This window comes from Myodes glareolus, chromosome 9 (genome assembly GCF_982192425.1).
Source record: "Myodes glareolus chromosome 9, mMyoGla1.1, whole genome shotgun sequence".
Taxonomy (NCBI): domain Eukaryota; kingdom Metazoa; phylum Chordata; class Mammalia; order Rodentia; family Cricetidae; genus Myodes; species Myodes glareolus.
Genome location: NC_142034.1, coordinates 57,153,383 through 57,204,801, shown reverse-complemented (window position 1 = coordinate 57,204,801; position 51,419 = coordinate 57,153,383). Strand labels below are relative to the sequence as shown.

The following is a 51,419-nucleotide window of genomic DNA, read 5'->3' as shown; positions in this document are numbered from 1 at the left end:
TTTAAATGTATAGACGACCTATTATTTTTCTCCCATGTTGCTGTGCTGTGATCCTCCCTTTGCGGGGGCAATGCTCTGGAGTTCTCGAGCATCCAGTTTTAGGTCCAATCTACACGATATCTTCACTTCTTCCCTTCTTGCTCTTTGTCTGGAGATTCTGAGTGAGCCTTTTTCTTACAACCAGAAAACCAAGAAATGCAGTTGCGACATGGCTGCAAATGCAGAACGCCCAAAGTTGATCTTTGTTAGGCTTGGTCAAAACATAAATAAATAACTACTGACCCCAATACATAAGAAATGCATGTGATCTGTAAAGAAATTACATAAGAACAACTTCAAAAATCCAGGCAAAAGACACTTGAAACACATAGTTCCCGGACGAGGAATACCAGGTAAATGACAGGTGAAGAAGGTGGTATTGCTAGTGATCAATAATGAAAGTTAAAACAGTGGAGTTTCATCTCAGGCTCAAGAGGCACTACAAAGAATGATGCCCATTAATAATTACTCTTGCATAGATCTGGCAGAGAAACCATGGCAACCATTGCGGATGATGAGTTCATTACAAATTACATGCCTGCTATCCTACTATTTCCAGAAACAGCGAGTGAGTATAGACATTTGCTCACTACAGCATTTTTGTAATATGTGAGATGCAGAACTACCTGTGTACTCAACATCAGCAGATAAACAGTGGTACCTTCATAAACGGAAAGCCCCAGGATCTAAAATGGAGCTGTAGGGCTGTGAGGATAACTCAGCGATAGAGCACTTGTCTAGCATATGTGAGGCCCTAGTTTTGATCTCCAGGACCACATAATAATTACATTGAAGTAAGTTTAAAAAAGGAGCTGTTGATTGATATTTCGGGGTCTGAAAAGATATTCGGTACATAATTTGAATTATGTAAGCCACAAAAGTTTGCTTTCATTTTTGCATAAACACAAAAAATAAACTCTAATTGTCAACAGTTGTTCAACAATGGAAGTACATTCATGGTGTGGGAAGTCCTGTATATGTGTTGCTTTTATTGGTTAATGAATAAAGAAACTGTCTTGGCCTGTGATAGGGCAGAAAAAAGCTAGTTGAAACTAGGGAAAACTAAACTGAATGTTGGGAGGAAAAAGGCAGAATCAGGGAGAAGCCACGTAGCTGCCATAGGAGACAGACGCCTCTACTGAAGCCTGCCGAAACTTTGCTGGTAGGCTATGACCTTGTGATGCACAGATTAATGAAGATGGGTTAGTTTAGCATATAAGAGCTAGCTAGAAATACGCTTAAGCTTTTGGCCAAACAGTATTGTGAATAATGTAGTTTCTGTGTAATTATTTCATGGTCCAGGCAGCTGGGAACAAACTAACAGCTTCCCCCTACACATTCAGAAATTTTTTATTTTTAGTTAATCTGTTTTCTTATCCTTTTCAAATGAATATACATTATGTTTGGAAGAACGATAATATTATATAATAAGAATGAGTCATTGGGACTGAAGAAATGGCTGCATGGATAGAAAAACTGGCTGTAAATCATTAGGAGCTCAATTTGAAACCCCGGGACACACATGAAACAAAGCCAGGCATGAGGATAACTGGGACTTGCTGCTTGCCAGCCTTCCTCTAGATTCAGGCAAAAACTATGTCTCAATAAAGTAAGGCAGAAAGAGATAGAGCAGGACACAGTGTCCTCTGATCTTTACATGTACACAGGAATATGCATCCGCACACACACAAACACATAACCATATGTACAAAAAGAAAGAAGATACACTTTTTATTTAAAATTTTTATTATTTATTTTTTTGTATGAGTGCTCTGCATGAATGCCTGCATGGAAGAAGAAGGCATCAGATCCTATTAGAGATGCTTATGAGCCACCATGTGGTTGCTAGGAATTAAATCAGGACTTCTGAAAGAACCATCTCTTCAGCCCTAGTGCAATTTTTTTTATAAAAGAGTTGTTATTAGGAAAAATGGTCAAGTGTTGGGAGCTGTGAACTCCCAGACCCTGAATTTCCTGTAAACAACTTGTTTTTCCTACACTTGCAGCTGCCCTGAGCAAAACAACTTGTTTTCCTGGGTTTGCAGCTGCTCTGAGCATGAGACCCTCAGGAGTTCCTGATGGCAAGGGAGTGGTTTCTGGTGGATTTGACTGGGGCGTGACTATCAGTTAAGGATCCCTATATAAGCTGCCCTGGAACACAGTAAAGGGGGCATTCTTGTTTCAAGGATGGCCTGTGTGTCCCTGAGTCTCTCTCTCTCTGTCTCTCTCTCTGTCTCTCTCTGTCTCTCTCTCTCTCTCTCTCTCTCTCTCTCTCTCTCTCTGTGTGTGTGTGTGTGTGTGTGTGTATGTGTTTAAGTCTCCAGCCCCTTTCCCAGCTCTTGAACTGTCCCATAGTACAGGCGCTACAGTCAAGTCCAAGAAAGACAAATGGTTTGTCTCTGTTGATTTCAATCACGTTTTGCTGCTTCCAACATTACGCCGCTAAGAAAAATGGCAACATTAAGCGCAGGATCAGATATTATGTGCTGTGATCCACTAATGATGTCTGCAGGGGTTGTAGGAAGCAGTAGTAGCCCTCTTGATCTAAATCCTACCAGCTGTGAAAGTGAGGCACTAGGTGCACTGTTGCCCTGTGTGCTTAGTTGCTTTTGACTGGAGAAGGACATAGCATGATTTGGGCTTCCCACGCAAAGCCTCATGGAAACCCCGGGGAGAAATGCCTTTAGTGGCAGGCTGTTTGTCAGCCAGAGAATGCCCTATATTAGACAGACAACCCTTCGCCTCAACACACATACAGACTTGTGTCTCTCTTGGACCTTAAGTGACAGTCAGAAGGTACTAGAGATGAGGATTTATGATTATTTAAGTCCTCCCCATCTTTTTTATTTTATGTAGAAAGAAACCAAGGTCAAGACATTTAGCAAGTTTAAATTTTACAGGGGAAATTTGTTTCTTCCATAATTCAAGACTATTGTACCAGTGTCGAGGCACTGAGGTAGCTCCATGCACCATGCTCAGAGCAGGAGCCAGCACCCCCCACAGTCCATCCCCTGCACAACAGACACGTCCTGCTGAGTCATAGCTTCCCTGCCAATTAAACAGGGATATGGCCACCTGCTCTGCCTATGCCCTAGGATTGTAGCAAGGCTCAGATAAGATCAGGGACAAATGAGGAAAGCATTGGCAGCACATACAAGATCACTAAAACCTTTGACATATGAAAGTTCCTAAAATAGAAAAACATATTTGAGAGAAAAAGGGCAAGGGGTATGAAGATGAGGACTCTGAGTGACCAGAAAGACATCCAGCTTCTCAGGGAAGCCACAGCCAGGATACATGAAGAACACAGTTGCCCGGACGAAACCTGAACAATGACAATAAACATGCTGACATGACAGGGGGACATCTCACAGTGTCCCACCCCTAGACGAAGGATTACAGGCAAGTAACGGCTCTTGAGAGTGGGAAAATTAGTCTGAAAAAAGTACGAAAAAAGAAAAAAAGAAAGAAAGGCTGCAAATAAAAGTTGAGAGATTTTGCCACTTCGCAGAGACTGAGTCTCTTCCAGATCTTCCTTGGTGTGGTCACATGATCTTGGATACTGCCTTTTGCTCCTCCTACCCCTCAATCCTGCTCTGCTCTCGGGCTGGGAGACCCCTCGTGTCGCATCTCGAGAGGACGGAAGAAAGCCTGTCTACAGTTGGCTCCTCTGCCAGGTAGCCTATCTCTGCCCACTGACACCTATTGATGGCCGTGCTCTGTGGCCTCCAGATTGGAGCTATGGTTTAATCCCTGCCCCCACCTGAGAAGTACCCCACCGTGTGCTCACGCTTACACCAGACAGAGGGACATAAGAAGTGACTGTGACAGGTGTTAATGATAAATTGTGTATTTAACGTATAAATTATATACCTTTGTGATCTGTACCGGGGGTGGGGGGAATTCGGCACAGTTCCAGGAGGCCTTGCTAACGCTGGCTCATCAGTGCCACAGATGCAAAACGAAAGTCCATCACTGCTTTCTGTTAGAAACCCCAGTACACAGCTGCCTCTTATTAAAGATGGGGGCAGGAGAGGAGACGTCACCTTTCGCCATCCTTCTCTCCTTTTATGGAGTTCTGTTCTACCTGAAACTGGGAAGTATAAATCTCCTCCCGTTGGTTTCCCAGTGCCCCAAGACTGCATGGAGACCTAACCTGGCCTGTGTTCTACTCAACAGTGTTCCTAAGTCAATTTCTGAGATGACAACTCTAAGACAGGATCACATTAGATCCATCCCCCAGCAGAAATAGTGTCGTTCCAGAGCACTCTGCCCCCACACCCAGCCTGTTTGTTACTTGAGGTAATCCAAAAAGGTCATTGCCTTTTTCTCTGTCAACAAGTGGCACTGGGGCCTATAGGTTGCCGCTTGTCCCTTGCCGTGACCATTTTGTTGCATGTCACTCCTCGGTTTGCCCACAACCTCACTGGTTTTTATGCACCTGCTTTCGTATTCTTGCTAGCATCAAATGCCAACAGTTACCATTTGCTATGGTCTAATACTATAATAGACACCTTTTGAGACCATTCCCACAGAGACTCATGTTCTAAAGACTTGGTCCCTGGTGGAGCTATGTTAGGAGATCATGAATCCTTTATGAGATGGGGCTTCATGGAAGGTAAGTAGGTTTGGGGGACTATGTAGTTCTTACAAGTTCCCACTCAGTTCCCATAAGGATACATTATAAAAGAGAGGCCTTGCTTATGTGATATAGTTTCTAATAAACCTGGCATTACAGCAAAAACAAACCACTTAGCAAACATCCCAGTTTCTTATATTTTTGGTTGTGAGCCTAGCCTTTAACGGCTGAGCCATCTCTCCAGCCTCCCAGTTTCTTTACACTTCTTTATGTTCTGTTTTGTTGAGGTAACATCTCACTGTATAGCCAAAACTGGCTTTAAACGTAAGATCCTTAGCCTTCAAGTGCTGGGGTTTTAGGCTTTTCTACCATGCCCAGCTACTTAATCTTATTTTGAATGTATAAACCAGGTCCAGTTCCTAGCACCCACATGTTTACATTTATAAAGCCCATGAAAAGGCATCATTCCTATTGATCTCTGCATATAGCTGCTATCATTAATTTCTGGGTTAGCAGAAATGGGTGGTTGTTTGAATGAGAATGACCCCTATAGGCTCATATATTTGAAATACTTGGTCCCCAGAAGATGGAACTACCTGTGAAGGATTAAGAGGTGTGACCTTGTTGAAGGAAGTAGTCACCAGGGGCTCTCTTTGAGGTTTTAAAAGGCTCAGGTCGTTCCCATTGTCTTTCTTTCTGCCTCTGACATCCAGGTCAACAGATGCAAGCTCTCAGCTGTTCCTGCTATCATGCCTTTGCTTGGCTGTCATGGACTCTAGCCCTCTGAAACCATAATCCTCAAATTAAATGCTTTCTTTTATAAGCTGTATTGGTCATGGCATTTTATTACAGCAATATTAAAGTAACTAAGACACCTTATTTATTGGTAAAGATGAGCAAATAGAAATAGATATGTTGTTTCTCCTCTCTTGCACCAAAGTCTGTACTTTTATGCACTGTTCTGGACATTTCTCTCTCTCTCTTTCTCTCTCTCTCTCTCTCTCTCTCTCTTTCTCTCTCTCTCTTTTCTCCCTCTCCCTCTCTCTCTCTCTCTGTCTGTCTGTCTTCCCTTTACAATAAATTGTAGAAATTATTTTATATCAACTCATAGAAATATTTTTAATTCAACCATGGAACCATATAAATTATCGCACAAATTATCTAACTAGCTGTGTATTAATGAGCATATTGTTGCTTACCATCTTTTATTGTAGATGGTGCCACAATAAACAGCCTGGCTGACTCTGGAGAGCTGGCTCAGCAGTCAAGAGCCCTGGCTGCTCGTCCAGAGGAAACTCAGTTCCCAGAACCCACATGGCAGCTCATTTGTAACTCCAGTTCCAGGGCATCTGAAGGCCTCTTCTAGCCTCCGGGAACTGCACACATGTGGCACACAGACATACATTCAGTCAAAACACACAAAGTCATATAATAAGAGTGAAAAAAAATCTTAAAAACAAACAAACCCAAATATACAAGTAGCCTGTTCTTAGTTTTTTGTTTGTTTGATTTTGTATTTGTGGGAATGTGTCTTTGGAGTAGGTTTCAAAGTGATTTTTCTGGACCAACAGGATATCACACACCTACTTTTTTTGTTTGTTTTCTATTTTGTCTTTCAAGACAGGGTGTAGTAGGAGCAGTGGGCTGCGTTCTCACCCGGATCTCGGCTAGCTTACCCCGAAATAATTACACGGAAACTGTATTCATTTAAACACTGCCTGGCCCATTATCTCCAGCCTCTTACGGGCTAACTCTTACATCTTGACTTCAACCCACTTCTAATAATCTGTATGTCACCACGAGGTGGTGGCTTCCCGGGAAAGATTCAGCATGTCTGACCTAGCAGCTGGCTGCATGGCATCTGCCTCATTGCCTTCTTTCCAACATTCTGTTCTGTCTACTCCACCCACCTATGTTCTGACCTATCAGGCCAAGCAGTTTCTTTATTAATTAGACAATGAAAGCAACAGAAATACAGAAGATCCACCTACATCAACAGGGTTTCTTTGTAGTGTTGGAACCTGTCCTGTAACTAGCTCTTGTAGACCAGACTGCTCTTCATCTCAGAGAACTGCCTGCCTTTGCCTCCTGAATGACGGGATTAAAGGCATGCGCCATTACCGTCCAGCTCACATACCCACTTTTATTTCTTTGACAGGTTTAATATTTTCCAAAATTCATTTTTCACCAACCAGAAAGTTGTGAGTGTCTCTTCTCTGCTTGACAACAAATTGAGTTGGCAGTATTCAGATTTTCTTCTATTAATTAGGAGTGATATAATATGACTTTCTTTTTTTTAAAGGATAATCATTTTTCATGTTTAAAGGCCGCACGCATGAATGAATAGCTTTTGTATAAATCATTTTGTTTGTTGGCTTACCATTTGCTTCTAGCTGAAAGAGTTTTTGTTTCATTTTCTTTAATTTCCAAAAACTATTTGTATATTGAAGACACGATGTCTGCTACATCATCTGCCATCTTGTCGGTGATTGGTTGCTATGCGCCTGTCTTCATACCTTCAGTAATATCAAATACCACTTCCTATGACCTACAATATGCAAATATTTTGTTATGTTTTGTCATTTGCTGATTGATTGTGACAATTTTGCTTGCTATAGAGCTTTTTAAATTGTCATGATGATAAATTTAACATATTTTTTTTCTTCCCTCACCCTAGAGAGGAAGTTCTTGAGGTTATAGGGCCCCTAGACCTTTCAACCAGATCCCCAGCCCCACCCAGGTAAACCTGAGCATAGGGGTCCCCAAGCTCCACCTGTTCCTTCTTCTCTTCAGGAACCCTCTCTGGGGGATTTGCTGCCTCAGCTGACACCAGGTCAGAACTGGGGACGGGTGCTTCAGCACTAAGTCTAGACCTGTCTTTTGGGAGAACTGTATGGCTGTTTTCTAAAAATTTTTTAGGTGTTTTGAGATAAGGTCTCTTTATATAACCCTGACTATTCTGGAACATTTTGTAGACCAGGCTGGCCTAGAACTCACAGAGTTCTGCCTGCCTCTGCCTCCTTGGTGTTGGGGTTAAAGACGTGCACCACCATATTTGGCCTTGCTTTTACCACCCAAGGTAACCCCTAGCAAACTGCCAGAGGGAGACGGCTGAGCTAGGCAAAGAATCTAAGAATTCAGGGGTCTTCTTTGGGAGGTCACATGAGCAGGTGATTTTTTAAAAGGTAGCCTTCCCTCCTAGATTTTTATCTGGGTCCCTCACCTTCCCTCCTCACCATCATGAGATTTTCTGAGCTCCAGTGACCCAGCAGACTGAATGAAGGCATACGGGGAAATCACCCAGGGTCTGGCTGCTAACCTGTAACATTTGGCTTCAGTCCAAGATGACAGGAGGGGAGGGAGAGATGGGAGAGAGGGGAGAAGGTAGTAGCTTGACCTAACCCTGGGAACCCAAGGAAGGTCTCAGCACTGATGGAGTTCACATCATTCCTGTCTCTGTTTCAGGACAGACAGGTGAGGCCCAAATCTGCTATCCTGGACAAGACAGCAGCTCTGTTAGATCTTACGTATCCCGAATCTCTCTGCCCTGAATGTCGAGAGGGCAGGGATTATAAAGGAATTCACCCATGTGTTCCTTAGTGCTTATTTCTTTCTTTACATTTGGACCTGACATGGTGTTTAATTTGATGTGCGGTGTGAGGTATACTTCTGTACTAGTCTCTTTTTTGTATAGTATTCTGCCTGTATGTATGCCAGAAGAAGGCACCAGATCTCATTATAGATGGTTGTAAGCTACCATGTGGTTGCTGGGGATTGAACTTGGGACCCCTGGAAGAATACTCAGTGCTCTTAACTACTGAGCCATCTCTCCAGCCCCCGTATCATTCTCTTTTTTACAGATGGCCATAGGGTGTCCACACACTGCTTATTAAGAGTAGTGCATCCTGGTCCTGAGATGCTGCTGTTTATCACTATCAGCTTTGCACAGACATCTCCAGAGCTTCTGTCTAGACTGTCTGTCATGTCCCTTTGTCTATCTTCATGCACAGTGTGACTCTATTTGAGTGTGGACTGTGATATGTTTTGCTTGCTTTATTTTTATTTTTTATTTTATTATTTACTGATTATCTACAGGGTCTCACTATGTAGACTGTGTGGCCTGGAACTCACTACTCAGTACAAAGAACAGGCTGGCCTCAAACTCAGAGACTCGGGTCCTACCTCTGCCTCTTGAGTGCTGGGATTAAAGGTGAGTGCTGCCATACCAGAGTGTGTTCTAATCAGTGTGATGGCATCCCCGTGACTTGTCTCTTCTTTGTTTGGTTTTGTTGCTTATCATTCTCGTCTGAAATTTGGGACTGATTTTCAAGCTCCAGGGGAGAGAGCTGGTCTTCTTGGTATTGTGAATCTTTTCATATTAACCTGCGGGTGACTGGTATCTTTATGGTGTGGAGTCATTCTCTCCTACAGCAGCACTCAGAGGTTTTTGCATACACCTGTTCAGTTTTTCTTTAAGTCTTTCCCGTTGTTCTGGGTTTCCTGTCATCAAATTGCTCGTGCAAACTTTGTCCTCTCAACAACTTCTTGGGTACTTCGGAGATCTCAGCAGGTGGAAAGAGTTCTCTAAGTGAAACCTAGATTACCCTTCAAATTAAAGACTCTTAGTTAGGGTTACTATAGCTGTGAGGAAGCACCATGACACCATGACCAAGGCAACTTACAAGAAAAAGCATTGAATGTGGGGCTTGCTTATCATTTCAGAGGGAAAGTCCATGGTGGGAAGCATGGCAGCAGGCAGGCATGCATGGTGCTGCATCAGTAAGGGAGAGCTTACATTCTGATCTGCAGGCAGGAGGCAGAGAGAGTGAGACTAGGCATGGTGTGGGCTTTTGAAACCTCAAAGCCCACCCCCAGTGACACACATCCTCCATCAAGGCCACACCTCCTAATCCTTCTCAAACAGTTCCACTAACCGGGAGCTGAGCATTCAGACATAAGAGCCAAAGCGGGCCATTCTCATTCAAACCAGCGCAAGGGCTATGATTTAAATCTTAACTGTCACTCTCTTCCATTGACTACCTTTCTTCCTGAGTCCTGCTGTCACCATGCCATTTGTTTTCCATCATGCTTTGGTAACCCAATGACACCTTCGATCCCTTTCCTCCTTGCCTGCTTTTTGCCAATGGGCTGTTATCATTTTCCTTCCGGGTGGCACTGCCTATACCTTTGATTGTAATTGCCGAATCTCCTGGCAGGGCCTACCTCTTGGCAAGCTGCTTTTCTTAGAGTCTCTCTTCTCCTGTCCTGTTAGAGCATTCCATCAGGGTACTCTGCCCTCCCAACCACATGAGCCCCATCAATCACTGCAGTCCAGCACAGACTTGGGACAGTAGCTGCCATCTCCTCTGAGCCAGCTGAATGTCACAAACCCGACAAACGCCTTCCCCTCCTGTCTCGTCCTTCTATTTTACCACTGTGTGACATCACGTCCCTGTGTGGTCACTTTTCAGCACCAGCTCTGTCTCTGACAGATTAAGGGTTGACATTTCCCAGAAGCTCCTCCTGATCCATTTTGCGGGTACCCCAGCTTGTGTCATAATCTCCGAATCAACTGTCTCCGATCTCTTCCCACTGAGTTAATGAGGTGCCTCATAGCCTGGCTTTGACATTCTAAACTCCAAGCTGGTAGTTGCTGGCTTCATATCCCAAGCTGGTTTCTTTTCAGTTTCCTGCTCCACAATCAAAGTTCCTTCTCATGCCTCCTGCGTAGTATTTATATGATAATGCATGAAGTGGGCTTGCAAAACTCTCCAGAGCACTGCCCCAAAGTGACTGAAAGTGCCGGCCATTTTTACCCTTGCACTAATAGTGAGTACTTATAATAGGTTACATGATGGAAGGCAGACAGATTAACTTTTATTACATTGGCAGAATAGGGAGGCTTTTTAAAACTATGTTTTGAATGTATTAATTTTTAGAATAGGCCAGCATAAGAGTTATAAAAAGTCAAGCCATATCCCTCCTCCATCTCTTCAGTTGTGTGCTTCTCCTTCCAAAGGAAAGAGAATTCCAAAGCTTTAGTAGCTGTCTGTCACCCAGGGATGACTGTCCCTGGACTACAGCTTTATGGAGTCTGTTTTTTTTTTTTTCTCATTCCCTGAACGTTTCCTCTTTCTGTCCTTTATCTTCCCACTGTTACCATCAACAGAACACCTCCCCTCTAACATCCTCTTCACCAATTCTAGGCCTACTACCCCCTTATGCATGTGGGATACGTTCTAAGACCCCAGGGCAGGCCTGAAGCCACAGAGGGTACCGAATCTGACACAAGATGTACTTTCCACCGTGTGTACCAGTCTGTGATCAGTTGAACTTACAAACTGGGCACAAGCAGATATTAACAGCAGTACAAATCAAGTCAGATTCTAACAATAACCTGCAATAATGAAGTGTGTGGATGTGGTCTCTGTCTTCTGAGAATCCAAACAAGATCAGGTACGATAGCATAGACCTTAATCACAGGAGGCTGAGGCAGGAGGGCGGCGAGTTGGCAGGCAGCTTTCACTACGCAGAGAGGTCCTGCTTCAGAAAGAAAAAGATTCCAGCCAGACACTATAGTGATATTTTTCAGACAGTGATCTACCTAGAGTAACAGAAAGCATGGGAAATGATGGGGGAGCGGGGACTTCTGGACCTGCCCTGCTCCAGGTCTGAGCATGCCTCTTCACCAAATACCCCGCCACTGCCTTCTTGGTGCCTGCCTACTTGTCCAGCTGGAAGACACTGCTATCTCACTAGAATTCAAAGTCACAAGTGCTTTTGATGCCACTGACTGTCTTGCCCTACACAATTAGGGTTATTGCCTTATCCTCTGCCACCCCAATAGACAGAGACTTCCTTGAAGAAAGAGACATTTCTCTCCATGGGTCTTCCCCCTTGCACTCTTTGGTTCTAGGCCTTGTGTGTAAAACATACTCAATGTATGCTTCCATCACTCAGAATGGATCCAAACATCAAATGGAAGCATGTTCTATAAAACAAAAGCGATGTAGCCAAAAAGTACTTCAAAGTAAACTCATTCCTAAAGTCAGGGAAAAGAGATCTACAATGGGATGAATTTATGGGCTATGAGAGTGGAAAACATCGACTAAAAGAAACGATACAGAAATTATCGTTCACTTTTTAGGTGGAGAAAAGCATTGTGGAGATTGTCCTTCTCTTTAAAAGATGCATGATGCAAAGGAAGGGTCCCTGTCTGCTGTTGTTTATTTGCAAACACACAGCAAAATGAGAGAAAGGGAGAAAGAGAAGATGAAGAGAAGGAAAAGATGAGGAGGAAAAGGAGAAGAAAGAGAAGGAGGAAAAAGAAGAGAGAAGAAGGAGAGGGAAGAAGAGGCAGAGTAGGAGGGGCCAGGCATAGGAGGAAGAAGGGCAGAAGAAAGGAGAAAACTGGCCAAGCATCCACTGTGTGGCCCTTGCCTATGGGAAATCATTTGTGATGCTTTGAAGTTGCCTATACATTGAAAAAATATTTCAATAATAGTAACAAAACAGAACACGGAAAGCCTACATTGTCGACTTGAACTGAAGGAAGAGCTTTGACCTCTCTTTGCTTGAATTCCTTCCTGGCTCAGGGCCTCTAACTTTCACCTCAGAACCAGGGAATAGTTTTGGACCAGAATAATAGAGTCGGTCATTTCTAGTGACATCCAATCCCCCTTACAGTGGGACGTGGAGAATGCGCTTGATCCAGGAGACATGTGCTCACCGAAGCTGACTTCATGCTCTGGCAAACAGTGGTCCTGGGAATGCTGCTGCATGGCTGGGAGCGCCAGCATCCACACTGTGGGTTCAGACATCAAACAGAAGGCAGATAGCCAGGGAGGAAGCAGCTAGGCATCCCAGGGCGGGTGGTGAGCACCTGACCTCCTGAGCCTGCCTGCATTCCTGAGACACAGTTCATTTTTTTCCAGCTCCTAAGGGATAAATGAAGCCCTGGGCTCCGGCTGTGGGGATTAGCTCTGCCTGTGTGATGGCTCCAAGAACAAGAGTTTCTCTGTTCCCCAGGGATGGCTAATAATATACTATATGTCATCTGTCCCCTGTTTATCAGAGAAAGAATTCCCTGCCAAGAGAGCATCAAGCTTGCCCCAGAAAGCTGCCTCTTCTGATAGCAAAGATTTTCTCTTTAGATAGACACCTTAAAATATATTATCTGATCTTGTTCCCTCTCTACAACTCAGTAAACACATATTCAGAATAATCTAATCAACTTGCCACTTAGAAATTCCGTAATGCCTTCAAGTAGAGAAGAAAGCTTACATTTGACAAACACTGGTGTGTCGAATACTTGAATAGCCTATGGAATGCATCTGACTGGCCTGTGAGATGCACAATTTACTCCCATTTCACAGATGAGAGAACAGGTCCTGGAAACACGATGTCCCACCCTATGGTTTAGGAGTGGACGACTGTGGTGTATCTAACCTCAGCTCCATGTTCTTTCTGTAGCAAGCCACGCCCACCACTCCTCTGAGCACTTCAGTCTCTTGGTTCCTTCCACACACTCTTGGTTCTGCTTTCTGGGCCATGGTTGCTGTTGTCATCCACGTCCCTCAGAACTTCTAGAGAGCTGTTTCTGTCCCCAATGCTGCTCTCCTCACAAACCTAGAACCTTCCTCTCTCCCCTACCTCCAATTCCTTACGTGTAAGGAAGGGTGTTTAGCAAGTGACTTTGTGGATCTCTTTATGTGGCATTTTTGACTCTGTTGTGTTTTCTGCTGGGCTCAGGATCTACTTGGTGACAGTAAATGAGTCTGACGGGAAGAGAGGAAAGGCTCGCTGACTTTAGAACAGCAGTAGGTAAAAGTAACCTGCGCAGAATATTTCTCTTCCGAATCCTGGAGGTGTGAATGGCTCCAGCTATGTAGATAATTGATGGCTACACAGGACAAGCCCCTCCCAACAAGGACTACAGATGATAAAGAAGAACGTGGAGGCATCCATCTCTCTGCCTGTGTCTACCAAGGTCTAAGACATAGCCCTGGCTTCTTGCATTATCTTTGGGAGCCTGCTAACATCTGTTCCCTAGGCGATGCCTCACTATTCCGCATTTGTCTTGCCCATCTCTTCCCAGGATCTGGACAGAAGAAAGCATGGTGGCAAGGGACAATGTGTCACTGGACAGGAAGTTCAGAGTCAGGAGCCCATGCTCTTTCAGGTGATGGGCGGACACTTCAGGGCTGACAGGGCTAGAAGGAAGATGAGCATTTCAGTCCAAACTGGAGCCAGAGGAGCCATGAGAAGATGTGGCTCCGCAGTGGGCTGCGGGGCAGCACGGGGGTTAGCGAGCCTCAGCGTGCTTTCCAACCACTTCCCTTGCCTGGCCTCACTGAACATATAAATGCGTGCGGCTCTGCTCTGAAATTGCCTGAGTCTTGGAGTGAATCTCTGAAGTCTCCATGGCTCATCACCCATAACGTGACTTCTGCCGGGGGAAAGGCTATCTTCCGATTCCGGCTTATCTTCCTGAAGTGTCTTAGATAGGAAAGAGCATACAGACGGTGTTTAATAAATGCTCCTTATAAAAGCTTTGGTACTGTTTTCTCCCTTTTTCACCTCGCTTCAGTTTCTGAGCTGTGTGTGGGTAGGCTGGTCCTCCTTCTTAAGTGGGATATATTGGCACACAGTTTTCTAGTAAAATATGCAACGATGGGGTGGCTCTTCAGCCACTCGCCCCAAAGAACAGGTTAGGAAACAAACAGAGGAATGGAAATGAACAAAAATTTCAAATATACCCTTATTCTTTTCTGAATATTCCAGTCCTGATTTAGAAATGACCACATCTGTTAGACAATACCCACCCTCTCTTTCTCTGCAGGCCACTATTACCCCCCTCACCCGCCCCATCCCGGCTGGCAGCTGGGGTTTCCTAATTGGTAATATGTCTTGATAACCACAGGGCCCTAAGCAGCTGTCACTGAGAACACGGGCTGGTGGCATAGCTCCCTGTCATTAACTTGCTTGTTGGTCCTACTAGTGCTTAAGGAAGGATTAAGTTAATTATGACCGTAATGAGATGGAAAGCAAGGAGAGAAAGGAGGGAGAAGGAAAAGGAGAGAAAGAGCTATAATTCCATAATACAAGTTTTACAGTCGAAGTGTCTTGACACACGCTTGCTTTGGGATGAGTCTGGCTCGTAATCCTAAGGGGAATCTCAACAGGCTCTGTCTTGTTGTATTCGTTTTCTCACGTAATGAGATTTCTAAGCAAATAGCACAATGGCGTGTGCCCTGTCCCCAACTGGTCATGGCTCCCACTGATTTCCAGGGTCGGAGGGCCTGCAGGATGGAGTCAGGCAGAGCTCCTAAAGCAAAGGCGATCGATCCCACCGTACCAGGTGAAGAAGCACCTAGCCTGAGTTCAGAGAAAGGCAACTCAAATTCCTGGCTTTCTACAGTTGGGAGAATGGTTTCGGACCCTGCTCATTTCTATATATACTTTTCCCTTGGCAACGGCAAAAAATACGTGTGGAAGGGGCCAGTTCTCAGCCTGTGGTGTCACTCATTCACTTTCCAAATATAGAGAAAGAATGAGTCCAGGGGGTTAGTGGTGGCCTATAAAAGCCCCGGGGGGTGGCTGCTCCTCTGTGGCTCACTCTGCCGTGGTCAGAGGTAAGTGGCAGGACTTTCCTTCTATCTCTTCTGGCCTTTGCTGCCTCCACACCTGGTTTAGCCACAGCTCTGGGCTGTGGCCCTGCCTGGCTTTGTCACATCAGGCGGCCCTCGTTTTCCTTCTCAAAGCATTTGATAAGAACATACATGGAGTGAGATGCGAGGCTCAGCACCCAGCTGCCTGCTGCCTCGAGCAGGTTATCAACGCTGGCGTCCGGCTCCCTCCGCCTCTCACTCTTTCTTTGTTCTGCTCAGGAAGGATCCTGTTGGACACATGTGTGTGTGCCTGTCCACCATGGCTTGATGGCCTCCTATTGCCTCTCTGTCCCACGGAGTGGGCAGAGGGCTCTGTATTCCCTACCTGGACTCTATACCTGTTGGGCGTTTAGTCGCCTCAAGACCACATGCTGTGGTCACCAAGTTTAAATTAGCCAATCTCAGCATTGGCTCTGATTGCAGACAACCAGGAGGTCTGACCTCACCTGCTAACAGCTTTTATTGCCAAGGACTCAGTCCATTTAGAATCTGGTGCCCTTTTCAAGTCAGATGATCTTGCAGTTTGAAGAAACCGTCAGACTGGGCTGGGAGCGCCTGCCTGCCAGGCAGTTAGCAGTTTTGCCTAGCTAGAGGCATGACTTGTCTGCTCCTCTGGCTTGTTTTGGGGCTAAGGCTCTTTATAGCCATGAAGGCCTCAGGGTGTGTGAGTTGAGTCCCTTCAAGGTGTGGTTGAACACAGAAGCAGACCTTGCGTCTAAGCCTCCGTGTTGTGCTGTTGCAGGTCCCATAGCTCCACAGCTGCCGCTGCTCTCCGCTGTCCTGTGGGTGTGTGACTCAGGTGAGGATCAAGTTGTGTCCCTGGGCTGCAGGAAATCTTCAGGGAAATCCCGATCACCCAGTTCCCTCATCCCAGAGAGAGCTTAAACACACACTAGACTTCAGGGAGTGGGAGAAAGGGCCCTTCCTCCCCAGGGCCGCAGCCAGAGACTCCCATCTCTTCCTTATGATTTTATTTGTTTTTTAAGATAGGGTCTCACTCTGTAGCCCTGGAGGGCTTAGAACTCGCTAGGTAGACCAGGCTGACTTCAAACTCAAAGAGATCCACCTACCTCTGCCTCCTGAGGGCTGGGATTAAAGACATGTACCACCATGCCTGGCCTTCTGTCTATTCTTAGTGTGGAAGGAAGAAGCCATCTTGATTCAAAACAGTTCAAAACTGCCTCTTCCATTTGCTGTTCAGTGTTCTCTCTATGAGGAATGCCTTTATTTATTTGTTTATTTATTCCATGATATTTATTTTTAATGTTCTGTCTGCCATATGCACATCTCAGAAGAGGAAAATGGAGTGTCAGGAGTGGCATTAAAAGTCCCTTCACCAGATTGAAGGAATCAAGACATTGGGATTAAACGGACTCTATTTAAGCCCACAGCATACAGTAGCAACGCAACAAATATGAGTTGATTCCACTTTCCCAGGGCTGACTTCTTGTGTGGAGCCCCACTGGGCATGGACAGACCAGCCCAAACCTCCTTGACCCAGTCTGAGAGAGGCTTCCATCGAAGGCGGGGGTGACGGGAAGGCGGGGCGGGCAGGTTGATATACTAGGGTAGGCGGGAGGCTGCCTGCCTGCTGTCCGGCCAGGAGCAGCTGCTCTGACTGCTGGGTTTGTTCTGCAGCTGGCGCCATGAGTAGTGACTCCGAGATGGAAGTGTTTGGCATCGCCGCACCTTTCCTCCGCAAGTCGGAGAAGGAGAGGATCGAGGCCCAGAACCAGCCCTTTGACGCCAAAACCTACTGCTTTGTGGTTGACTCAAAGGAAGAATATGCCAAGGGGAAAATTAAGAGTAGCCAGGATGGGAAGGTCACCGTGGAGACAGAAGACAACAGGGTAAGGTGTTTGCTCTTTTTCTTCCTCTGCTCTGACCCAGCTCCTCATGTGGCATCGCATAAACATCCCCACCTCCTCCACCCACTTCTGCAGCCAGAGCCTGGGGCTGGAATTCAGCTGCCGAATCAGCCTTAGGTATCCAGACACTGGGAGAAAGCAGAATGCCCTGGCCTCTAACAGCCAGATGGGAGATAGGCCCACTGGTGGCTTACCGAAGCATTTAGTTTTGGGTGTCTTTGTCATTGTTTGCATTGTCCTGGGCCAGAGGACCAGCTTCACTGTCTCAAGGGATGAGTACTTCTGGGATACCCACTGCTTGTAGGTTCCCCCAGTCTGTCAATGGTCATCTAACCAAGGGAGGTAAGGGACCCTAGAGGACCACAAGGTCAACACCCAAACCAGACTCGCTGTATCTGGAAAGGGATGGGTAGCTGAGCCTATTGTATTCTGTGGAAGGCAGGGAGAAAATTGGGATGTGAGAAAATCCTGTATCCAGAAATGTTACAAAGAAGTAAATAAAAGAGCCGCGGATACGGCTCAATGCTAGAACACTGGCCCAGCCCGTGCAGGGTCCTGGATTCATGTGGTGTATGTGACGGAGGCAGACGCTGAGTCAGAGACAGAGAAGATGAAAGAGATGAAGGAAATAGCGTCATTCAGGAGAGCAGGGGGAAAAGGAACAGGACAAACATGGACGTTCCCGGAATGAACCTCTACATATTCCAGATGAAGATGCCGAGAATAGGCTTCCAGAGCAGGATGGGAGGCAGAAGCTGGACTCCACCAAGGATTATCACTGGGTCTAGGGAGAACATATGGCCCAGGGAGGCTTAAGGAAGGCAGGGAAGAAGCAGCTTCCTGGCCCACACTGCTCAAGGACTGGCTATTTTCAGACTCGCTCCAAAGAGAAAGAAGGGCAGGGGCTGACAGGCCCATCTACAGGCTCTCCACAGAGGAAGGCCCAGGCCTTGGTGGTGGGAGTTTCTCTCTCAAAGCAGAGATGTAGGCATGCTGTAGAAAGGGGAGGATGGGCCAGCAGCTCTTCCCCAGGAGTAAGGAAGGTGGTGAAGGAAGGAAGAAGGACAGAGTGGGGGGGATCTCAAGGCTGGGCAGCGGCTTCTACGTTCTACAGGGCAGCGAAGCTGGCCGACCCTGTGGGCACCAGCCCAGGGACACAGTGACATGAGCTCCTCTCATGTTCTGTTGTCCCTTCTGCAGACGTGCCCTTTTCTCTGAGCAGGTAGGAGAACTAGGGACAGCCAGCGCCACAGCCAAGCAGCTTTCTTTGGCTCCCACTCTGTGCCACGGGCCCCCACTCGGCCCTTAGAAATCCTCTTCCATCACTTCTCTCTCTACCCCCTAACTCCAGGTCCATCAGATAGAGAAAATCAAAAGAACACATGCCGTCCCACACCACATGCCACGGTCCCCTTGTTTTCCCTTACTGTCACCCAGGCATTTTTTTCTGCTCACCTGGCTTGCGGTCTCTGCCAAGGTTAGATAAACCTCATGACTCTTCCCTTTCAGACCCTGGTGGTTAAACCAGAGGATGTGTACGCCATGAATCCCCCCAAGTTCGACAAGATCGAGGACATGGCCATGCTCACGCACCTGAACGAGCCCGCTGTGCTGTACAACCTCAAGGACCGCTACACGTCCTGGATGATCTATGTCAGTGGCTACTCGCCAATAGGTTTTCCTGGGGTGTCAGAGATGTGGTGAGGTCGGGGGAGGGCAGTCTTCGAAAGAGTCCTCTTTGATTGGCCCAAAGAGAAGAAATGGAGTAGGGAAGAGAGCGACAAGAAAGATGGAAAGGCTAGAGATGGATAGGATGGGAGGGGGGGCTGGAGGAAGGAAGGTGGGGAGAAAGGAAATAAGGGTGGAGCTGTCCGAAGAGCAAGAAAGCTGAGGTCTCAATGGGGTCAGCATGGTACTAACTGTGGGAGGACTGGCTACTTTCCTCTTTGAATTTCTGTTGCTTCATCCATCAATAGAAATCTCTTCCTTATGAGTTATCAAAAGAAGCCTGGGAAAATAATAAAGGCAATGTCAATATACACAGCTATATATGTATATGCACATAACACATATAATATACATATGCATGTAATATATGTCTATACATATAATAAATATAACATGTATGTATGTATGTATGCATATTTGAATTTTTTTCCTCCCACAGACCTATTCAGGACTCTTCTGTGTCACTGTCAACCCCTACAAGTGGCTGCCGGTGTACAACCCCGAGGTGGTGGATGGCTACCGAGGCAAAAAGCGCCAGGAGGCCCCGCCCCACATCTTCTCCATCTCTGACAATGCCTACCAGTTCATGCTGACAGGTGTGCTTTCGAGGAGAAAGCATGGGGACAGGGAGTGGGAACTAGACAGGCTCAGGTCCACTCTGGAACAAGGATCTAGGGAAGGAGGGGCAAGGAGGAAAAGAGGCTTTAGGTCCTTGGGGCGTGGAGGCAGGGTGAGAAGTTTGCATTTATCGTAGATACTGATTAGACTATCGGGAATGAATCTGCTTAGGGACCAGAAACAAAGACTGACCATCTCAAATGGTTCAACCTCAGAGGACAAGAGGCCTCGGTTTTCATTGTGGCTTCACTTTTCCGAGTCTCATTATAGGGACAGAAGCTCTTTATCTCCACCTATGACTAAACAGACAAATGAAAACTAAATAAGTAAATAAATAAAGGGAAAACGAACGGAGTAGTGCGGCCTACTGCTTTTGAGGCAGAGAAAACCTCTTTGGATGTAGCCATCAGCTCTGTCTTCTTCTCCTTTGACAGATCGTGAAAACCAGTCCATCCTGATCACGTGAGTACCCCTGCTCAGGGAGATGTGGAGGCTGGGGCCAAGGATGGTAATCTCTCAGTTCTGCTCGTTAACCAGAGTTTAGATCAAAGCCCTTGGTGAAAAGACAGGCTGGGAATGGGTAGAAAAGCCTCCCAAACTGGGATTGCCCATGCTTGGATCAACTAAAGCAGTAGCCCAGGTCCTCTTCCTCTCTGTGTGTCAAAAGTGCGGAAGATCACTGGGTGACATCTTATGAACAGAACTAATTTCTTTGCCTTTCCGTCCTTCTAAATAGCGGAGAATCCGGGGCCGGGAAGACTGTGAACACCAAGCGGGTCATCCAGTACTTTGCAACAATTGCAGCCACTGGGGACCTTGCTAAGAAGAAGGACTCCAAAATGAAGGTGGGGAAGGGTGCAAGAGCCCGGGGGACAGCATGTGGTTGACCGTGGGTCTAGATCCTGTGATTTCTTAGCCGATGAGACGCCAATACTTTGTAAGAGGGTGGATCTGGGGGCAAGTCTGGGAGCTTGTTCCTTCAGGGTAGCCTCACAGACAACGGCCTGAGAGCGCTGGGAGGCATTCATACCCCCTGACTCGGGGTCCTGCAAGGATGTGGGAGGAGTGTGAGCAATCTAACTCTCTGGAGGGTCAAATTAAAGCCTGCCACTCGAGAGATCCAACTGCTGACAAGTACAAGAGAGCTGCGGAAGTGTCTCGAGGAGGCCAGGCTGCAGACGTGGTTGGTCTTTCAGTCGTCCAGTCAGGGAGGGAAAGCCTGGCATCGCTGGAGCAGCCAGGAAGCCAGGCAGGCCGGGAAAGCAGAGCAGGGGACGATGTTTTGAAGCCCCTGATTTTGAGGCTTACAAGCACACACTCCCTTCCTCTCTGGTTTTCTTGCTTAGGGGACTCTGGAAGATCAGATCATCAGCGCCAACCCCCTGCTGGAGGCCTTCGGCAATGCCAAGACCGTGAGGAACGACAACTCTTCCCGCTTTGTGAGTCTGCCCTTGAGTATGACCGGGTGTTTGGCTTGCAGGACAGTCAGGTTCAAAAACTCGATGCTGTAACTGAGAAACTGGGGACCAGGTACCCAGCAGACACGGCTGGATGGTAAAGGCTTTCTGGGGGTTGGGTATACGAGCCCAAAGCTGCTGGGTAAGGAAGGGGATGAGGGAAAGAGCGTTTCCCCAAGGTGGAAATGGTGTGTGGAACACTCACTACCACAGATGACCCATGCGACAAGAGGGGAAACAGAGAGGGGGAAGAGACCTGTCACTCACAAGGGCGTTAGCCCTGAGAAAGGCTGCGGGTATTGCCTTAAGCACAGTAAGAAGAATTCTGTCAGCAGGACGCAACATGGTTTGGCATCCTGGTTATTTCATTTATAATATGTGGGGAGCATAGGAAGAGGCAGACACACCAAATGGAAGTGAGGGAAGAGAGACAGGACACTTCGGTTCAAACTACCATGGGAGAGGTTCCTCTGAGCAGGGCTCAGGGATCTAGAGGAAGCTTCTCAGCCACAGAAAGGATCCAGTCTCCCTCTCCTTCCCCACAGGGCAAATTCATCCGCATTCATTTCGGCACCACTGGGAAGCTGGCCTCTGCAGATATTGAAACTTGTAAGTAGGCTCAGTGGGACAAGTGAGCTCTCACGGCTGTGGGGAGTAGTGTGGACCACAGGCCTGTGCTTCCGTTCCAGATCTGCTGGAGAAATCCAGAGTCACCTTCCAGCTGAAGGCTGAGAGGAGCTACCACATCTTCTACCAGATTCTTTCCAACAAGAAGCCTGAGCTGATTGGTGAGGTCACAGGGTAGGGGGTGGGTTGTGGGGGAGGGTGCTGGTGGGGATCGGGGTGGGGAGGAAATTGGCTTTGGGTTTTTGGCCCATTAGACCCAGGAGAGTTAGTTATACCTATAAGTGACTCTACAGTCAATGGAGATTTATATCATGAGATGTGGGTTTTCAGGCAGCAAAGGTACCGTTTTTCAAAATTATCATGTAATATTCATGTGAGTATGTGTGTGGAGGGCATGTGTGTCTGTGGATGCCCGTGCACATTTGTGCATATGGAGGCCTGAGGCTGACTCTGGTAGGCTTTGACTAGTTAAGTGCTTAATGGTCCTTGAGCGCCCCCTTGTGTTTTAACATGGGAACCACCTTAGTTCCTTAAGGCCGGCATAATTCAGACAACAGCCCAGCTAGAGAGAGTCATTCTGCTTCTAGGTTTGTAGCTGATAGAGGCCTCTATGCTCACTACCTTCTTTATTTTCCATCTGCCCCAGCTAAGCCTCCTGGGATCCAGCGTACAAACAGGCTTCCAGTTTCCAGCCAACTTTAGAAAAGGCTATCTGAATCAGCCTAGGCTTTCCCCAGTCCGGGCTCCTGTCCTGGCACACACTCGTCCAGTTTTCCTTATTCACTGCCCCCAACCTATGCTGGCATGCAGTGCTCATTTGCAGTGCAAAAAGACAGACATTTTTCTTTCTAGAGTTCTCCACTTACATGGCATGGGGGATCACAAAGGTTCCCATAGATTTTCTGTCGTGACCTGAGCAACGTGAAACTGTCTAGACCCTAGAGTGCTCTACTTCTACATTCAACTTTGACCCCAGTGGTTGATGTCCCAGGTCAGGGTTCAGGAGCACAATTCCACCGGGTGAATTTTTCACTACACGTGTGTGAACTCCTCAAACATTCATCGTTTCAGAGTTGCTGCTGATTACGACCAACCCTTACGACTACCCGTTCATCAGCCAGGGTGAGATTCTGGTGGCCAGCATTGATGATGCTGAAGAGCTGTTGGCTACAGACGTAAGAAGGAGCACAGGAGGGTGGGAGAGCCACCCCCCGGTGAGGGTAATGGATAGACAAACTGTTCTTTCTGTTGCAGAGTGCCATTGACATCTTGGGCTTCACTCCAGAGGAGAAATCTGGACTTTATAAACTGACAGGGGCTGTGATGCATTATGGGAACATGAAGTTCAAGCAGAAGCAGCGAGAGGAGCAAGCTGAACCAGATGGCACCGAAGGTACATTGTCACCCCAGCAGGCTAGAAAGCCCGAGCAGAGGGGTCACTCCCCTGGGGCCATCCAGGGCCTCTTTTGAAAATGATTGATCTTTCTTCCCCTCTGGAAGGTGGATGAGCTTTTTCTGAGCCTGCAATGAGTATAAGGAACTGTCAGAACAAAACAAACTTGTTTGCCTCCCCTCCCCCGCCGTGTGTGCGTGCGCGCGCGCGCACGCATGTCCCCTATATATAGCTCATATGTGGAGGTCAATGCACAGGTTTCAGGAGTCATTTCTCTCCTTTCACGACATGTGTCCCTGGGGTCAAACTCAGATGCCAGGAGTGGTGTTTTCTGCCTCTACCTGCTGAGCCGTCTCTCTGGCCCCTCCACTCATTTCTGCTGGATTTTTAGAAAGGTCTTATTCCAGATGCAATGTGAACTGGCTGGGGCTTTCTAGAACCAAACCCTGCCACTTCACGAAGTCTTCTACTCTCTCTGAGTAATGTAGAGTCACTGACCCACACAGATATTTAAGGGATGGGAAATACGGAAATGCTGAGATGGAACATCTGGATGGCTTTCCTGCTACCTCCCTGAACATGGTCTTTTCTCTCTGACCAGTGGCCGACAAGACAGCTTACCTGATGGGCCTGAACTCTTCAGACCTCCTCAAAGCCCTGTGCTTTCCCAGAGTGAAAGTCGGGAATGAGTATGTTACAAAGGGCCAAACCGTGGACCAGGTAAGGGGCTGCCTGGAGGCCAGGAGGGCCCTGGGGCCCTGTTGGTCACTGCCGACTTACTCGCGTTTGCTGGCCTTTGCTCCCACAGGTTCACCACGCCGTGAATGCTCTCTCCAAGTCCGTTTACGAAAAGCTCTTCTTGTGGATGGTCACTCGGATCAACCAGCAACTGGATACAAAGCTCCCAAGACAACACTTCATTGGGGTTTTGGACATTGCGGGTTTTGAAATTTTTGAGGTTGGTGTTGTTTATGTTTTCTTATATCTTTGCATTGGGAGCTTTCATAACCCTAAAGCGGGACACCAGGATGGTTTTCTTGCAGGAAGGATAGAAACAGCGAGTCAGGTAGGAGGGAAATAGCACAGCGTGACAGTTTACATTGTTTTCAGACAGTGAAGAGGCTGGGGAGAAGGTTTAAGTCAGTAAAGTGCCTGCCTCGAGAGTAGGGAGACCTGAATGTGATGCCCAGAATACATGCATTAAAAAAATAAAAAAAGCTGGGCATGGTGGTGTGTCTTAGCAGTGGAGATGCAGAGAAGAGTGGACCCCTGGGGCTCACTGGTCATTCAGCCTACTCTACTAGAAATTTCCAGGTCAATAAGAGATCTTGTCTCAAAATAAAAATAATTAAAAAGAAGTGGGTGGTGAATGTTGCTTGGGGAATGACATGCTCAAAGCTGTCTTCTGGTCTCTGCACACACGCACACACACACACACACACACACACACACACACACACACGGCTGTAGACTTCCTTCAAGTGGAATTTTCAAGGATATCACCAAATAGGCAAAACTGAGAAAAATCCAACGCAGAGGCAGAGAAGTGGAAACGTCTGCTGTCAATCACGAACTGGTTGATCGACTTACCTGGCAGGTTCCGAGCTAGAAGCAAAGGTGCAATCAGTGTTTACCAGGTGGCAGTCATGCAGATGAGAAGAAGGGAGGCTTGTAGGTTAGCTGAGAAGGAACAGAAGCCTGCAGGGCATGCAGAAGCATAAACCCCAAAGAAGTGCCAAGGGATGCCCAGAGGCAGGAGAAACACCTAGCCAGAAAGCTCTCCAGAGGAGATGTGGTCTGAGCCAGGCTTCAAAGAATCATGACTGGTTCTGAAACCACAGATGAGCAGGTGGGACTTGATCCACAAGGAGAATGCTGACGGAGTTTCGTTTTGAAAGAGGTCTAATTTTTCATGTGAACATTGTATTTCAATGTATACATGAAACATTGTATACATGTTTCAGTATAACAGCCTGGAGCAGCTGTGCATCAACTTCACCAACGAGAAGCTGCAGCAGTTCTTCAACCACCACATGTTCGTGCTGGAGCAGGAGGAGTACAAGAAGGAAGGCATCGAGTGGACATTCATCGACTTCGGGATGGACCTGGCCGCCTGCATCGAGCTCATCGAGAAGGTATCCCCTCCCCGCTTCGTCTGCTCTGAGCCCCCTTCCTGTGTATCCTGCTGCTCATGTATACATAACTCAGATGCCTTTGCTTCACCTTCAATCCAGCCGATGGGCATCTTCTCCATCCTGGAAGAGGAGTGCATGTTCCCCAAGGCGACAGACACCTCCTTCAAGAACAAGCTGTACGACCAGCACCTAGGAAAGTCCAACAACTTCCAGAAGCCTAAGGTGGTCAAAGGCAAAGCCGAGGCCCACTTCTCCCTGATTCACTATGCGGGCACCGTGGACTACAGTGTCTCAGGCTGGCTGGAGAAGAACAAGGACCCCCTGAATGAGACCGTAGTAGGGCTGTACCAGAAGTCTTCCAACAGGCTCCTAGCGCATCTCTATGCCACCTTTGCTACAACAGATGGTAACCAACGGACTCCAGACATGGGGGTGGGGCTTTGTCCTCACACCATCCTCTCCTACACACCCGAAAGCCTCGGTAGAGTTATTCACAGTGTCTGACCCCCTTTGTGTCTTACAGCCGACGGTGGGAAGAAGAAAGTCGCTAAGAAAAAAGGCTCTTCCTTCCAAACGGTCTCTGCACTTTTCAGGGTAGGAAACTCTCGAGTTCATCCAGCCTCAGTTCACTTGAGTCACAGCAGGAGCAGCAGTGCTGAGGTGCTAGGCTTGATTTAGTCAAGGGTAGCGGTGCTGCCTGAGCAGCAGTGAGGGCCGACAGCGAGGAAGGCCAGCAGACAGCCTGAATGCCTACCCATGAGGACTACACTTATGGGACCCAGATTTCTTTCCACTTTGTACTATAACGAGCAGGGGTGGCCAGTTGTGGAAGCCAGGTCTCAGTTCTGACTATCTAGCTGCCTTTAGGACACCTGAGGTTAGTACTCCAGGCCCCTGGAAGAGACAGACACACTTTTCTGTATTGATTTGGGAAACCACTCTGTGGTTGGTGAGCATCTTGAAACCTGGAAGAAAGATGATTGGGGGGGGGGTCACATTTCCCTGTCCTGAGGACCAGCAAGGTTTAGACTTCAGATTTTTTTGTTTTTACTAATTCATATATAATGAGATTTCAAATATGGGACCCAACTCTAAACACAAAATCCATCTGTATTCCATATATGCCTTATACAGGTAGGATGAAGGTAATTTTGATATTTGAAACCTACTGCTGCTTTGTCTCCATAAGGTGGGACTTTTTTCTGTCTGTCATGTTGGTCCTCAAACAATTTCAGACTTATAAAAAGAGAGCAATTTTTAGGTTTTAGTACATTTTAGATTTTTCAAGCTAGGAATGTCCAAGTTGTGCCCGTGGTCTCAATGTCCATTCTTTGGGACTATTTAAGGACAGAGTTAATATCACAGTTCTCAAGTTGAAGCCATGGGTTTGTGTTTTCTCCACCGTGCATGTATTTGTCTCTGTGGAGGTTTATAGCAGGCTGCCAAAGGACATCTTTTTTTCTTTTTAGGAAAACCTGAACAAGCTGATGTCCAACTTAAGAACCACGCATCCTCACTTTGTGCGCTGTATAATACCCAATGAGACCAAGACCCCAGGTGAGACACCCGCCAGCCCTCTGGCGGTTGCTTAGTGCAACCAGTGCTTCCCAGGGATGCTCAGGTATCTTGTCTGTGTTCTCAGGGGCCATGGAACACAGCCTGGTCCTGCACCAGCTGCGGTGCAATGGGGTCCTGGAAGGCATCCGCATCTGCCGAAAGGGCTTCCCCAACCGGATCCTGTACGGGGACTTCAAACAAAGGTACAGTTGTCCTTTGACATGGATATGGGCTGGGGTTGGAAGGAAGACATATCCCAAGTAAAGACCCATTTTAAAAGAGCATTTCTGGTTGGTCTTCTATGTGAAATGACCTACTGCTTGGTCAAGGTTCACATTCTTGCATCTTCCGCATTCCTTAGGAACGTGTCTGATCTCTAACAGTAGAGGGAAAGAAAGCCCTGCCCCCAAGGCCTCTGCTCCAGGTTACACTCTAGAGATGTGTCTGTGGGCAGATTTCTTTGCTTCCTGGGAATGACGCTTCCAGGTCTCTAGGAAGAGAGGCCTATGATCACCAGTCTTTGCCAACAGTCTGTGTTTCTGTGTTCACAACGGCAGATACCGAGTACTGAATGCCAGTGCCATCCCCGAGGGCCAGTTCATTGACAGTAAGAAAGCCTGCGAGAAGCTCCTGGCTTCCATTGACATCGACCACACACAGTACAAATTCGGACACACGAAGGTAACACATGGGTTCTGCCTCATGCTGTTAGCCTCTGTGTCCTCTCAACACAATGAGCCGGATGCTTCGTTCTTCTTACCTATCCTCTCTTCCGAAGGTGTTCTTTAAGGCTGGCTTGCTTGGAACCCTGGAAGAGATGCGGGATGACCGCTTGGCCAAACTGATCACTCGGACGCAAGCTGTGTGCAGAGGGTTTCTCATGCGTGTGGAGTTCCAGAAGATGATGCAAAGGAGGTAGAGCCGGGACTTCAAGTATGAGCTCTTTGGGAGAAGGGGAACGAGAGAATCCCTTGTAGGGATGAGCAATAATTTTTTTCTTCTCAAATTAATTAATTAATTATTTTCGTGTTTATGTGTGTGGACATGTATGCCAAAGCAAACTCGTAGGGGTCAGAGGGCTACTTACAGGGGTCAGTTCTTGCCCCCACCTTGTGGGGCCTAGGAATCAGAATCAGGTTGTCAGCCTTAGCATCAGGCACCTTTACCTGCTGAGCTATCTTGCTGATCTGTAGTTGGTTGATTTACTCTTTACTTTTGGCTTTTTGAGGGAGCCTGCCTCCCAGCTCCCAAATTAATCACACATGGAGTCTTGGTCTTTCTTAAGAATGCCCAACCTTAGCTTGGCTTGTTTCTAGCCAGTTTTTCTTACCTTAAACCATCCCATCTATCTTTTGCCTTTGCGCTCTTCCCATCCTCTATTTCTACATGCCTTTTCTTTACTTCTTTCTCTGTGGCTTGCTGTGTAGTTGGGTGGCTGACCCTGATGTCCTCCTCTCCATGTTCTCTTGCTCCTTCTTCTCCTCCAGATTTCTCCTTTTATTTATTTGCTCTGCCTGCCAGCCCCGCCTATCCTTTCTCCTGGCTTGCTATTGGTCATTCAGCTCTTTATTAGACCATCAGGTGTTTTAGATAGGCAAGGAATCACAGCTTTGCAGAGTTAAACAAATGTAACATAAAAAGAGCAGCACGCTTTAACATGATGTTCTACCACATGATCCATTCTTTGTTTCCAGGGAATCCATCTTCTGCATCCAGTACAACATCCGTGCCTTCATGAATGTGAAGCACTGGCCCTGGATGAAACTCTTCTTCAAGATCAAACCCCTGCTGAAGAGCGCAGAGACTGAGAAGGAGATGGCCACCATGAAGGAGGAGTTCCAGAAAACCAAAGACGAGCTCGCCAAGTCAGAGGCAAAGAGGAAGGAGCTGGAGGAAAAGCTGGTCACTCTGGTACAAGAGAAGAATGACCTGCAACTTCAAGTACAGGCTGTAGGTCTTGAGGAATTTTGCTTTTTTTTTTTTTTTTTGTATTCCAGATTTGATTATGGTTTTGGGGAAGCTGACTTAATGAGGGTGGGTCTTGGGTGGGTGCTGGGTTTTACTTGAAGTGCCTCATAGAGGACTTTCATAGAATGAATGACAGCAGTGTCTCAACCCTTCGCTCCTTAAAGGGCATTGCTATTTCTTTTTAAAGGAAAGTGAAAATTTGCTGGACGCCGAGGAACGATGTGACCAGCTGATCAAAGCCAAATTCCAGTTGGAGGCCAAAATCAAAGAGGTGACTGAGAGAGCCGAGGACGAGGAGGAGATCAACGCCGAGCTGACAGCCAAGAAGAGGAAGCTGGAGGACGAGTGCTCAGAGCTGAAGAAAGACATCGACGACCTTGAGCTGACCCTGGCCAAGGTGGAGAAGGAGAAGCATGCCACCGAGAACAAGGTTATCACTCTTCTGTTGTTTCTCTCAGCTCAGTGGACTCACTTCGAACCAAGCTCCATCTCCCCTTCTAACTGCTTGTGGCTTCTTTTAGGTAAAAAACCTTACCGAGGAACTGGCTGGGTTAGACGAGACCATCGCCAAGCTAACAAGGGAGAAGAAGGCCCTCCAAGAGGCCCACCAGCAGACCCTGGATGACCTCCAGGCTGAAGAAGACAAGGTCAATTCTCTGAGCAAGCTCAAGAGCAAGCTGGAGCAGCAAGTGGATGACGTGAGCACCGGGCATCAGTCTCAGGAGTCTTGAACCTTAGGGTGGAAGAGTCCTGGGCAGGGGCAGGGTGGGGCTGCCCCCTTGGAAATCATTTGATCCTAAAGGGGTAATGATGCCTTCTGCAGCTGGAGAGTTCCCTGGAACAAGAGAAGAAGCTACGCGTGGACCTGGAAAGAAACAAAAGGAAGCTGGAGGGAGACCTGAAGCTTGCCCAAGAGTCCATACTGGATCTGGAGAATGACAAGCAACAGCTGGACGAGAGGCTCAAGAAGTATGTCCCCCTCCCCAAACATGGCTTCTGTTCTGTGAGCCGCTGGGGAGCCCATCCTCACGCATTCTCTGTGTCCCACCGCAGGAAGGACTTTGAATATTGTCAGCTGCAAAGCAAAGTGGAAGACGAGCAGACACTGAGCCTTCAGCTTCAGAAGAAAATCAAAGAGTTGCAGGTAGGAGGCTCGCAGCTCTTGCAAGGCCTGGCCGATCGCTCAGACCCATGGGTGGTGTCTGTGCAAAGCCGTCTAGAGCAGGTGCTGCAGGACCGTGCGGCTGCCAGCCTCATGGGATCTAACTCTGCCAGGCTGGCGTGGTAGTGGGGACGATGATGACCATGTTCCCCAAACTTGCAATAAAATGCAAGGAGGTGAATGGGGAAATTTCCAGGGTAGTGAGCATCTTGAGGCAGGAAAGATTCATTTGGAGGAAAACTAGCAGCATTTATGTTTCTCTGGGGGGAGGCATCCATGAACAGATCTATCTGGTGGGAATAAAACCTCATCTGCTCTATCATCATCATCATCATCATCATCATCATCAACAGCAGCAGCAGCATTTTGAACTACTTTTATATATTAATGGGCTTCCGTGTGCTAGTTCATCACACATCCAGTGTGCCCTAACTCAGCTAGCCCCCTCTTAATCACTTTCCCCACCTTCCTAGCCTTCAACAATCACTGTTTCATATTCAGATTGACTTAAATTCTTCACGTGAAAATGTGCACTATGTGTTTTTCTGTGTCTAGTGTCCTCCATTTTGCTGAAAATGGTAGGGTTTCGGTTTTTTTTATAGTTGAGAAGTATGCCAGTATTTAAGTGAAGGACGTTTTCTTCATGCATTCGTGGGTTGATGGCACCTACTCGGATGCCGTGTTAGCTTTTGTGAATAGCGATTCTGAGAGTCTCCTGCGGGAACTGGCTGCCCCCTTTAGGCTCGCATCGAGGAACTGGAGGAAGAGATCGAGGCAGAGAGAGCCACCCGGGCCAAGACAGAGAAGCAGCGCAGCGACTATGCCCGCGAACTGGAGGAGCTGAGTGAGCGGCTGGAGGAGGCGGGAGGGGTCACCTCCACTCAGATAGAACTGAATAAGAAGCGCGAGGCCGAGTTCCTGAAGCTGCGCAGGGACCTGGAGGAGGCCACCCTGCAGCACGAGGCCACCGTGGCCACCCTGCGGAAGAAGCACGCGGACAGCACCGCGGAGCTGGCGGAGCAGATCGACAACCTGCAGCGCGTCAAGCAGAAGCTGGAGAAGGAGAAGAGCGAGTTCAAGCTGGAGATTGACGACCTCTCCAGCAGCGTGGAGAGCGTGTCGAAATCCAAGGTGAGGGGCCGGCTGGGCAGATCCAAAGAGGACACCTGCAGTGGGTCAGCCTAAGGCCACCTGCAGACCTCCCTCCCCTTCCAATCCTCAGGCCAATCTGGAGAAGATATGCCGAACTCTGGAGGACCAGTTAAGTGAGGCCAGGGGCAAGAATGAGGAGACCCAGAGGAGCCTGAGTGAGCTGACGACCCAGAAGTCCCGGCTGCAGACGGAGGCGGGTGAGCTATGCGCTAGGATGCTGCAACCCGAGATCAGAAGGCTCTCCCAGCTGGGGCAGTTCCTTTTGGGGGAGAGAATGTTTTGTTTTGTTTTAGCTTTGCTTTGTTTTCTTTTAAAGACAGTGTCCCACTCAAAAACATTAACTGGCCTGAAACTTATAGAGACCTGCCTGCCCCTGCCTGTCCCTGCCTGCGCAGTTCTGGTGTTAAAGGTCTTTGCTAGGACACCCGGGAAAGGAGGATTTCTAAAAATACATTTCAGGAGAAAGGGGATGGAAGCAATCCATATAATAGGCTGTTACAAACATTCAGGAGAACATCAGGTCTAGTGAAAATAAAAAAATGAAGCAAACGGAACTTGCATCTCACAAAACCTGGATAGGACCAGGAGGAAGACCAGCGAGAGACCTTTCTACTTCCTACCCAGTGGCTACATTTAGGAATCACAGAGAGTGAAGACAGAAGTGGACTGAACACAGCAGGCTCATGGTGTAGGAAGAATTAAGGGAACAATTTGGGCCTTCACTCAGGAAATGCAGCTCCAACCAGCTCTGGCACCTTGCCACAGAACAATTGGGTCTTTGCTGCAGCCATAGGCAGCAGAAGGAGAAAAGAAGCAAGTTTTATGGTACCCTTGGAACTGCCTTCTAGGGTCATAAGCTCCCCCCCCCTTCTAACTTCTGTATATACCCCAGCTGATCATATTCACCTAGGACTCTAACTTCCAATTTCTAGAGGTGAGGTTCTAAGTGTTTTCCTTCATGACACACCTGAAATCCTTCGCCAACTTAGGGGTGGTGAAGACGTGCCCCTGGCAATGTTCAAATTCATAAAGGTTCTCTTATCTGTCGCTGGCAGGGGTCACGCCTAGCTTCCTGTGATTTACAACAGCATTTTATTAGAATGGCATTTCCTTTTCATGGACACACCCATACTCTCTCAAGAGGGGGTCGCCACCACCTCTTTACTTGTCCTCTACCCCATTACCACGACGTCTTACCCTTGGTGAGTAAGTGAATGAACGAACAAATGAATGAATGAATGAGCTCTTTCCTTCCTGACACAGGTGAGCTGAGCCGTCAACTGGAAGAAAAAGAAAGCATCGTATCTCAACTTTCCAGGAGCAAGCAAGCCTTTACTCAACAGATAGAGGAGCTCAAGAGGCAGCTGGAGGAGGAGAGCAAGGTACCCATTCTGAAGGATGCTTCCTCGGTCCCATTTTCAAATGGCACATGCAAACTAAAAGCAAGATTGAAAAAAAAAAAAGAAAGAAAGCAACTTCATTCAGTCGGTGGTGATAGCAGGTCATACCTGGTTTGGGTGGCACACACAGTCCTAATCTATTGGGGTGCCTTTTGATTTTTTTTTCAGGCCAAGAACGCGCTGGCCCACGCCCTGCAGTCCTCCCGCCACGACTGCGACCTGCTGCGGGAACAGTATGAGGAGGAGCAGGAGGCCAAGGCTGAGCTGCAGAGGGCGCTGTCCAAGGCCAACAGCGAGGTGGCCCAGTGGAGGACCAAATATGAGACGGACGCCATCCAGCGCACGGAGGAGCTGGAGGAGGCCAAGTAGGCGACTCTAACTAGAACTTTTAAGTGAACCTATGGCTCAATATATTGGCTTTAGAGCGACTTGGGATGAACTTAATGAACTTGTTTTGTTACTAGACATTTCCTCATCATGTGTATATTGTCCTAATTCTTTTTTTTAAACAAATTTTATTTAACTTCTTTTATTTCATGCACATTGGTATAATGATGTCAGATTCTCTTGAACTGGAGTTACAGACAGATGCGAGCTGCCATGTGGGTGCTGGGAATTGAACCCGGGTCCTCTGGAGGAGCAGTCAGTGCTCTTAACCACTGAGCCATCTCACCAGCCCCTGTCCTAATTCTTTAAGACATCAACTTTGATCCTGGTTAGACCTGAGACGGGCCATTGATCACAGACTTTGAGTAGATTGGGGTTTATGTGCAGAGGCACAGGAGCCAGGCAGATAAATGACTCCATCTCGATGAGCAGTGATGTTCAAGACAATTGAAACTTACCAGTACCTGCTCCCTTCTCATTTTCTTGAAGAAAAAAGCTCGCCCAGCGTCTTCAGGATTCGGAGGAGCAAGTTGAGGCCGTGAATGCAAAATGTGCTTCTTTGGAAAAGACCAAGCAGAGGCTGCAGGGGGAGGTGGAGGACCTGATGGTGGATGTGGAAAGAGCCAACTCCATGGCTGCTGCTCTGGACAAGAAGCAGAGGAACTTTGACAAGGTGTGGGCAGCTCCGTGTTGACCGAACTCCACGGCATAGGGGTGTTGGGGGTTGTGGGAGGAAGAGATCAGCCCCCTACTCAGCCCTACTCTGGTGCTGTGGTCTTAGAAAGATTCCTGAATTTCACCAGGATGTTGTTTCTCCAACTGTGGTGGGGACTGGGAATAGGGTGGAGGAGAAATTCCTTTGGGCAACTGTTAGCAGTGAGCCAATTTCCACAGTGTTCTTAAGGACAAAATCTTTTCCATTTTCTTATATTACCCATGTCTGTAGGTGACTGACTGCGACTCAGACTTGGGTCCCTCCCTGTGACAGACAAGTGTTATTTGAACCAACATTTTAATGAAATACTTCTGGGAAGTTCAGGGTCATTTTTTTTTTAAATTAAGAAAAGGATGATTATGTCTGGCTAATTTCTTCTTTAAGAATTTATTTGCCTTTTGGATATGACAATAATTACTGATTGATTATCTTGAGTAAGTTCACAGACTAAAACCTTAGCTTGTCCAGTAATCTAGAGCAGGCAGACAGTCGAAAGCCCCTAACTCTGAGAACAGTCACCTCAGTGGCGACATTCTGTTAGAAGCTTGGCAAAGAGCCTTCCTTGACTGTTGCAGGTACTGGCTGAGTGGAAGACGAAGTGTGAGGAGAGCCAAGCAGAGCTGGAGGCGGCTCTCAAGGAGTCTCGATCCTTGAGCACCGAGCTCTTCAAACTGAAAAATGCCTACGAGGAAGCCTTGGATCAGCTTGAAACTGTGAAACGGGAGAATAAGAACTTAGAACGTAAGCAAGGCAAATGGTCTGAGACTGGAAAACCCTTCGTGTCACCCATCATGACCAGTGTGGGGGGGGGGGGGGATGGGCGAAACTCACAGGCTCCTCCACATGGGTCCACGGATGCACCTGTAGGAATGTTCATTGTCAAAAAGCTGTTGTTTCGAGTCTTTCTCTATACAGTGTCTTATCTCTGGGAAGCAGAGGTCTCTAGAGTCATAGAGGACTGGCAAAAGGCATTTAGTGGGTGCTTGACAATCCCGGGAACCTGTCCAGAGGCATCCAAATGCAACGGGAACGTATTGCATTGCAGAAGAGATAGCGGATCTCACTGAACAAATTGCGGAGAATGGCAAAAGCATCCACGAGCTAGAGAAATCCAGAAAGCAGATGGAGCTGGAAAAGGCTGATATTCAGATGGCGCTGGAGGAAGCAGAGGTGAGCGTGAGTGGGGAGGTAAAAACCAGAACAGAGGAACCGTGTGGGCCTGGGAGAAAGATAGACACACTTTGCCTTCGTGGAATCATGGTTCTGATGCTTGCTCCTTCTGCATGACGACGAGGCCAAAGGAGAAAATCATTGCATTAAAATAGGTCTACCCCTGAAATTTTACAAATTTAGCTGGAGTTAAAATAGCTGCTAAAGAGCTTCCTGCTCATAATAGAAGAGTATACACACTTTTTGTGTCTGAGTGTATAATCATAAATGAACAACCATGAAATGTTTTACTTCTGCACTGAGGGTAAGTTGGAGATTTTATTTAAGGTAGTTTTGTTTATTATGGGATTTGATTTAGGAATATCTCCTTGGCCCTTTGCTGACCCAAGGCTGTGTGGTTGGCTCTACAGCAGCGCAGAAACTGTTCCTTTTGGGTTTGTCTTTCAAAGGCGGCTCTCGAGCACGAAGAAGCCAAGATCCTCCGAATTCAGCTAGAACTGACCCAGGTGAAATCAGAGATCGACAGGAAGATTGCAGAGAAGGACGAAGAGATTGAGCAGCTGAAGAGGAACTACCAGAGGACAGTGGAGACCATGCAAGGTGCCCTGGACGCCGAGGTGCGCAGCAGGAACGAGGCCATCCGGCTCAAGAAGAAGATGGAGGGTGACCTCAATGAGATTGAGATCCAGCTGAGCCATGCCAACCGCCAGGCTGCGGAGAACCTCAAGCACCTCCGGAGTGTCCAGGGACAGCTGAAGGTGGAGGGAGCTCCCTGGGGTGGGGAGTGTCCAGTGAGGGGATTTTTCCAGTGTCCAGATATGCAAAGACTAGGCAAGGCTTATGGTCTTTGGACCCTCTGCTTCAGACACTTTGTCTTCTGGCTAGGACACCCAGCTGCATCTGGATGATGCTCTCCGCGGCCAGGAGGACCTGAAGGAGCAGCTGGCAATTGTGGAGCGCAGAGCCAACCTGCTGCAGGCTGAGGTGGAGGAGCTGCGGGCCACGCTGGAGCAGACAGAGAGGGCCCGGAAGCTGGCAGAGCAGGAGCTGCTGGATGCCAATGAGAGGGTGCAGCTGTTGCACACCCAGGTGAGGGCAGGAGCACAGCGTACGGTACGAGGGTCTACCCCAGACACACCTATTTGACACCCCTTTCTCCTCCCTAGAACACCAGCCTCATCCATACCAAGAAGAAGTTGGAGACAGACCTCACACAGCTCCAGAGTGAGGTGGAAGATGCCAGCAGGGATGCAAGGAACGCAGAGGAGAAGGCCAAAAAGGCCATCACGGATGTAAGGCTCTTGCTTCCTCCCCCTCCCCCGACGTGGCCGCCGAGACTGTGCCTCATTAAAGCCCTTCTTTCCCTTAGCTCTAGACATGACCACTAGAAGTCTACCCTCTTAGGATACACATGGTGTACATGCTGCCCCCAGACCATTCCCATCTCCCGCCAAACTCACCTTTCCCCTCCTGTCTTGTTAAAGCTGGCAGGGTTGGGGAGGATGGGAGTATCCTTTCTCCTGCCCTTAGAGAGCTGTGCTCTTCCATTTGGCGTCTGGAAATGAGACCTTCTGAGGGTACTATCCCATCTCTAACCTTCCTGGGTCTCCAGGCTGTCTTTCTGGTTCTGCCGCCCCAATGGCGCCACCTGCTGCCATCTGAGGGAACACCACCCCAATGCCGTTTTCCTTTCAAAGGAAAGAAGGAATACAAATCCTTACTTCTTGAGTCCCCTCCTCCTGTAATTCTAGGTAGCATGTTAATCTCCTCCAAGCCTCAGCATCCTTTGAAACTGTGTGGTGGTGATGGCAAAATAGACTCCCTGGGGTGTGGACCAGGTCCCAAGGAGACAGTTTCAGGACACGCTTCTCACCCAGTCCTTGCACATTTTATGTCTGTCTGTCTGTCTGTCTATCATCTATCTATCTATCTATCTATCTATCTATCTATCTATCTATCTATCTATCTATCTATCTATCTATCTATCTATCTAATATCCCAGGTGTAGTTTTTGTCCTGTGAAACAGGACACTTCCTGTGGGAAGTGGACTTCCTCATGGTCTTACCCTTTGTCCTTTCTGCAAGCATGTTCTCTGGTCAGCCCAGCATGCCGGTTTCCACAGCTAGACAGTCTTCGAGCCTTCCCCACACACTTTGCTTTTCAGGCAGCCATGATGGCGGAGGAGCTGAAGAAGGAGCAGGACACCAGCGCCCACCTGGAGCGGATGAAGAAGAACCTGGAGCAGACGGTGAAGGACCTGCAGCACCGTCTAGATGAGGCCGAGCAGCTGGCGCTGAAGGGCGGCAAGAAGCAGATCCAGAAACTGGAGACACGGGTACTTGCAGCGGGAAGCCCCACCGAGCCTAGCTTCCCAGCCTACTCCTCTCAGGGAACAGCTCTAGAATAATGCCCCAAACATCTTCCCAGATCAGAGAGCTGGAGTTTGAGCTGGAAGGAGAGCAGAAAAGGAACACAGAGTCTGTGAAGGGCCTGAGGAAGTATGAGCGCCGGGTGAAGGAGCTCACGTACCAGGTAGGTGGAAAGAACACCTGATGTGAGCTTTCTCTCCAAGGTGCAAATGGCGCTCCAAGTCTGGAATAGGATGGACCACTTGCACCGCCCCCTCCCCCGACTGGCTAGCCCATGGTAAGACACGGCCCTTCTCTAGTGACACTTCTACATTCTCATTTGCAGAGTGAGGAGGACAGGAAGAATGTACTGAGACTGCAGGACCTGGTGGATAAACTTCAAGTGAAAGTCAAGTCCTACAAGAGGCAGGCTGAGGAGGCTGTGAGTTAGACGTTTGGGTGGCCTGCCCGTTTCCCACTGGGAACCCTGAGAGAGGGGCATGCGGATTTCACCGGCTGGGCTCTTTGCTTTTAGGATGAACAAGCCAATGTTCATCTCACCAAGTTCCGGAAAGCGCAGCATGAGCTGGAGGAGGCCGAGGAACGTGCCGATATCGCAGAATCGCAAGTCAATAAACTGCGGGCTAAGACCCGGGATTTCACCTCGAGCCGGGTAAGCTGAACTGGGAAGTGCTCACAGAGACGCAGGCCCTTCTGACTGGGAAGTTGCTGTAGTGAATCCTCTACTTATCAGCCGGAGAATCCCAAGCCCAGAGAGAGAACTTTGTTTATAGTCACTAGCCTGGGTGGAGCGCCGCTAGAATCCCTGTCTGCAGTTCACAATAAAAAACCACCTTTTAGAAAACAGAGAATCCTAGTCCACCGAGCTGTCTTTCAGCGCCCTCTGCCGGTATGAGAGAGGCTGTTCAGGCGCACCCTCTAGAGGTGGCTAAAGGTGTCTGCAATTACTGTAACCACAGGCTCCTTGCCGCTCCCAGAGGGGACTTATTCTTTCAGTGGACCAGTCTCTCACGCTATGGAGTGATTTCATGTGGGCTTCCATACATCCTTCCAAGGACCGCCCCCCTCCAATTCCCTGCCTCCCACCGAAATATACAAACAACTCCTTAATGCTTGCGGGAAGTGGGCTTCAGGAAATGTCTCTGCTCCTTGACCTGACTGAGAGCATCCACATTCTCTCTAGATGGTGGTCCATGAGAGCGAGGAGTAAGCGAGCCCCCCTGACGCAGGGCGGAAGATATGCAGAATGTGTATTTTCATGGCTCCTGACAGTCGTAATTTCCATGTGACTCTTTCCCACATGCAATAAAATTTGCTTAGTTTTCAAGTTGGGCTGTTCTCCTTCTGTGTCTCCTTCTTCCCCACATGGAAACGATTCCCCCTATGGAGATTTTTTTCAAATGCTTAATACTGAAATATCAGTAAACAGATGATTTGGTAGATTAAATTGGTAATTTTTGTGTGTATGTGTGTGTGGGTAGCTTTTGGTCTACATTTGAGACTAGAAATTTTAGCAAACTTCTAGGTTAAGTATTGCTTTAGTGGAGTCGGGAGGGAGAGTTTTACAAAGCTTATTTATTAATATCACATAAGAGAAACACAAAGGTTCGGTTCAGGAACACCTTGTTTCAAACTGGGTAGGTTTTCTCTCCGACACTTTTTACTTGGGAAATACATCTTGAATCTGGTAAATAATGGTTGGGCTCCATACATGGTTTAAATGAATGTCTTGGTGTCTGGTCCTTTTAAGAGCTCAGAGGCTGGAGATGTAGCTCAGCAGCAGAGTGCTTACCTCACATACACAAGGCTCTGGGTTCAACCCTAAGCCACAGTAAAAAAAAATACATTTAAAAAATGAGAGAAAAAGAATTCGGTCTATATCTCCCACTAAGTCCCATTATCTTGGGTGCAGTCTGCCTTATTTCAGAGATGAATAAACTTCTTACACATCATCCAAGTGGACCCAGCTTTTACCCAAAGAGGACAAATGTTGGGAAAGCCAGGATAACCATCATGCTGATCTGCCAACAGAGCAGAATGCTCTAACCAGAGGTCAGCTCAACAAGTAGGCCATCATGAGCACGCTCCTCAGAGAGGGGGGCCAAGTTCCTTTCCTTACCAAGGACTAGGAGATTCTGGGATGACCCGGTTTTGACTCGGGTGGGAAGTAAAGGTCAAAGGGTTTCTGACCGTGCTCGGGATCAAGCCAACACTTGGGTTTGAGACTACAGAAGGCAGGGGGCCATGACTCTGCTTGAGTTTGTCTTTTTGGTGATTCCCAATCATTTTGTCTCTGAAAATACACATGGCTCTGATTTACCTCCAATACTTCCCGGTGACACTGGGACTGGAAAGTGGTATGCCTTCTTAGGTGGCTGTGACTAAGAAAATCACTGCACTGAGAAAAAAACTCTTCCACGGCCTGACCTGAGGTGGGGCCAGAAGAGCAACGGTACCTCTGCGCTTCTCAGAAGTTAGGAAGGGCTGCTGCATGCTGTCTTCCGTGGGAAGCAGCAGCGGAGAAGGCAAAGGAAGCCCTGTTCCCAGGTATTCCAGGTAGTGATTGCAGAAAGAGAGAAAGACAGAGAAAGACAGAGAGAGAGAGAGAGAGAGAGAGAGAGAGAGAGAGAGAGAGAGAGAGAGATCTGGGCTGTCACAGTTTTCATACAAGGTAGGAGCCCTTCAGGAATTGCTACCAGAAGTAGGAAAAGATAAGGTTGCCAGACATTTGCTGCCTCCCCAAACAAGGGTGTGCACACTATTGCTTGCAAAGATTCCCCAGTCACAGGGTCCACTGGGTCCGATCAGACCTCTAGATGGGATCACTACCACTTCAAGGAACTCAAGGATAAAAGACGCAACCAGTAAGTAAATATGGGGAGCTCATTTAAGCAAATAACAGGGCTTAAAAAATAAATACAGTGCATATAAAAATACAGAATAGTAAGGAGACCTATACGTAAGAAAGATTTCACAGGTCTATAAGCCAATTGCACTGTAAGGATATTTTTTAAAAAATTAACATTAATTATGCTCTATTAAAAATTGCTGTGCGTGTATGTGTGCATGTATGTATGTACACACATGCATATGTATGTGTCTATGTGTACCCAAAACATATATGTGGAGGTCAGAAGACAGCCTGTGGGAGTCAGTTCTCTTCCACTGTGTGGGCCTTGGGGATTGAACTCAGGCCATCACGCTCGGTGGCCAGTGCCTTCACCTACTGAGCCATCTGCCTCATCCAAGAAGCTGTTATGACTGGAATAGTATGGAAGTTAAAACACAGAGACACACCCTAGACTAATAACTACTCCCCTGCATCCTTAGGGGAGGGTCTGCCACTGTGATTCTGTTTCAGAACCAGTCCTTATTTTTTACAGGTTCCTGTTACAACATTTGTAGATGAGAAACGGAGAGTGAGCAAACTTTGCTCAAAGTCAACGTGCTGACAGTACATAGGGATTCACCGGAGGCGCTTTTGATGTGTTGGATGCAGGATGGAACCACACCTATGCACGCGTGCACACATGTACACACACATGTACACACACATGTGCACACACACACACATCACACCTCTGATTGTCTCTGAGGTTGTGGGATCTTCCTTGTCCACTCACTAGTGAAATGTGGCATTTCGTACAAAAGCACAGTTTGCTTCTGGAAGCCACCCTGGTGCTAGGCAGTGATTTTGTGACTGATATAGATAGAAAAAAAAAAGATCATTTTCTGAGAGTTACAATTATGAATGAATTTTATCAGTGAGGCAAAGGGTGGCCCCTGTTACAGAAGACATCATCCCTATTAGTGAACAGAGAAACGGGAGAAGTCTCCTTCCAAAGGAAGAGCAGCCAGGTCACACGAGACTGACAGGGGCGGCCTGCCCTGGCAAGGGAGACCAGGATGAGCTCAGCCACTATGACCGAACTCCCACCGCGCAAACCGCAGGCACTTTCTTACGGCACTGTGGGAAGATTCAACAGTGACGAGATGGGCCTTGCTCTTCTTGCTTACTTCAGGAGAAGAAGAGAAGACGCGTGGTAACCAAGGTCAAAATAGCAGAGCTGCAATCATCTTTAGATTCCAAGGCCGCTTTTGCCCCCCTGCACAGCCTGCCCAGGAAGCAGCAGCCACACCCTCCGGTGAACCGCCGCAAGGAGGAGGGGCTGACAGACCCAGAAATGCGCTTGCTTTTTTTCTGATTCCAGTTTCTGTACCGTCAGCCTTCTGCAAGTCAGCGACGTGCTGCACCCCATCTTTGGGACTCTCCCCCACTCAGACCATTGGGTCCCTCGTTGGGACATGATGGCCATTAGCTCATGTGTGACATCTGAGCTGCCTCGAGCCCCGGGTCATGATGAAGAAGAGGTGGAGGGCACTGCCCCTGCCAGCTTTTTGTCTGGGGTGGAATCCCATTGTCTCAGAACTGTAAGGACTCTTTCTAATTACTTTCCATTTCTTGAACAACCCCACTTTTCTCTTTTATTATTGTTTCCTGGTAGCTAGGTAAAGAATTGATTTATTTTTCTCCCTGGAATCCTCAAATGATTCAGAAACTTCTGACTTGCCAAGTTCTTTATTGGAGTAGCAAATCTCCGAGCAGTAGATTTCTTCTACTTTTTATTACCTTTTGTATTTTCTTTAATTAGAAAAGAAATATTTGTTCAAGAATAGGATTTTTTAAAAGGAGTGTCAAGTCGAAAGGGATTGCCAGCTGGGACAGCAGACTTCTTTATTTGGAGTGGCCACAAGCTTGATTTATGATTGACAGATGGCCCCCTCTTAAGGAACCAAGGGACCAGTTTCTAATAGGAGTAACGTGTCCTTATGTGGGGAGACGGGGCCTGCTTGCAGTCACCAGCAGCTGGTGAGGGTAGCTTTTCACTTCTCCACGCCTGGGTCACTCCAACAGCTGAGTTTTAATTAAGCAAATGTAGCTCAGACTATGGGAGGAGGGAAGCAAGACTCCCAGAACACCCAGGCCTATTTGCATCCCTCCCTCTAATCCCACTGCTAAAAACAGCTGAGGCCCAGAGACTCTGAGAGCGCTTGCTGGATCAGAGCAGGGATCTAGTTACCCCAGCCCTGCTGAGACATTCCAAAGGCTCTTGTGTTCTCTGCAGCAGGCCGCTGGGGCCAGAAGCCCAGGATGGCACTGGCTATTTTTAATCAAGATGGTCAGACTATCTAGGACTTGGAGGAGCAAGAAGCCCCCACTGAAGGGCATGTTCTAACAACGGAGACAAGGTCCTCTTTGGGGAAACATTGGGTGAGGTCAGCAAGTGTTAGGCCCCCTCCGGCTCACCTCAGAGAAGTCTGACACCAGACTTGCTAAGAGAAGATCCAACTTGCATGAAGACAATGGAGTACTTCTTTCTTCTAGGGTGTAGTTTCTCATTCAATTCAGTAACTGCCCCTTCAGCTACAGCTCTCCTAACCGGCAGTTACAACTTGGCAGCTCCCAGCAATGTTCGGCCACACTGACTGTAGCCTGACGGTAGCCGGGAGGGAATTCTGTTCCCTCAGGAAGTAGCTCTATCATGGCCGCTAAAGGGAACTCTATCTAGATATCTATTCCTCCATAGAACTCAGGACTCAAAGGTCTAGATGAAATTCTGCTCACTCAGAGAAGCCAAATAACTAGTAGGTCACCTCCTTTCCCAGTTCGCGTCTCCCCCCACCCCCAAACTGGGCATCCTTCTGCTCAGCCCCCACTTAGGAACCCTAACTACACATGGTTCCTCCCTACTGCTTCCTGTCAGCTAGTTGCTGACTCAGCCTCCTGACCCCAGGTTAATTTTATTTAATCAACAAAGGTAGCACGTTTTAAATGAATATTTCACAGCAGTAGGGCTTCCCGGGGAGCATGTAGTGTATAACCCTGTGGTACAAAGGCAAATATGACAGAACCTTGACAGGCCACAGAAAATGAGTATCCAAGTAAAGATAGGAAGAAATGACAGCCCCACCCCCACCCCGACACACACGCACACCTACAGAGTTTTACAAAGACCGAAAGAGGAAGGCTTTAGCCACAAGCAAGACACCTTGTACACAGCAGGCACACAATGCCCTTGGCAAATCTAATTCTTAGTAGGAAAAGTCAAAGGGAATGGTGGGGAGAACATGTTGTCCTTTGAGAAAACTAGTCCTCTGCTCCCACTTTCTGCCTCTCTCTTCCGACTTCCTCATCAGTAAGGAAGAGACACCACCATTCAGAAGCATTTGAGACAGAAGGTTTTGAGACAGTCTTAACCATGAACTCCATTTTGTTGGCTTCTCGAACAAGGGGTCCCTGAAGTCAAGCTCAAGGATCAGAGAGCAGGCCTGGGGTAAGAACCCCAGAGGGCGGATCAGCCCGACAAGCTCAGCTACTAGGCATTTTGGGTCTGTGTTTTCACACATCCGCCATTGACCAAGTGCCCACTGTTGCCCAGAATCGGGAAATCGGAGCCGGAATCCCTTGGGAAGCGAGGAAGAAGAAGAAGGAGAGGAAGAGCCCACGTCTTAAGTCCTCAGAGCATGGACGGCAGGAGGATGGGAAGAAGGACAAATATCCATTTCCAAATGTGGCTCAGCCTCTGCCCTGGGTGAGAGGACAGCAGCTGCATTTGTTTTGGGCCTGGGGTCTCTGTCCTGGGGCAACAGGTGGGAGGACCCAAGATTTCCCGGCACATTCCCAGGGGCACAATCCAGCCTTTCAATGATCCATTTTAAGATATATTCAGGTCTCCCTTTTCCGTTTTCCTAGGGCCCATCGGCCTTGGGGATTCAGGCCTCATGGTCCAGGTCGTGGTTTCTGGAACTCTCACACATGGACCCTCCTTTGAGCTGATGAGGAGTGAAGTACTTGTCAATCACAGTCTCTGCCTGGAAGCCCTCAGGAAAGAGTCAGTAAGAGCGCAGACTGGGAGCAGAGGTGAATCAGCCGCTTGGTCATCCAGCCCCAGGTTTAGCATCCCCACACTAACGGGATCTTCTATGTGATATGTGGTCCATAGGCTGCAAAGGATTAGATCAGATGCTATTAATATTGGTCAGCAGGAACATAAGCATACAGCCCCATGTCTTCAAGACACTACAGAATAAAGACTAATCTCTTCTGGAAAAATCGCTGCGACCTCATCCTTGTGAGTGGAGGGAGCCTTTGTTAGGGTGCTTTGCAGACACTACCTCCTTTGTGCTCTTTAGGGAGGCAGAGCTAGCCTAGCTACCCAGAAACTGGGACGGGTACTAGCAACAAGAGATACTGCCTTCTGTAGGTCTCCTATAGCCTGTCATGAGAACAGTTCTCTAAGCTGAGACTCCAAACCCTGACCCGGGCCTGAGTGTTTGGTATTGAGCATGACATTAATGTCCTTGCTCCCTCCTTTCAGGGTCTGTCTCGTCTCATAATCTTGAGTAATCTATTGTCTTTGCTTCATTGTCTGAAACAGAGATAAGAAATGCATATGGGTTCTTTTTTTGTGGTTCTTGACATCTCTGTAAGAAAATATTAATAGTAATAGTACTGTGGCAGAAGCCGTCCTGAGCTAGCTCTGGAGATTAAAAAGACAGTTTGACTCTGAATCATTCATTACTCTACATGAAAAGAGCAATTTTGACAAGCTTCTTAGTACATTTCATGATTTCATTGAATTCACCCTTCGGGTTTTAAAGGCTGGTGAAGTGAGGGACCCATGATCTCTTGTAATATGAAAATTACAAGAAGGAGAGAGGAGTCCTGGGGATGAACGGTTCAAGTAAGGCTGAACTGTGGGGGACAGGAGGAGTGGGTGTGGGTCGATGAAAAACTCAAGGGTGGACTGGAGGGATGGCTCCTCAATTAAGATCACTGGCTGCTCTTCCAGAGGACCCACCCACACGGTAGCTCACATATCTGTAGCTCTACTTCCTGGGGATCCGACATCCTCACACAGACACATAGACATATATGCAGACAAAATGCCAGGAAACATGAAGCAACAACTTAAAAAGGCTAAAGATTTATGTAAAACCATTATGGAAACATCTGCTCGGTGGCAAAGAAATAAATGAAAAATAAATAGATAGAAAGGACTTTGACCACAAATACCCTGCCTGCATGGGTGGACAGCGCTTTCCCAAGAAAATACGGGTTATTAAACTAAAATCTGTGCCAGGCTTGGAATATTTCTCTAGGAGTTATTGGTCAGGAAGGCCACAGACACCAGTAAAACAACAGGAACATTTGGTTTCCACCATTACTGTATGATAAGACCCAATTGCTGAAGGCACAGTATGCTTTGCTTGTGGGACACAGAGAACTCAAGCTGGACCTGCCCTGAAAACTTCCTCCCTGCTGACCAGGAGCTGCTATGCAGGCCCTTGCGGGAGAAAAGTTCCTAGAAGTATTTTCCAACAGGAAACCCTGAATGCTGTAATACTGATCTTTTGGGCAAGAAGTGTATGCCCACTGGTGCAAGTGGTATGAAGGTTATGGGACTAACCAACCACTTTCTGATCGGATTTGAGACCTGGCATTGTAAACTGGGTTAAATGCCCATCGCTCAGGAGGTTGTAGCAGGAGAAACCCCACTACCGGCGCTTTGCTGATTGCACATATTGTTGAACTGCTTTTCCAATGTGTATATTAGTGTTATTCTCAACCGTGACCAGAGAGACTTCACGTGTAATGAATAACAGTTAATGTAGCCTCATAACTGATCACAGTGTTGAGCATAAATGAATTTTGAGTACTCAGCTCTAAATGGAGGAATCTACGTTAGCCCCAGCCCCAAAGTCTCAGGGACCATCGTGGAAGAGGGAGTGAGGAGAACGCAGGGGCCGGAGAATGGAGAGGATTGTGGTGAAATTCCGGCGTCTGAATATGACATGGCTGTGTTGTCCCTGGGAACTCCCGGCGGCTGTGGTTACTCAAACCAACAGGATCAGCCAGTATTCCACCAGACAGCACTAACTGGACTCAGTGTGTTACAGAAGGAAGGACAGACAAGGAAAGGCGGAAGGTGGGAAGGAGACAAGCTATACCCAGTGTTCTATTTTAATCTTTTAAAGGTCTCACTGAGTTGCCCAGGTTGGCCTTGAACTCAGTGTCCTTGTCCAGGCCCTGACTTCGGCCCTGACTTCTCCATCCTTCTGCCTCAGGCTTGGTAAATACGAAACATTGTAAACATGCATAAACTCGTCAAGAAATAAATAAAAGTGGGGGTGGTGGTGGTGGTATACACCATTAATCCCAGCACTTGGGGAGGCAAAGGCAGGCAGATCTCTGTGAGTTGAGGCCAGCCTGGTCTACAGAGCAAGTCCCAGGGCAGCCAAGGCTGCACAAAGAAACCCTGTCTTGAAAAACAATAAAAAGCAAACAAATAAATAGAAATATTAAAAACAGACATCCCATGCTCTGAGATGCACATGGCTCACTATCTGTTTCAAGAGCACATAGATCATACCTGTTGTAAATTGAAAACAGCAGAAACTGAGCATGTGTTTGATAACCCAATCCAGCAGACATTCCTGCTTGGTTGCCTTGGACACTGTAGGGCCAGTCACCTCCCTCATGGCAATGGAGCTCACTGGGAACTACGGCTTGTCGCTGCTCCTCTGCGTGGAAAGGGTCATAGGTCATGTTGACAGTTCAGGAAAGAACCGGAATCTTCAGCATGATTTCTACTTAACACATTTTGTTTTCTCACTAGAATAAATTGAACCACGGTCAATTGGAAACTACATTCAGTGTCCAGGGCAAATGGTGTCACAGCTGAGCCTGTGCAGATCAACAGAGGCCTCCTCAGGCCTGTGTGACCTGCCGCAGTTCTGCCAAAACACTCGGCGGTCTCTCTTCCTACTGGTCCAGCACCCTCGCCTCAGAAGGACACTCAACCTGGGTCCCACCAGGGTCTGAAGGCAAGGCCTGCCTTTGCTTCCCCACAAATTGACCCCCTTTCCACTTGCTGAAGTTCAAATACTGCCCAGGCTGTCTCCTCACGCCTGCCCAGCCACCGGTGGACATTCTGACATGTTTCTGGGAGCAACTCCTGCCTTCAATCACAAGGATCAAATCCGGGGCCTCCCAGATGCTAGACAGGTAGGTACCTTCCAGGTAGCTACATCTCTACCCTCTGTCTTCACTTTTGTTTTTTGACAAGGGTGCCCAAGCTGGCCTTGAATTCATTCTGTAGCTTAGCAGGCCTTGCGTTTTCCATCCCCCTGCCTCAGCTACCCCCAGCACCTGGGATTATAGACCTGTGATGCCAGGCCCAGTTTCTAGAACACCTTTAGCATTGCCCTTTCCCCTTGAGTAGCACCCTATTTTCTGTTTTACAGATCCCTGTATTCCTAGTGCCTACCCAGAGACCCCTACCCCACCCCCGGATTTCCAAAGACTCTAAGCACTTGATTTTCCTCACTCTGTCCCAACGAGGTGAAGCAAAGGTTGTGAAAGTTAGAGATGTGGGCTCCATCGTCCCTCTCACTTCACTGATGGGTTGGCAAGACTGGGTCACAAGACTTTTCTACTTTGAGGACACCCTGCCTGCCTATGCCCTGACCTCCTGACCTGCTGATCACACAGTCTTCCATCCTCGCCATATCAGCTGGCACCGTGTATGTCCCTAAGCACTGCCTCCCATACCTGCTCTGAAGATGGAGGCTCTGGACTGTGCTGGCCTCATTTTTGTCCGCTTGGTGCTAGATTCTCCCACTAGGTGGCGCCACTGATCCGCCAGGCACACAGTTCTCATAGTGGACCACATCAGAAGTGATAATTTTCCTCAGGTGCCAAGGCCTGTGTAGATGGCTCCAGCAGGAGAAGGGTAGACAGTGAAAGGCTACCCACCACCTCAGCCTGCATTTATCAGGAGATGCCAGAACAGGCAGCACTCTTGGGCATTAGATTTGAGGTAAAAGGAAAAGCTGGCAATAGGGATCCTGTCTAAATTTCAATTTTGTTCATCCTGGAGTTTTGAGTATTAAGTTTTTCTTTTTGACTTCCCTGAAGGCGATGCCCAAAGAGGCTTAGGCCATGACAGTGGGCCTATTCCTGATGTTTTGAGTTACTATGGCAACAGATACCCTTGCTGTTGAGCATGTCCCTTTCTCTTTGTGAGGGCACTGGGCTAGGGAGGATTTCAGGGCAGCCACCATGTTGCTGCATGGAGTCGCTGGGAAGAGTTGACCACTTGCAGTATCTAATGTCTCTCAGGATATATGTCCACATAGGAAGACCCCACTGTCCCTGTGAAGCCACTTCCGCTGTCCCACCCCCTCCCTGTCACCCCTTGCCATCTCCCTGCCTGGCCAGGCTCTCCCAAAGCCCCGAAACCCACAGAGCCCCCTACTAGGATACATTAATGCGCTGGTTCATAGAAGAGGCATGTTTTCTTGCTTTTTGGAACACTCCTTTGCCCTCCACACGGCTTAATTCTTTTCTTCAGGGAGTGAAATGCCTTTCACCACTGCACAGGCTCCCTTAGGGCTCCCTTGTCTCTCTGTCTGAGAAGAACCTCTCCCGCTCTCTCTCTTGTCTAAAGTGTATTCTCCATCCTCCATAGGATACCTCAGCTTGCGACTCTCCTTTTTCTCTGTGGACCCAGGCTCCACTGCAGAGGTAGAGGGGAAAGGGTGTCAGACAAGCTGCCCACCAAGCTCACAGGATCTGAAGGCCCTATGTGCACAGGGCCACTCCCAGTCCTAGTGGAGAGCCAGCTAGGGAACTTTCTAAAACTCTAATGTTCATGGTCAGGCACCATGGCATCCACTCTTATACCCAGCTGCCTAGGAAGCTGAGGCAGGATGATTGCTTGAATCCAGGATTTAGAGACCAGCAGAAACACCGCAGCAAATATCTGCTTCAGAAAGCCAGCAAGCAAACAAAGACCCCAAAACAACAACAAATTGCTCCGGTCACACATAGGATGAACTAAATCAGAGTCTCTGAGGCACAGTGCCCACGAGTTAGTAGCTTATAATACAAATCTCCAGCTGAAAGTGAGTCTTAGCTGGTGGGTACCCAAACAAGCTGAGGCTCTATTGAGCCTAAGCTGCCACCTACAGGCTAGAAAGGGTACTGCCTTCAGTTGCAGGAAGAAGAGGGTAGGTTAACAAAGAGGTGGTGCAACTCTGGCGTCTGGAGTTCTAGCCACCCCTAACTCTCTCGTATGATCCTGCACTGAATCCCAGACCAAACCTCTCCTCAAATGTTCTGCCTCTGTAGACCCATTGTATTCACCAGACCACAAGAGCTCAAATCTACACAAAGCTGCCTTCCTGGCTCTTCCAGGCCCCCCAGACAGCCGCTTCCTCCTCAGAGACTGTGTCCCTTCGAGGTGAGTGAGTTCTCACACCTGCATCCTATCCCCTCCACCCTGTGGTGGGCGTCTCTGCACGCCAGGCTAACAGCACATCTAGAATTTTGTCTCAGATTTCAAAAACATACAGAATGATATGTGTTTATTTAAACACATACTTTAAAACCATATTTCTCCGTCCATTCTGCTTGGGGTGGGAGTGGAGGATGAAGTTCCATCTTAACAGGTTTGTGGCACTGGGAGCTGACCGCGACAGTCATTTCCTAAGGGTGAGGCATTTTCTACTTGCCTCTATTTCTTCATCTGTAACCTGAATGATTGCAGTAGCCACCCTAGAGGATCAAGGCCACAGTGCTGATAAAAGGCCCCACACAATCCCAAGGGCTAACTGAATCATCTGACGATCGGACCAGGCAGAAGAATGAAATATGCTGACTTCTCTTCATTTTACTTCCATCACAGCCTGGCTTGGTTCATGCAGGTGAGTAAAATTGGTCCTGAGAGCTAAATACTAAGGGCATCTGAAGAAAAAAAAAGTACCAATCCCAGCCTTTAAAACCAAGTTGCACTTTTAGATAGTGTCAGCAGAGGGCAGCGCAGGGACACAGATGAAAAGATGCGCTCCTGGGCCAAACACACTGGCTAAGGAGGTTGCCTTGGTTTTAAACACCTGGGTTTTCCTAAGCTTGGCATGCCCTGTCTGCTAGTTTGCCAGTCTGAGTTTAAATGCTTTTCTGGTTCTCATCGACAAGTGGGGATCACCGTGACATCTTCAAGGTGGCTTCTGTTCTCAGGTCCCATAACGCGTTTTCCACGTGCTCTCCTCTCACGGCAAGCATGGCGAATGTCAAAACGCAGAACACTTCTGCTGAGTCTTCTGATAACCCTTCCCTTTGTCTCCACCAATGGCTCATGCTCAGTATGGGAGATCTTGTCCTTCAGGAGATGTTCCCATGAGCCTCCTGTGCCCTGTTCTATACACCATCCTTTGGCTAGCCCAAGGCATACCCTACAAAGGGGTTGGTTTCTCTGACAGAGACTGAACCACTGTGACATCTCCAGGTTCAGAATGACCCAAGTGTTTAGCAAGGGTGATCACAACCCCACGCCTCTCTTGAGAACTGTCCCCAAATCTCAAATCCACATTGCCCAGTCCGTGCTCCCTCCGTGGAGCTTCTGCAAGGCCACTCAAACCGCAAGGCTTCCCGTAAGAGCTGTGACAAGAACCCAGCACTGTGGTGATGGCCCCAATCCAACTCTTCTGTCTTCAACCCATCCCAAGATACAAATAAAGCAATTACAGGGACTTACTTTCCAAGGCAGTCAAGATATTAAACACCCTTCTCCCTAGCAGGCACTCAGATGATCCTGAACTTGGCAACAGCATGCCCCATTGACTTTAGGGCTGCCTGGACCACCCAACCTGCAGGTTCTCATTTAAGAGCATTTTGATTATATGTGCCCCTTCAGGAGAATAGGCTAAAGGGTTCCTGCAGGATGATGCAGCATCAGAGACAGGGAGGTCAATAGGATCCTTGACTTGAGTGCTACAGACTATTTTAAGAAATGGCAGAGGAAGGATATGGGGATTCAAAGGATTTAATGCCGATTAAATCAGAATGATGGCAACATCCTTGGAGGGGGATGCACTGCTAAGGTGGCATTGAGACCAGCAAATGACACAAGGTACTGAAGACAGCAGGAAGAAGAGGGCATCTCCGTTTGTTTACCACCCTAGGAGAAAGGGAGAAACAGGGAAGAAATCTATGGTGGAATCACATTGGGAGCCTCAGATTTGATCTAGTTTGTGCCCTAACAGGAAAAGCATGCAAAAAAAAAAAAGTGATGTGGGGGAATAAACTCTGGTTAAAATAAGACTTAGGATCACAAGATCTATTCAAGAGGTCACACGATGGCCTGACAACAGATCCCAGGCGGTGCGATGGGGACGCAGACAGTGGCCCATCTTTCTGAGGTTACGGTGAGCAGAGTCGCCTCAACCTCAAGTGGCTAAGGCACCCAAGGCAGGCAAGGATCACTGACTGCACTGCTTAGGAACTAAAGGCCACATGGTATATGATTCCACCCATGGAGAATGTCCAGATCAGGCAAAACTCCACAAACAAAAGTCTGA

At 47.9% G+C, this 51,419-nt stretch overlaps 1 protein-coding gene across 1 annotated transcript; it reads left to right on the top strand.

Annotated features, from left to right (window-relative positions):
* Positions 1-16,004: 16,004 nt before the first annotated feature.
* LOC125409351 (myosin-3) lies at positions 16,005-38,322 on the top strand. Its single transcript, XM_087910513.1, has 40 exons — positions 16,005-16,087; positions 16,927-17,138; positions 18,666-18,809; positions 19,324-19,480; positions 19,937-19,964; positions 20,239-20,347; positions 20,849-20,941; positions 21,505-21,568; positions 21,649-21,747; positions 22,658-22,761; positions 22,841-22,979; positions 23,581-23,699; positions 23,788-23,937; positions 24,944-25,114; positions 25,214-25,520; positions 25,638-25,708; positions 26,584-26,671; positions 26,757-26,874; positions 27,229-27,352; positions 27,450-27,586; positions 28,366-28,621; positions 28,827-29,069; positions 29,161-29,337; positions 29,463-29,608; positions 29,693-29,783; positions 30,543-30,932; positions 31,024-31,150; positions 32,217-32,335; positions 32,522-32,718; positions 33,230-33,413; positions 34,031-34,196; positions 34,501-34,625; positions 35,075-35,383; positions 35,511-35,714; positions 35,792-35,917; positions 36,791-36,961; positions 37,054-37,158; positions 37,321-37,416; positions 37,510-37,647; positions 38,179-38,322. The coding sequence occupies exons 2-40, from the start codon at positions 16,935-16,937 to the stop codon at positions 38,203-38,205; spliced, it is 5,823 nt and encodes a 1,940-aa protein (XP_087766639.1). The 5' UTR covers positions 16,005-16,087; positions 16,927-16,934; the 3' UTR covers positions 38,206-38,322.
* Positions 38,323-51,419: the final 13,097 nt, after the last annotated feature.

Bases quoted from the DNA above. Each gene is read 5' to 3' on its own strand.
- LOC125409351 (XM_087910513.1), top strand. From the start codon at position 16,935: ATGAGTAGTGACTCCGAGATGGAAGTGTTTGGCATCGCCGCACCTTTC. The intron at 25,115-25,213 runs GTATCCCCTCCC...CCTTCAATCCAG, and splicing joins GCATCGAGCTCATCGAGAAG to CCGATGGGCATCTTCTCCAT. The intron at 37,159-37,320 runs GTAGGTGGAAAG...TCTCATTTGCAG, and splicing joins TGAAGGAGCTCACGTACCAG to AGTGAGGAGGACAGGAAGAA.